Source organism: Mauremys reevesii, unplaced genomic scaffold, assembly GCF_016161935.1.
Source record: "Mauremys reevesii isolate NIE-2019 unplaced genomic scaffold, ASM1616193v1 Contig83, whole genome shotgun sequence".
In the NCBI taxonomy this organism is placed as follows: Eukaryota; Metazoa; Chordata; order Testudines; family Geoemydidae; genus Mauremys; species Mauremys reevesii.
Window position 1 is genome coordinate 229,503 of NW_024100899.1, and position 69,805 is coordinate 299,307.

The 69,805-nt window shown below is 55.6% G+C and overlaps 9 non-coding genes across 9 annotated transcripts; 5 read left to right on the forward strand and 4 right to left on the reverse strand.

Moving 5' to 3' along the window:
* Positions 1–11,197: 11,197 nt before the first annotated feature.
* On the reverse strand, positions 11,198–11,270 carry TRNAR-CCU. Its single transcript has one exon. It is a non-coding gene; the product is annotated as a tRNA-Arg (tRNA).
* Positions 11,271–12,410: 1,140 nt separating this feature from the next.
* TRNAF-GAA lies at positions 12,411–12,483 on the forward strand. The gene has a single exon. It is a non-coding gene; the product is annotated as a tRNA-Phe (tRNA).
* Positions 12,484–14,284: 1,801 nt separating this feature from the next.
* TRNAS-UGA lies at positions 14,285–14,366 on the reverse strand. Its single transcript has one exon. It is a non-coding gene; the product is annotated as a tRNA-Ser (tRNA).
* Positions 14,367–19,692: 5,326 nt separating this feature from the next.
* Positions 19,693–19,832, forward strand: LOC120394910. Its single transcript, XR_005592433.1, has one exon. It is a non-coding gene; the product is annotated as a U4 spliceosomal RNA (small nuclear RNA).
* A 13,229-nt stretch (positions 19,833–33,061) lies between these two features.
* Positions 33,062–33,133, forward strand: TRNAM-CAU. Its single transcript has one exon. It is a non-coding gene; the product is annotated as a tRNA-Met (tRNA).
* A 2,174-nt stretch (positions 33,134–35,307) lies between these two features.
* TRNAI-UAU lies at positions 35,308–35,401 on the forward strand. Its single transcript has 2 exons — positions 35,308–35,345; positions 35,366–35,401. It is a non-coding gene; the product is annotated as a tRNA-Ile (tRNA).
* Positions 35,402–41,419: 6,018 nt separating this feature from the next.
* TRNAI-UAU lies at positions 41,420–41,513 on the forward strand. Its single transcript has 2 exons — positions 41,420–41,457; positions 41,478–41,513. It is a non-coding gene; the product is annotated as a tRNA-Ile (tRNA).
* Positions 41,514–48,438: 6,925 nt separating this feature from the next.
* TRNAL-CAA lies at positions 48,439–48,518 on the reverse strand. The gene has a single exon. It is a non-coding gene; the product is annotated as a tRNA-Leu (tRNA).
* Positions 48,519–62,288: 13,770 nt separating this feature from the next.
* On the reverse strand, positions 62,289–62,370 carry TRNAS-UGA. The gene has a single exon. It is a non-coding gene; the product is annotated as a tRNA-Ser (tRNA).
* Positions 62,371–69,805: the final 7,435 nt, after the last annotated feature.

The following is a 69,805-nucleotide window of genomic DNA, read 5'->3' on the forward strand; positions in this document are numbered from 1 at the left end:
AGCATCCAGTAGACATACGGTGACATTGAAAAAAGGCAAGAAATGATTTTTCCCCTTTGCTTTCACAGGAGTGGGGAGCGGGGGAACGACATATACCCTGAACCACCCGCAACAATGTTTTTGACCCTTCAGGCTTTGGGAACTCAGCCAAGAATTCAAATGGTTTTCGGAGAGTGCGGGAACTGTGGGATAGCTACAGTCATCAGTCGCCCCTCCCTCCATGAGCGTCCATTTCATTCTTTGGCTTTCTGGTACGCTTGTCTCAGCTCCTTAAGTTTCAGCACTGTGTTGAGTCCCTGCTGTGGCCTCTGTCTATCATGGCCTTGGAGATTTTTTCAAATGCTTTGGCATTTTGTCTTTTGGAACGGAGTTCTGATAGAATAGATTAATCTCCCCATACAGAGACCAGCTTCAGTATCTCCCGTACGGTCCATGCTGGAGCTCTTTTTGGATTCTGGGACTGCATGGTCACCTGTGCTGATCGGCGCGCCATGCTGGGCAAACAGGAAATTAAATTCAAAAGTTCATGGGGCTTTTCCTGTCAACCTGGCCAGTGCATCCCAGTTCAGATTGCTGTCCAGAGCGGTCACAATGGTGCACTGTGGGATAGCGCCCGGAGGCCAATACCATCGAATTGCGGCCACACTAACCCTAATCAGACATGGCAATGCCGATTTCAGCGCTACTCCCCTCGTCGGGGAGGAGTACAGATACCGGTATTAAGAGCCCTTTATATTGATATAAAGGGCTTCGCTGTGTGGACGGGTGCAGAGTTAATGCGATTTAACGCTGCTCAATTCGATATAAACTCGTAGTGTTGAGCACAGGGCCGGCTTTAGGCCGATTTGCCCGATTCCCCCGAATTGGGCCCCGCGCCTGAGAGGGCCCCGCGCCGGCAGCGTCTCCCGGAAGCAGCAGCTGTTGTTGCTAGGCAACGAGAGACCCTGGCCGGCTGAGGGCTGAGGCAGAGGCAGCCGCCTGGGTGTTGCAGGTCAGGAGGGGGGGAGGGGGAGGAGGCACATGTGCTTTGCAGCCCTCCTTCCCCTCCCCCACCCCCAGCACTCACCTGGAGGAGACGCCGAGGGAGCTTCCGGCCCGGTGGGAGACAGGAATCTCTGCCGTGCACCTCACTCACCTGAGCAGCTGCTGGGGCTTCCAGCCGTGAGTGTTTGACCCTGTGATTCCCCGGAGGGTTGTAATATTGGGCTGGTGTTGTGGTTTTCGTGGTGTTGCTGTTTGAGGGTGAGTTGGTGCCTGCCTGTGTCTGGTTCAAAACTAAAGCCGGGATCCTGTAACCCAGGAAAAAAGCCCCGAGCCGGTACTTAGTGCTGTGAACTCCAGGTGAGAGAGAGGGAGGTTTGAGGAGGAAACCAAATACATCAAGAGGGGAGAATGCGAAAGGTCTGCAACAGGGCAGGCTGAGACTTCTCTCCCCCGCGCCCCCCTCCGGCAAGAGGGGAAACTGAGGCACGGAGTGATCTGATTCCCCTCTCCAAATTATTTTGCACAGGAAGAGGACTGGGGCTTCTATCCAGACCAGTTCCCTTCCCATCAACTCTGCTTTCCCTGCTGCAAGACCGCTGTAGGGGCTGAAGATTTCCATAAAACTATGGCTCCTTCGTTTGCCCTACATCAATAAATTAGACCATCTTGGGGGGGGGCTATCTCCCCCCAAAGCTGTGTGGATATTAAGGTTTTTTTGAGGGGGGGCATGATAATATTCCAGACCAATCAAATGCCCAGCTCAGCTTTCTAGCCATCCAGCAGCTCTAGGCAGGGAAGGAAGGTGCTCTTGGTGCAAACAGGGGTGAATTTAGCAGGGAGAGTCCGGTTGAAATCCCGCCTGATGCAGCCATACAGAATCGCTGGAAGTGCTGGGAGAGGCCAGGAGTGGAAACAGGTGGCCTGGGGGTGGGGGGACATTTGCCCTCAGTCCTGGGCTCTGGGATGGACTAGGCTGGGTGGTGGGTTCAGTCTAGTCTTCCAGCCTGTTGCTCTCACTGGGGTTTGTGGTTTTCATCTGGCTCCACCGAAAAGATCAAGCAAGCCCAGTAGAAAAGGGGGGTGAGAGAGGCGGGAAAGGGTGTGTAATGGGTTAAAGTGACCCATCAACGAAAGAGTAAAACCAGAGTTTGACTGGGTTTCCCCCCAGCCACCACTCCTGCAAACACTGGGCAAGGGGCAGCCCCATTCCCCACCAAGGCTATGGTGAGGGGCAGCAGAGGAGAAAGCAAGCCACATGTGATGGCAGTCCCCTCCCAGCATCCACCACCCCCTCTCCGGCCCCCAAAATCTATCCCAGAGCCTGCACCCAGCCCTCTGCACTCCCTCCCAGAGCCTGCACCCCTCCACCCGTCCTGCACCCCACCTGTGCCCCAGCCCAGAGCCTGCACCCAGCACCCAAACTCCGTCCCACTCAGCCTGGGCAAAGCTCTCCTCCGTCTGGCTCCCAGCCCCTCTCCAAGGGTTGCAGGTGTCTGGAGGTGCTGCCTTCCACACCTTCCTCAGTCCCACCTCATCCATTCAACAGGGCAACTGATTACAAAGTGGGGGGAAGATCTTATTCTACTCCAAGCAAAAAGACATTTTCTTTTACCTTAATTACACTACCTTTAGGGCCTGCTATAACATATTACCAAGGTTCACTACAAAGTCATATAAAAGTTATACAAAAATGCATAATGCAGAGATTTATCTACAACTGCATTGATGGACTGCAATGTGCAGTAATATAGTGACCCCTGGGTCTTTGAATGAGGCGTTATACTTGGAGGGAAGGATGAGGGGGTGAGTGGGCAAAGAGTCGAGCAGTGAGCCAGCAGGAGTTCTAGGGGCGGGCATGGGGGTTTCTGGCAGGGGAGGAGAAGGTGAAAGGAGGCGAGTGGTGGGGACTCACTAGGAGGGCTGCCGCCAGCCAGCGGGGGCTCTCGGGGGCGAAGAAGGATTCGAGGGGGGGGCTGCGCAGGGAGGTGGCAGGGCCTATTTTACTGCTGTGATCTGGTCACCCCATGGGTGCTGTTTCTTCCTCCCCCCCCTGAACCTTGTTTCAATGGGGCGGAGCTGGGGAAGGAGGGTTTGTTTCCACAGGGCTGGGTGGCGCTGGAGGGGGGGGAAGGATGGGGGCAATTTTATATTAATAAGGAAATATTTTATAAATTTTAATAAAATAGTGAAGAAAATCAGTTGTACAACTATCAAAACAAATTATTTTCCTGATATGAAAGTGCAAATCAGCTAATTAATATATGATGCAATGTATGTAATAGATAATTTTGTTATTATTTATATAGTCATGGAAAGTAAATAATACATGGAAGACATGAAAGGGTTTTTTTTAAGTGTTTTTTTGTTTTAGTCATCCCTGCCGGGGCCCCATCAAAACTGTTCGAATTGGGCCCCGCACTTCCTGAAGCCGCCCTGGCAATGAGGCTAATCATCTAGTGGAACAAGCTCCGCGAGGGACGTGGTTAAGTCCCCATCACTGCCCTGTGTAAATGAAGACCGCAGCTCTTGCTGCAAGACACGTGGTGTGTGGGTGTCCCTGTTCCCCTTCAGAACCTCTGGTACATGGTGCTTTCCTGCTCCCAGTTCAAGATCCCCATCATGTGGGTGCTCCCATCCAGGATCTCTGGTGGGTGTCTCTGTCCCCCACCCCATGAACTACCTCCCGTGTGTGGTTTCCCCTGCCTGCCCCCATCCAGGATCTGTGGGTGTCTCTGTTCCCCTTCTCAAGATCCGTGTTGCTTGGGTGCGTCCCTCCCCCCAAGTCAGAATCCCCAGCGTGTGGGTGCTCCCATCCCCCCTGCAGGCTCTGCGGGGGGTGTCTGTATAAAAAGAGACCGTGTCTCACCCAGGCTACACTGCAGGGGCTATTCACAGGCACAATCCCACTACTGATCAGCACAGGAGTTTTCACCTGCTCTGTTTCCAACCTGGGTCGGTTCACCTCTCCTTAGGCAACCTGGGGACCCCAAGCTTCCCCGGGATCACCATATTGATGCCAAGCTTAGTGCGGACACCCGATCGGCACAGCCCCCCTGCAGCCCCGAACTCCTGAGCTTAAGCGATACACTGGCCTCAGCCTCCCCAGGCGCTGGGATCACAGGCACCAGCCATGGAGCCCAGCTGCTTTTATTGCTTGGCAGCTGGAGCTTTAAACTCTGCTTGTGAGCTCTGTGCCTGGGCCAGACGGGGACAGCCTGGAACTGGGAAATGCTCCTGCTTCCCCCGCCCCCATCTCATGTCGAGCTGCAGGCGCCGCTGTCCTCCCAGGTAAGATCCCGGATGTTTCAGTGCCCCCTTCCCCCGCCCAGGTGTCCGGGTACCTCTGCCCCCCATACAGAATCCTGGCTGTGTGGGTGTCCGTCCCTCTGCAGAGGATCCCGCAGTGTGGATGCCCTTGTCCCCACCCACAAGATCCTGGGTGTGTGGGTGCCACTCTCCCCCCCGTAGATCTCTGGTGGGTGGGTGGGTGCCCCTGTTCGCCCTTACAGCAACCCTGGTGCACGGGGGCCTCCCTCCGCCCCAGCTCAGGGTCCCCAGGGTGTGAGTGCTCCCATCCCCCGATACAGGCTGGGGGGGGGGGTAACTGGCTCTCCCTGTCCTGCCCAGGCGGTGCTACAGCAGCTGTTCACAGGGGCAGCAACCCCACTGTCACCCTGCAGCTTTAACCTGCTCCAGGGGTGACCTGCTTCACCCTCCTGTGGGAGCCCGGGGACCCCGAACTGCCCAGAATCACCTGATTGATGCCGAGCTTAGCACAGACACCGGCTCAGCCTGGCAGGGAGCTGCTCTGAGCCCTGACAATCAGCTTCCCTCCGCCTCCTGCTGCACAGCGAGGATCCCACGCGAGAGGCTTTATGCCCAGTTTGTTCAGGAGCGTCCCAGGCTCCAGCTGTAAATTCTGCTGGTCAGTTCTGATCTTTGGCCACACGGGGGCGGCACTAACGGTCCCATCTAAACGCTGTTTGCGTTCGGCCCTTCGGATCACGGATTGTAACCCGCGGGCAGATCTCTGAGTGCAGCCAGATCCCTCCCCAAACTGAACATTGAAGCAGCAGCTCCCGTTGGAAAGATCAGGATTTTTGCCTTTAAAAACAAGGGAAATGTCTCCAGCGAGAGACTGAAGAAGCTCAATTGATTTCATTGACTCCATGAATGTTCCTCTGTGTCCCCCTAGGAGTCATGCCCCACATTTTGGGAACCACTGAACTCTACTCACTAATCAGCGGCTAGTGATGCCAAAACCCAGGGAAAGGGAGAACAAGTGCAGGGCCCCCAGCGCTGGAGCCATGTGAGGGGCTGCAGGAGAGGGGCAATGGCTGGTGGCACAGGGAGTTAAGGGCAAAGGGGGCACAGGAGGGGCAGGAGTTAGGGGTGAAGGAGGTACAAGGTTTGGGAGCGCAGGAGCTAGCAGTAAAGGGGGAGTGGGGATCGCCCAGGGGCAATGGGGAAGTGCCAAAGTACAAGCTTTGCCCAGGGCACCATTTTCCCTAATGCTGGTTTGAGCAAACAATTGGAAATGACCCTTCAGTGAGACCAGAACCATCGTGTAGCAAAGCCCCTTTGTTAAGTGGTGGTGGCTGAGGGCTTAGGGAGATGGGATAGAAAACAACAGCCACTTGTCTGTGGAGGTTTGATTCTTGCCTGTTAAGCAAGGCTGGTGTGTGGTGTCTCCATGGCTGTACTTTCAGTGTCTGATCTGCCACAGGGAGCCAAGTCTAGACATACTCAGGGGCTCTGCGCCAGGGTTTCTCAAACTTCCTTTCACTACAACCCCTTTTTGCCAAAAAAAACCCAAAAAACTTACTACATGACCCTAGAAAGACACACCAAGCCCCTCTACACTGAGCACAGGCAGAGGAGACAAAGCCTGAGCCCTGCCCCAGTTAGGAGAGGGTAAAACCAGAGCTTGAGGGATTCAGCCCTGGCTGGTGGGGCTCAGACTTTTGGTTTCAGCCCCAGGCACCAACAAGTCTAATGCCAGCCCTGGCGACCCCATTAAAACAGGGTTATGACCCACTTTGGGGACCTGACTCACAGTTTGAGAACCACTGCTCTATGCTGATGGGAGAGAGTTTTCCTGGGGGTGTAGTTAATCCACTTCCCAAGAGGTGGAAGCTCTGTCAGTGGGAGAAGCTATATAGGTGGGTGCGCAAGCTGTGGTGTTTACCACATTTAAGAAGTTTAATCAAACCCCATTTTTAAAACCACCTGTGGTCTGGGAATGGCAAAGGACCTCGATGAAGCAGGGTTTGTCCTTCAAAGTCCTGGACATCACAGTTCCATACTCTTAGCGTCATGGGGTTATTGTTCAGTGTTAGAGTGCTTGACTGCAGTTTAAGTAGTCCTCAGTTCAAACCCCCGTGTTCCTTTATAACCCTCTTTCTTTTTTTTTAAAAAGTTAAACATTTTCATTTCCATTCTCCATTATGTTCAGGGGCTCCTCTATACAGGAGTGCTTGATATCAATGTAAACACTCAACATTTCGCTGTCCAAATGCATAAAAACCTAGCGAAGCTGTCCATCAGCTGAAATCAGATCCAATCCTCTAAGTGTCTAGTTTATGTTTTCATCAGTTAAACAAAGGTATCATAGGAATGTACATTTGCAGATCCCTCTTCTCCAGGAGCTATGTTGTGCAGAAGAACAAGAACCACATCCAGCTGCAGTTCAGGAATCTGATGACCAAAGAGCCACGAAGTGTTCTGAGGGCTGGAGAAAAATGCCTTCTAGTGAGCTATTGAACAAGCTCAACCTCTTTAGCTTATCAAAAGAAGATTGAAAGGTGACTTCATTGAAGTGTTGAAGGGCCTTAATGGAGACAAAAGATTGGGTATTAAAGGGCTTTTTAATTGAGCAGAGAAAGGCATAACAAGACCCAGTAGCTGGAAGGTGAAAAGAGACAAATTCATATTAGAAATAAGACACAAATATTCAACAGCGAGGATGATTCACCACAGGAACAAGCTACCAAGGAAAGTGGTGGATTTGCCATCTCCTGATGTCATATAATGGAGACTAGATGCCTTTCTGGAATGTGTTTGCCCCAAAAGTAGCTCTGGTGTCATACAGGAGGCCTGTGATATGTGATATGCAGGGGGTCAGATTAGATGCTCTAATGGTCTCTTCTGGCCATAAAGTCGACTAATTTCTGAAAAACTGAGTGTAGCATTGGGAGCGGCGTCTGATGTTTTCCTGTCTAGCCAGCTTGCTTCCTAGAACGAACGCTCCTTGAGTGGGGTGATCCACATGGAGTAACTCAAACCTCCAAAGTGCCTGGGCAGGGGCAGGACATTAGCACAGCAAGGGAGGGGTGTGGCAGTGACATCACAAAGGCCTTTGGCAGGACCTCAGACTATTGGTCCAAGGTGGTGGGGAGGTGGTGACCTCACAGAGAGATGCTGACATCAGGCAGGCAGGACAGGGGCAAGGGGCCAGGGAAACCTCAGAGACCCCTGTGGCTTTGCTTCAGCAAGTCTCCTTCTCCAGGTCTCTCTTTGAGGACTGAGGGCACGTTTACACTTACCTGCTGGGTCGACGCGGCAAGTTCGACTGCTCGGAGTTCGAACTATCGCGTCTGATCTAGACGCGATAGTTCGAACCCCGGAAGCGCTAGTTTGAACTCCGGTACTCCACCGCGGCAGGAGGAGTTGCCGGAGTCGACCTTGGAGCCGCGGAGTTCGCTTCCGCGGCGTCTGGACGGGTAAGTGAGTTGAACTAGGGTAATTCGAATTCAGCTACGTTATTCACGTAGCTGAATTCACGTACCGTAGTTCGACCCCCGACCTTAGTGTAGACCAGGGCTGAGAGAGTATTCGGGTTCACGTACGTGAGCGCCAGGAGGAACCTCTTTCGAGTTTTCTCCTTCCCTTTTCCTGATTTTACTAGAAAACAGCCCTCCCTGTTTAGAAGGTAAGAGTCTCCTCGAGGTTTGAAACCTGTTCAGTCTGATCCATCTGGTGACTATTGAATTCTAGGCATGGAAAACACGAGCTTAAGGAGGCAGAATTTTATTTTGCACCTGGGATTTTGTCCCTTAGAATCACTGGGGACATTAGGTTTTGTCCTTTTTGTTTCCCCTTTTCCTCCATCCATCCCTTCCTCCTTTCTCTTTGTCTCTTGCTTCTTTTGTCTTTTCACCTGTTCCCCTCCCAACTCCAGGAGCGAGGGGTGTGTGTGTGTGTGTGTGTGTGTGTTGCGACGGAGTGGTCTGGAGCTCCCACTGTGGGAGGTCCACCCAAAAATGTGGGGCTGAAATAGTGCTCGGGCAGTGATCCCCACTGGTGACCTGGGCCATCCTTTGGGCTCTCTGGTGAGAACCCTCAGCTTCTAGTCCTCAGTCTCTACCCTGATTGGCTGAGCAGGGGGTTATTGACAGGGAGGAGACTCAGGTCCTTGTTGTTCTCTTTTAAGACCAAGGAAATAAGTCAGAACCAGTCATATGTTTGACAAATTTTGCTGCTTTCTGCATTAATGGTCTCTGAGCAGTTCATGATTCTCTCTAACATTGCAGTTCTCCTCAAATACTTGCTGAATAATTACTGTGCACTGTTGTTGGTCTGGAGCTCATCTGAGAGCACTTTATTCAGATCATTCAATGTCTGAAATTCAAGATCTGATGGTTAGTTTGAAAATCAGGGCTCTTGGGTCCTATTCCCAACTCTGCCACTGCCTGCCTGTGTGACCTAAGACAAGTCAATTCTCCTTTCTCAGCCTTAGCTTCTTCCTCTTTCAAGGAGGGATAATAATGATCCGCTCCTACCTACCTCAACACACTCACTGTCTCTCCCCACACACAAACAGTCTCCACACTGCAGTTGAAAAGCAGCTGGCAATCTAGTAGGATGCCCATGGAACATTACACCATGGGACCAGCTCATGCTGCTGTCTCTGTGCATCAGTGACCCTCACGGGGCCGGCTCGAGTAAGGGACTGTTGGCCCCTTACTAAAACTTCGTGGGGGTTTTGGTTGGCTAGTTCCCAGCACCAATAGAAGGGGGAAGGGTCAATGGGAAATCAGGACCCTGAGACTGACAGTCCCCAGGGCCAATGGGGAGAGGCCAAAGCTCCAAGTTAGCTGGACTGACAGGCCAGGCAGTGTAATGAGGGAGTCACCAGGCCAGGGGGTCCCATCCTCCCTGGGAGCTGGAACTGCCTGGGCCAGAGTGGGGCAGAGCTAAGGAGAGAGCAGGAGCCCGAGAAGAGCCGGGGAGCAGAGCTGTGCAGGTGTAGTGCCAGAAACTGCTCCCTGTAGGACTTTGCTACCTGGAGCAGTTACTGAGACCTGAGGTTGTTCTTATTTGCTGACTTGTCCTAATTGGCTAAAACTTGACAGTGGTGGGGGATGGAAGCATAAAGGCTTCGTCCTCCAAACAACCCTGCCTGGTGTCCATCTGTATCTATTACCTCTTAACACCGGATTGTAAAAAATAGAGTGAGGTCATTTAAACATCATTTATTTTGCAGCTTCATTTACTGTGCTAACAATGTAGCATCCTGACACCGATACTTCTGCCCACGTGCCCTGTGGGTTGGATTCATTTTAGTGGGATGTGGGACATGTGGAGGATAATTTAAATGCTTAATTTCTTTACGGTTTCCCTTCAATATACTTCTCTGCTGGTGCAATTTCTGACCATTGCACGTCTATTGTATTTATTACAATAGCACAAGTAAGTCACACAAGTGACATAGTCTAGGGGCTTGGCTACACTTGCAAGATACAGCCCATTACAGCAGCCCCGGGTGCCCTAACTCCTGAGGTGTCCACACTTGCAAGGCACATGGAGCACCTGGGCTCTGTAGGTGGAGCGCTCCTCGTAATCCACCTTCATGAGAAGCATAAAGCTCACTGAGCCCTGCTGAAAAGCCCTGGTATCAGTGTGGACGACGTGTTGCATCACTGCACTGTGTTTGGCATCAGGAAATGTCCCATAATCCCCTGAAGTCAAGTGCCCACTCTGGTCACTGTTTTGAAATCGGCTGCAGGCATGCGGATATCCCCTTTCGAAGCTCCGTTTCTGACAGCCGGCTGCTTATCTGCTCTGGGAAAAAGCAACCATTAGTGTGGAATGCTGCTGTTGTGAGTGTGTGTGTGTGTGGGGGGGGGTCTGCTGCTGTCCGAACACACAAGACAGCATGCTGACACACTCTCAGCCCCCCAAACACACCGTTGCTCCCCCCACGTACACACAACACACTTCCTGTCACACTCCACCCCGGCCCCCCATTTGAAAAGCACATTGCAGCCACTTGCACACTGGGATAGCTACCACAGTGCACTGCTCTCTGTGGTATTGGCAGAGCTGCTAATGTGGCCACTCCAGTGCGCTTGCAGCTGTCAGTGTGAACACACGGCAGCGGTTTCCCTGCTGTGGTTTAACTCCCAGCGCTCTACCTCTGCAAGTGTAGCCAAGCCCTAAATTTCCCAAACCAACCGAACTCAGTAACTGCCCTCCACCACCACATGCAGGGAGTAAGGGCACCGTGGAGCACACGCCGCACTTACTGGCTCAGCCTTGTGCATGCTGGGGTGGCCACCTCCCCATTGATGAGACCTGGTCCCACCATCTCCGTGGAGCTCCAGGCTGCCCTGCTGCCATCCCTGTCTGTGTTGTCTTCTCTAGCAGTTGACTGGAAGGTGAGCACAGGCCGCATGCCATGTAGCCGTGTTGTCTCGAAGGGCGAAAGCAGGAGGAATGATGCCTTCATAGCCCATCTTATATTCCATAACATAGTTAAGGAAAATATTTCTCAATGAATTCTCAGTAAAAGATCAGTAGCAGCCAGTGTCCGCATCAGTCTACGAGCATTGGTATTTTCTTGAAATTTGTCAGACCAACCTATCTAACACTTAACACACATTTGAAGTTCTTCTTTTCACACTGTTGCTCATTCTCAGGTTCTGCTTTGTCTCCAGACAGATCCATTCTCTTTCAGGACAGCCTTGTTCTTTCTGTCTGTTTCACTCACTGAGGTGTCGGAGTAAACACTCCCCTTCCTTCTATTCTCAGACAAACACTAGTATTAAATGTTTGCTACTGATGGGTCTAGAAAGGATTTGTCAAGTGGAAGATGCTGTTTCTGGGGGATTGCTCCCAAGATCCAGTACTTTGGGTTCAAATGTCTCCCAGCTTCCTTGGGGAAAATAACACCAGGGCTTTGTTGCAATATACAGGAAGGAAGGAGTTTTTCTACCCCAGATGGGACTTGAACCCACAATCTCTGGCTTAGGAAGCCAATGCCTTATCCATTAGGCCACTGGGGCCCTGAAGAGAGAGGTGGAAATTCCCTCTCAGGATTGCACATTCCTCACATTCATTCAGAAGCCAAATACCCATTTAATGGCCTTACAGAAACGTCTGCATCCCCTGGCAGCGAGGCACCTGGGCAGGTCGCTGACAGAGCTCAGCACCACCTTTCTGCCAGCCATCGTTAGAGAAGAACCCCATCCTAGAGTCACCCCTCCCTCCTTCAGCACCTCCACGGCTGTGGCTCTGAGTGGCAGTAGGATGATTAGGGGGTGAATCCGGGGCTGGAAGGGGGGTAAGGTCGGCCTGTAAGGAGGAACCAGGTGGGGCAGACCCAGGGGGAGGCTGTGGGCTGCTGGTCGGTTGTTGGGATCCGAGCTCTAGATCAAAGCTGCACAGTGACCTGACCCCAGGGCTATAGGGCCGACATAGTGACCCCCTTACTGGCCTCGGTGAACCCCAAACCCTTGTTACTAAGGGCATTGAGGAGTCTCTGTCCCTTAATAACTTCTGGGAGCTCCCAGCAGGCTGCGGGTGTCAGCCGCCTCCTGCCTCACAGGTTAGACTCTTGGCGCTGTGCCAGCCGCCCCCTCGCTTGCAGGCCCAGTGTAAGAAGCAGGAGGCCTGGTGCTGGCAGAAGAGGGTTTTGATTAATCGACCTCTGTGTGCTGGGCACAGGACGCTTCCACTCAGTAGCATAGCTGGGGGGGAGCGAGGGGAGCAGCTAAGGGCGTCGGGTTCCTCCGGTGGGGGTGTGGAGCAGCCGTTCGTTTTCCTGTTCACACTCCTCTGCGGTGTGAAAATCGGGGAGGGGAGGCAGAAGCCCCACTTCCCTCCCGAAATGACGCCCAGTGGGGGAAGCCAGGACAACAGGGTGGGGCGGCAAGTGGTGGCCAGACTCTCACCGCCAGGGTCTAGTCTAGCTCAGGGTCCAGCTCAACTTCCTCCCCGCGCCACTGGCCCCCAGTCCCCTTCCACCACCAGGTCAACCCGGGCACTAGGGCAGGAACGGGGTGAGGCAGCAAGTCAAGCTGAGCAAGGCAGGCAAAAGCGAGTCTTGTCTTCATGGGCCGCTCCCAATGACGTCCTTTTGTGTGCAACTGCTGCAAAAACCTCCCAGGCAGAGCAGCAACAGGCCAAAATGCTACTTTATAGCTGCCAAAGTAGCTCAGTTGGGAGAGCGTTAGATTGAAGATCTAAAGGTCCCTGGTTCAATCCTGGGCTTTGGCAGGCCCTTTCATCCCTCTTTGTGCAGGGGTGGCTTGTCCTCTGGGAGGGCAGCATCACCTTTATCTGAGGCAAGTACCTGATTTTGAGCTCCCCAGCAGGATAACAGAGATCATGGGTGTCAAGGTTTCCTCCCCCACTCTGAACTTTAGGGTACAGATGTGGGGACCTGCATGGACCCTTCTAAGTTTAATTCCTAGCTTAGATCTGGTAACACTGCCACCAGCCAGAGATCAGTGTCTGGCACACTTTCTGTTTCCCCAAAACCTTCCCTGGGGAACATAGATCCAAACTCCTTGGATCTTAAAACAAGGAGAATTTAACTTTCCCCCGAGACTTTCCCCTCCCTGGGTTGCCTTGAGAGGCTTCACACAGATCCAAACTCCTTGGATCTTAAAACAAAGAGGAATTAACCATCCCCCCTCCTTTTTTCCCACACCAATCCCTGGTTAGTTCAGACCCAATCCCTTGGGTCTTAAAACAAGGAAAATCAATCAGGTTCTTAAAAAGAAAGCTTTTAATTAAAGAAAGAAAAGGTAAAAATTAGCTCTGTAAAATCAGGATGGAAAATACTTTACAGGGTACTCAGATTCATAGAGACCAGAGGGACCCCCCTCCCCCCCAGCATTAGATTCAAAGTTACAGCAAACAGAGGTAAAAATCCTTCCAGCAAAAGAAACATTCACAAACTGAGAAAACAAACATAAGACTAACACGCCTTGCCTGGCTATTACTTACAATTTTGAAACATGAGAGACTGATTCAGAAAGATTTGGAGAGCCTGGATGGACGTCTGGTCCCTCTCAGTCCCGAGAACGAACAACCCCCAAAACAAAGAACACAAAACAAAGCCTTCCCTCCACGAAGATTTGAAAGTATCTTGACCCCCTATTGGTCCTCTGGTCAGGTGTCAGCCAGGTTTCCTGAGCTTCTTAACCCTTTACAGGTAAAAGAGACATTAACCCGTAACTATCTGTTTATGTCAATGGGCTTCTCCCCCTAGTTGGCCCCCCTGACCTATAAGGATGAGAGATGGGAGCTGTCTTTCCCACATGACTTATTCGTCGCCCAAAATGGCGGGAACAGAGTGAGGCAGGACGGCCCTTGGAGATGGCGCCAGAGGGGGCAGGGACTTGGGAGGAAAGCTCCTCTGCAAAGCTGAGTGACGACAGTACTGGGGAAGGGGCATCTGGCATGTGGAATGTGGCAGGGATTCAGAGACCCAAGAGGAGGCACTTGATGTTAAGGTGTGAAAGGAAAGATCCATGGTAGGAACTGGCTCCCTTCCTCTGGACCACACAGTGTTTGGTGTTGGGGCTGAGTTTAATTGTGTCAGCCGGCCTGAGAACCGCTGGTCCCGTTTTCTCGACCTTCAGAGGAAACGTTTTTACAATGAGCACTACCTGGGGCAGGTCTGTAGCGAGGTCAGCTTAGAGGACGTGTTTCTCTGTAGCAGAACCAGTGGAGGGTGGGCGGTAGCCTCCTATTCCTCTGACCCGAGCTCACACCAGCTGTAGAGGGGATACACCTTTCTGCAGGGACAGGCCAGGAGTCGCACTGACTGGATTTACGTGAAGGAGAGCACATCAACATGGCTAATCTATGGGGCACTAGGTGAGTGGCAGAGGCTTCAGGCGCTGAGAGTTTGCCTGACCCCTCAGGGACACAGTGTGAGGGGGTGTCCCAGGCATCTCTATGAAAGGAGCAGAACAGGATTTACTTGGGGTGGGGAGAGAATTGAGAGTGTCTCAGGGGGTTGTACAGAGGTATTGCCCGGGTGAGAGACTGGCTAAAACACAGGCCTCGCTGTGAGCAGGATTTGAACCTGCGCAGGAGAACCCTATTGGAGTTCAACTCCAACGCCTTAACCACTCGGCCATCACAGCTGTGAGCACAAAACTGCCCCAATGCCAGAGAAACTGGTAAAGAATCCCAATGCCCAGGCATGAAGTCATCTGAACTACAGAATTCCCACAGCAAACCTGGCCCCCAAAGCACAGGGGGGATTGGGAGTTTGTTCCCTTTGCTTAGCCATGTGCAGTCGCACAGAGAGCGCGTTTAAAAGTCTCCCCTCCCACAGAGCGGGAAGGGGAAATGATTCTCAACTTGAAGCCTGATGTGAATGAGGATGTCTGGACCAAGGGGGCAGGGACTGGCCTTTGCTAGAGAAACCACTGTCAAGTTTTAGCCAATTAGGACAAGTCAGCAAATAAGAACAACCTCAGGTCTCAGTAACTGCTGCAGGTAGCAAAGTCCTACAAGGAGCAGTTTCTGGCACTACACCTGCGCAGCTCTGCTCCCCGGCTCTTCTCGGGCTCCTGCTCTCTCCTTAGCTCCGCCCCACTCTGGCCCAGGCAGTTCCAGCTCCCAGGAGGATGGGACCCCTGGCCTGGTGACTCCCTCATTACACTGCCTGGCCTGTCAGTGCAGCTAACTTGGAGCTTTGGCCTCTCCCCATTGCCCAGGGGACTGTCAGTCTCAGGGTCCTGATTTCCCATTGGCCCTTCCCCCTTCTATTGGGACTGGGAACTAGCCACCCCCCGCACACACACACACACACTAAGTTGTAGGAAAGGGCCAAGAGCCCCCTTACACAAGCCAGCCCCATGTGGGTCACTGATGTGCAGAGTATCAGAGGGGTAGCCGTGTTAGTCTGGATCTGTAAAAGCAACAAAGAATCCTGTGGCACCTTATAGACTAACAGATGTTTTGCAGCATGAGCTTTCGTGGGTGAATACCCACTTCTTCGGATGCAAGTGGTAGAAATTTCCAGGGGCAGGTTTATATATGCCAGCAAGAAGCAAGCTAGAGATAACGAGGTTAGTTCAATCAGGGAGGATGAGGCCCTGTTCTAGCAGTTGAGGTGTGAAAACCAAGGGAGGAGAAACTGGTTCTGTAGTTGGCAAGCCATTCACAGTCTTTGTTTAATCCTGAGCTGATGGTGTCAAATTTGCAGATGAACTGGAGCTCAGCAGTTTCTCTTTGAAGTCTGGTCCTGAAGTTTTTTTGCTGCAGGATGGCCACCTTAAGATCTGCTATTGTGTGGCCTGGGAGGTTGAAGTGTTCTCCTACAGGTTTTTGTATATTGCTATTCCTAATATCTGATTTGTGTCCATTTATCCTTTTCCTTAGAGAAGGCTGGTGTGCAGAGAAGGCTGCATGAGCTGGTCCCATGGTGTAACAGGCAGCACTCAGGACTCTGAATCCTGCAATCTGAGTTCAAATCTCAATGGGACCTTGTGGTAAAGCCCTGGAGCTCCCAGTGCTCAACTTCCCTGTCTCCAGCTGTGCAAGAGCCAATCTCTCCTTCCTGCTGGGTGACTCACACCTCCTAGAGCCAGGTCTCTGGCTGGGGTGGCCACAATGGGTTGGGGTTCTAGAACTTGCCATGCTGATGGTTGGGCTTCTTGCTGCTTCACCTGGTGCCCACAAGTTTGGCCCTGGGGCTTCCTGCCACACTTTTCCTGGGGCCCACATGGCGCTTGAAGAAAGGAGGGTCAGGGCTGGGATTGATAGTCAGGGCTTGGCAGGAGGGAAGAAGATTCCCAGGCTGGAGCCCCACACACCTTCCCTCCTCCTCTGGGCACCTAGAGCAGAGGCAGCACAGCTCTGTCTGCTGGACACCTCGGCAGAGTAGGTGAGTTCATGTAAATACAATCTGGTCCCAAAGCCTCCCCCAACCCTGGCTCATCACTAGCTCTCAGGGTAGAGCTCATCCACACCTTGCCTCCAAATCTTCATTTGAAATTCTGAGGTTGGCCAACATTGCCGAAGCCAATGCACCAAAATTGTCAGCAAACACAACAGCTGGGTGAGGAAACCCGACTTTGTCCAGACTTCTCAAACCTATTTTACTTTCTCAGGTACAAGTATTTTTCATACGTTGGATCTGCTTTTAAACTGTGTGTTAACGTTTCAATTTCCATTCAGATTTGCAGCCAGTGACAACATTGGCAGCGCTGCATGTAACTACCTGACCACTGGGGGGTGTTGGGGAAATTCGGGGGAGGGGTGCACAGCCCCCTGGCTGGGGGGCATATAGGAAATGCCGGTTTCACTGAATTGAGTCTCCTACTGCAGCACCTCAGTAGGTTACATCAGAGAGGAGCTGCAGTGTCTAGGCAGTGGGATGCCTGTGCCTTTAAGAGCCCAGCCCTGGGAAGCCCATGCTGAGAGGTGCTGCCTGTGGGAGGGGAAATAGAAAAGCCCCTCTGCTCCCCGCACCCTGTTTTTGCAAACACTGGAGTCTCAGCCCCCGGGGTAACTGTTACCCGTCTGCCCTGCCTGTGCCGGGGTTTAACCCTCTGGCAGCGCCTCCCCCTGGGCTTAACCCGGCTCCTTCCCCCCTCCCTGACTTTGCCCTTCAGCCCCTCTCCTAACTCTGCATCCAGCTGCTTGACCCCCTGACCAGTCAATTTCCACCCCCTGCTCGGACCCTGGCCACCCCCCTCCTCTGATTTGCACCCCTTTGCCCCTCTTTAATCCCTGTAAAAAGTAAGGGGGGGCTGGGTCCCATTCTCAGGGGGGGCGCCTAGCCCCTGCCTGCCCAATGCTCAAAGCGCCCCACGATCTTGCGGATGTTTGCCGAGTGCTGCAGGGTCACCTGCAGGGAGAGAGAGACGCGGTTAGGAGGTGATGCAGCCAAGGGTGCCTCACCCAACACTGAGATGCAGCCACCTCTGGGGTGAGTTGCACAAGTCAGCAAATGAATCTGGAACAGGAAATGCACTGAAAGGACCAAGGCAGCTGCAGGAGGTGGAGAAAACCAGAAAAAGCAGGAGCCCTGGATCCCAGCCCTGCCCCTCCCCCACTCTACCCACTAACCCCCCTCCCCTCCCAGATTTGGGGGGAGAACCCAGGAGTCCTGGTCCCCAGCCTTGTCCACCCCCATATTCCACCCAACAGCTGCCCCCGCAATTGCAGGGCAGCACCATGGGGCACACTAGGGCCTGCCTGTTTGCACAGGACGGGCAACACCAGTGCCTCAGGGGAGAGATGATGCTAAGGGAGAAGCAGGCAGCAGACACCCCCACGACAGAGAAAGAAGTGCTAGGGGGCGCCGTGCTGCAAGGAGAGAGGGGGGTTGGCAGGGAATGGGAGGATCTCCCCTCACAGCGGGTGCATCTGTCTCCCCCACAATTCCTCCCCAGCCCTACCCTGGCCCAGGCTAATCCCGGCCCAGCTACCAGGGTTACATTTGGCCTGGATTCCCCAGCTGCTGGGGGAGGGGCGTGGGGCTGGGGAGCATGAGCCTCTACTCCCCCTTCCCCGACACAGCTGCATGGAAACTGACCAAAGGAGCCTGCAGCACTGCTGCCTAGAGGAAACTGAGGCACCAGCCAGTGACAGACACATCATGGCTCTCCTCAGCCTCATCCTCTTTTCCAGATACAACCCGGGGTATGTGAGGAGGGTAAACTCAGGGCAGTTGCATAGTTAACCTGTGGAACTCCTTGCCACAGGATGTTGTGAAGGCCAAGACTATAACAGGGTTCAAAAAAAAAAAGAACTAGATAAATGAACAGAGGACAGGTCCATCAGTGGCTATTAGCCAGGGTGGGCAGGGATGGTGCCTGTAGCCTCTGTTTGCCAGAAGCTGGGAATGGGCAGCAGGGGGTGGATCACTGGATGATTCCCTGCTCTGTTCATTCCCTCTGGGCAGGGGCGGCTCTACCGTTTTGGCCGCCCCAAGCAGTCATGCGCGGGAGGCGCCCCGGAGCCGCGGACCTGCCGCGGGCATGACTGCAGAGGGACCGCTGGTCCCGCGTGGCTCAGCTGGACCCCCCGCGGCTGCGGACGGTTCGCGGCTCCGCTTGAGCTGCCGCAGTCATGCCTGCGGGAGGTCCAGCCGAGCCGCGGGACGAGCGCCCCCTCCGCAGTCATGCCTGCGGCAGGTCCAGTCGTCCCGGGGCTCCGGTGGACCTCCCGCAGGCATGACTGCGGCAGGTCCGCCGGCCCAGCCTGCCGCCCAGTAGATTTGGCTGCCCTAGGCACCAGCTTGTTTTGCTGGTGCCTAGAGCCGCCCCTGCCTCTGGGGCCCCTGTCAGGAGACAGGAGGATACTGGGCGAGATGGACTTTGCGTCTGACCCAGTCTGGCCGTTCTTATGTCTCCCTTGGTGCAGCAGTGACACCCAGTGGGCAGTCAGAGTAATGCACAGAAGGTGTCTCCGTTGGCGCAGCAGTGACACCTCGTGGTCATTCAGGGTAATGCACAGAAGGTGTTTCCCTTGATATAGCAGTGACACCCAGTGGCCAGGTGGCGTAATGCACAGCGTGTGTCTGCCGTCTAGGAGCAGTGACACCCAGGGACCGGTCACAGTAAAGCACAGATTGTGTTTCCCATGGAGCAGCAGTGACACCCAGTGACCAGCAGGTGGCATCAGACTCTTCTCGTTTGGTGGGGGACTGAGATGGGCTAGACAAAAAAAATTGGGGGGCAGGCTCCATCCTTTATGGGAGCAATAAAACCTTTATTAAAATAAAATAGTAAACAGGGGTTACTTTAATAATATAAATCTGTCCAAATTTTAATACTATGAGCTCAGATCAAGTGTGAGTAGTCTCTTGGTCTATCCAAGGACATGATCAAGTGTCTTGATGTTTTTGGTCTTTTGGCCTCGAGATGAAAACCTTGTCTGAGTCTTTGGAACCTTGAGATAAAAATATTATTTAAATCCAAAGTTCTTAAAGATCCCATCAACAACAAAAACCTAAATGAAAAATTGAAACAAAAAACAATGCTTAATTTAAAACCCAAACATTAAGAAAACTTTGTTTTTAAAAATAAAAACTAACAAATGCCATAAATTAATAATTTCAACATTTTATCAAAAAGGTGTGCTACAGCAGGATGAGAAACTAACATAAAATAAATAAGCCTGACCACTAAAACCTCCTATAAAGGAATTGAATCCTTGAATACTGGCCAAATCTGTATAAAATATGCAGAACTATGTCAAAACTGGTGTTGCAGGTCAGCCATTCGAATCCAGAAAATGTCAATTAAAAGCTCCATTCCAATTAAAAAAAAACAAAACAACCCAATAAACCAAAACCGTCACAGCCTGAAACAAACCTACACAGAAGCAAAATTAAACCTGTGCCAACATTGGAACAAACTATGTAAATTTCTAATTCTAACTTCTTGTTTCTCCCAGGAGGAAAGTGTTTTGCATCTCAGTAACCAGGCTGTCACTGCAGTTTTCCTTTCACTAAATAAGAAGTGGCAGTATCATAGCCAATGAGGTTAATCCGAGGCGTGATTATTGCTAGTTGAAAACTTTTCCCAATGCCCTCAGTTTTCTCTATGAGAAATTGAAATTGTATCTTTGCACTAATATCCCAAATGTGCAAGTCCATCCCCTCAGAGCAGCCCCACACCCTGAGCCCAGGGGAGAATCCCAACTGGTTTGTGCATTTGTAACCCTGGGGCCTGAAGCTGATGAGAGAAAGGGAAGTGAGTGATCTTGGAGGTTTCCGATACCACCTGCTGGGAGCAGAGGGAATTGACTGAGCAACGTCCTGGCTAATTTTCACCTTGTTCTCTGCCAGCAGGCTCAAGGGCGACTTGACCATGGCAGCACCCTATGTACATTTGGGGGCCATTGGGGTGAAATGTGAGTACTTTTGGGGTTGGGACCCACATGAGAAGGGATGTGCACAAACTGGAGAGAGTCCAGCAGAGGGCAATAAAAATGATTAGGGGGCTGGAGCACATGACTTATGAGGACCTACAGGCCATATCCTGTATGTTAAGCTAAGGCAAAGTGAGCATCTCTATAGTGTGACCTTTTACTCAGAAAGGAAAATTGACCTTTATCTTGTTACTCAAATAGAGAAGTACCCACGCCTGTCTAAGACCTTTACCTAGACCAGTCGACAATGGAGAATGGCATAAGGGGTTTTTCAGTGTTGTACCCACAGAATTAACAGGTACACCACAAGGGAACTTATGTGCATATGTACATGTCATCAACACGCACAAACATACTAGCCTATGAAGTAAGCATACCCTAACGTTTTGTGGGTAAGGAATGAAATTTGGGCATAGGAGGAAGGATTTCCGGCGCTTGTGCCCTATAAAAGAGGTAACCCACCTCGCTAGAGCACGTTGCTCTATCATTCTGACTTACTTCCTCCACTCTCTCTCTATCTACTATCAGTAGGCTGTACTTGTTCTTAAACTTTAAGTTTCAAAATAACTCGGCTAAGCTCGGTTTCCCTAAGTTTTTATTCTTTGTTTATTAGGATTTGATTTTAAGTTTAACTTAGTCAAGTGAACCCTAAGTAACATTAGCTTTTTCTAAGCACTGCATCTTTCACTCAAGAATTGAAAACCTGAACTGCAAGGCTGGTCCTGTGTCTCTTACCACCAGGTTATCAAGGAAAGGTGTGAGTATATTAACCAAAACTTTGTTGCATATAATGCCATATGTATCTTTTGAATAGCAGTAATGCAACTGTAACTTTATAACTCAATTAAATTAAATAAAATGTAAGCTAATAAATTACATTCTTCTTCGAGTGATTGCTCCAATGCATTCCAGTTAGGTGTGCGCGCCGCGCGTGCACGGCTTCTCTGGAACTTTTTCCCTAGCAACTCCGGCGGGCCGGCTGGGCGCCCCCTGGAGTGGCGCCGCTATGGCGCTAAATATATACCCCAGCCGGCCCGTCCGCTCCTCAGTTCCTTCTTACCGCCCGTGACGGCTGGTCGGAACTGTGGAGTGCTCGTCGGCCTCCACTGCCCTAGCTTTTACTCTTCGATTTTGTATATATATAGTTAGTTGTATAGTTAGTGATCACAGTTGTTATAGTTATCTTAGTGTAGTTGTTCTAGGTAGTAAACGGTTAAGGGGGGTTTCCCCCCCTTTTCCTTCCCCGGTGCGGGCTCATGCCCAGGGCACCGGGCTTCAAGCCCTGCGCTGTGTGCCAAAGACCTATGCCCGTTGGCGATCCACACGACGCTTGCCTCCGTTGCCTCGGAGAAGGACATCGCGCCGACAAGTGCGTGATCTGTTCTGCTTTTAAGCCGCGGACACGCAAAGAACGGGACTACAGGCTTAAGCAGATCCTTATGGAAGCGTCGCTCCAACCTGCGGCACCAGCGACGCCGGCGCCGAGAACCTCCTCGGTGCAGAGCGCACCAGCGGCACCAGCCCGCCCCGGTACCGAGGTCCCGCAGGCCCCGCCCCCGGCGCTGAAGACCCGGCACCGCTCGCTCTCGCCGGCAAGGAAGCGCAAGCTCGCTAAAGCCATAGCTAAGTCCCGTGCTGAGGACTCAGCTAAAGTGCTCGTGCCGCCTGCGCCCCCAGTGGTGACTGCGCGCAAGGCAGACACTGTGCCGTTGACTCCGCAAGGGCCGTCGAGTCCGGCACCGCCGCGCTCCCCGGCACCGTCCGGAGTTGAGCCAAGGCTGCCGACGACGCCGGAGACGTACTCCTCCGCGTGAGAGCTGATACAGCTCGTAGAGGCACCGAGCCTCCGGCCCCCGGCGCCGCCGGTGCGGGCTGTTCCGTCGGCAGGGAAACCGGCGATGATGGTCCGACCGCCATCCACGGACCACCGGCACGGTCGGCGCTCTCGGTCCCGCTCATGCTCCAGGACCCGACGCCGTTCACCGTCCAGCCGCTCAAGATCTCGGCACCGCTCTCCATCGCGGTACCGATCGCCATCTCGCCGCCGGTCGCAGTCCCGGTACCGATCGTCATCTCGGTACCGGTCGCACTCCCTGCACCGGTCAAGGTCCCGATCACCGTCGCGTCGGCACAGCCGGAGGTCCCGCCCCGCACCGCTCCCGCACCGAACTCCCGCAGCCGCTCCCGGCACCGCAGGTCCGGCTCCCGGTCGAGCTCCCGGCGCCGGTCGAGCTCCCGGCACCGCGGGGACCGATGGTCGCGGTCACCCTCTCGGTACCGGACGGACAGACATCGGGCCTCCATACCGTCTGGTGGTATCCCACAAGCCTCGGTATCGGGCTCCGCCCCGCCCTGGCCGTCTCGCCCGGCATCTGTCGCCTCTGGCGCGGACGGCACCGGCTCATTGCCACCAACCCCACGCGACCACCCTCAAGGGGCTCAGCAGTGGGGCTTCTGGGTGCCCTGGGGTCACCACGAAGCGCAAGTCATTCCGCTTCCCCCAAGAGACGTTGCCGCGGAGCGCAGGGTTCCCGAAGTGACGATCAGTCGCCCTCCGGCGTCACCTCTCCGCGAGCCCTCGATGCCGCAGGACCACCAGCCCCCAGTCCAGCCTGACCCAGCCGAGGCGCCTCTAACGGCCCCTCCCATGGAGGCCATCGGGCAGACCATGTCCTCGTCATCGTCCCCAGATGAAGCGGTGGCTGGGACTTCTGCTAAAGACCCGCCCCCCATTGACCTCAAGGCCCACCAGGAACTACTCCGTCGGGTGGCGACGGCCATGGGCCTTCCGGTGGCAGAGGTCCAAGAGGATGACGACCCCATTACTAATGTGGTCGGCTCGGATGCTCCCGTGCACGTGGCATTGCCTTTTGTTAAGACCATACAGAAGAACGCTACCACGCTCTGGCAAACGCCCGCGTCCATCCCTCCCACAGCTCGAGGGGTAGAACGGAAGTACTCAGCCCCCCCCACGGGCTATGAGTACTTATACTCGCACCCAACCCCGGACTCACTTGTCGTGCAGTCTGTGAACGGCCGAGAACGGAATGGTCAACCGGCCCCGGCGCCCAAATCTAAGGACGCTCGGAGGATGGACCTGCTAGGCCGTAAGGTCTATTCCGCTGGCGGCCTGCAGATGCGAATAGCCAACCAAATGGTCCTCCTGGCCAGGTATGTTTTTGACATCATGGCATCCCTGGCAAAATACACCGAACTCCTGCCGACAACTGCCCGCCAGGAGTTCTCGGCAATGCTCGAGGAAGGGAAGAAGTCCTCCCGTTCGTCCATTACGGCTGCCCTCGACGCGGCGGACTCGGGTGCGCGGACAATAGCAACAGGGGTGACGATGCGTCGCATCTCATGGCTGCAATCCTCTACGCTCCCACAGGAGGTGCAGTATACGCTGCAGGACCTGCCGTTCGACACGAAAGGGCTGTTCTCCGAAAAGACCGATTCGCGTATACAGACCTTAAAAGATGGGCGTATTGCCATACGAACCCTTGGCATGCACACGCCGGCTCCGCAACGCAGGTCTTTCCGGCAGCAGCCCCCTCGGTCCTTCCCGCAGCAGCGTTACCGACCGTATACGCCCAGACGTCCTGGCCAGAATCACCGACGGCCTTCGGGTAACCGTCGGAACCAGTCCCAGGCCTCTTCCAAGGGCCCTCAGAGGTCCAAGCAGGCCTTTTGATGGGACGCCCGAGGACGGCCCATCACTCTCCCCCTCGGATCCTCCCCGTTTGTTTTCCAACCGCCTCTCCTATTTTCTTTCGGCGTGGTCCCGAATAACATCCGACAGCTGGGTTCTTCAGACAGTCCAGTCGGGATACCGTCTACAGTTTGTTTCGCCCCCTCCTTCCCACCCACCCTCCCTGTCCCTCTTCAGGGACCCATCTCACGAGCAAGTCCTTTTACAAGAGGTCCAGACTCTACTGAGCGTGGGTGCCATAGAGGCAGTGCCTCCAGACAGACGGGGCAGGGGATTCTATTCCCGTTATTTTCTCATCCCCAAGGCGAAAGGCGGGCTACGTCCTATCCTGGACCTTCGCGAGCTGAACAAATACCTGCTCAAGCCCAAGTTTCGCATGGTCACCTTGGGGACCATCATTCCCTCTCTGGATCCGGGAGATTGGTTTGCCGCCCTCGACATGAAGGACGCCTACTTCCATGTCGCAATTTATCCCCCTCACCGACGTTACCTTTGGTTTGTCGTCAACAACGACCACTACCAGTTCGCCGTGTTACCTTTCGGACTTGCCACGGCACCGAGGGTATTTACAAAGTGCATGGCAGTGGTAGCAGCGGCCCTCCGCAGGCGTCAGATGCATGTCTACCCCTATCTGGACGACTGGTTGATTCGTGGGCAGTCACAAGGGCTGGTACAGCACCAGGTAGCGGAAATCCTGTCCCTCTTTCAACACCTCGGGCTGCTTGTCAATGCCGAGAAGTCTACCTTGCTTCCAGCACAGCGGGTGGAGTTCATCGGCGCGGTTCTCGACTCCTCTGTGGGCCGCGCCTGCCTGCCGCGGTCTCGGCACCTGACAATGGTCTCCCTCATCCGGGAGCTCGTCAACTTTCCGACCACGACAGTGCGGTCATGCCTCCGCCTCCTGGGTCACATGGCATCGTGTACTTATGTCACCGCGTACGCGCGACTCCACCTCCGTCCGTTCCAGTCGTGGCTGGCGTCGGTGTACCGCCCGCATCGCGACCACATCGACATGGTGGTCACGGTCACCAGACCGACCCTCGAGTCCCTCCGCTGGTGGCTCGACCCGGAGATCGTCTGCGCCGGAGTGCCGTTCCACCTTCCTCGTCCGTCCGCGACACTGACCACGGACGCCTCGGCACTCGGTTGGGGGGCTCACCTGGGAGGCCTTCACACTCAAGGCCTCTGGTCGCCCCAGGAGCTCGCTCTCCACATCAATGTCCGCGAGCTCCGAGCGATCCGCTTTGCATGTCACGCCTTTCGGACCAACCTGCAAGGCCGCTGGGTGACAGTATTCACGGACAACACAACAGCACTGTTCTACGTGAACAAGCAGGGCGGAGCCCGCTCGTCCCCCCTCTGCAAGGAGGCGATCCTCCTCTGGGACTTCTGCGTGACCCACTCCATTCACCTGGAAGCGTCCTTTCTTCCGGGAGTGCAGAACACGCTGGCCGACCGCCTCAGCAGGTCGTTTCTCTCCCACGAGTGGTCCCTCCGTCCCGACGTTGCACACACGATTTTCCAGAGGTGGGGGTTTCCCCGGGTCGACCTCTTCGCCTCCAAGGCGAACAGGAAGTGTCTCCAGTTCTGCTCGTTCCGAGGGCACTCGCCGGGATCTCTGTCAGACGCCTTCCTCTATCCGTGGCAGACTCACCTCCTCTATGCCTTCCCTCCGTTTCCACTCGTGCACAGAGTGCTCCAGAAGCTTCGGAGGGATCGAGCCACCATGATACTCGTGGCTCCAGCCTGGCCGCGGCAGCATTGGTACACCCTGCTGCTCGAGCTCTCCGTTCGGGAGCCCATCACCCTCCCATTGTGGCCGGACCTCATCACGCAGGACTTCGGCAGACTCCACCATCCGAACCTGCAATCCCTCCATCTTACAGCCTGGTTCCTGCGTGGTTGACCCACGCAGAGAGGGGCTGTTCGGCGGCCGTGCAGCAAGTCCTGCTTGAAAGTAGAAAGCCTTCCACCCGTACCACCTACATGGCGAAATGGAAGAGGTTCGCGCTCTGGTGTGACCAGCAGGGGCTCAACCCATTCGTGGTACCTGTCACTACCATCCTAGACTACCTATGGTACCTTAAGGAGCAGGGTCTGGCGGTTTCCTCTTTGAGAGTCCACCTCGTCTCGGTGTCCGCCTTTCGTCCGTCAGTGGAGGGTCGGACCATCTTTTCCAATCCGATGGTCTCCCGCTTCCTGAAGGGCCTCGACCGCTTATACCCGCCAGTGCGTCGCCCTGCCCCGACCTGGGACTTGAACCTCGTCCTGGCCAGACTCATGGGTCCTCCATTCGAGCCTATGGCCACGTGTTCTCTCCTCTACCTCTCCTATAAGACGGCCTTCCTGGTTGCCATAACATCGGCAAGGAGAGTCTCGGAGCTACGAGCGTTGACGGTGGGCCCTCCCTACACCGTCTTCCACGCGGATAAGGTGCAGCTTCGTCCTCACCCGGCCTTCCTACCAAAGGTGGTCTCGGCCTTCCACCTTAATCAGGACATCTTTCTCCCGGTCTTCTTCCCGAAGCCCCACGCTTCGCCCCGGGAGCAACAGCTCCACACCCTCGACGTCCGTAGGGCGCTGGCGTTTTACATCGACCGGACAAGGTCTTTTCGGCGTTCCACCCAGCTCTTCATCGCAGTCGCTGATCGCATGAAAGGCGAGCCAGTCTCTACCCAACGCATTGCCTCCTGGGTGACTCAATGCATCCGGTCATGCTACGAGCTGGCTCACGTGACTCCATGCCGACTCACCGCTCATTCTACGAGAGCGCACGCCTCATCCGCCGCCTTCCTGAGCCATGTCCCCATCCAGGACATCTGCAGAGCGGCTACCTGGTCTTCGGTCCACACCTTCGCCTCCCACTACGCGTTGGTGCAGCAGTCTAGAGACGACGCAGCCTTCGGCTCTGCGGTTTTACACTCCGCCACGTCTCACTCCGACCCCACCGCCTAAGGTAAGGCTTGGGAATCACCTAACTGGAATGCATTGGAGCAATCACTGGAAGAAGAAAAGACGGTTACTCACCTGTAGTAACTGGTGTTCTTCGAGATGTGTTGCTCCAATCCATTCCAGACCCACCCTCCTTCCCCACTGTCGGAGTAGCCGGCAAGAAGGAACTGAGGAGCGGACGGGCCGGCTGGGGTATATATTTAGCGCCATAGCGGCGCCACTCCAGGGGGCGCCCAGCCGGCCCGCCGGAGTTGCTAGGGAAAAAGTTCCGGAGAAGCCGTGCACGCGCGGCGCGCACACCTAACTGGAATGGATAGGAGCAACACATCTCGAAGAACACCAGTTACTACAGGTGAGTAACCGTCTTTTTTCATCATATTTTCCAAATTAATATTATTAGTACACCCTAAATCAGGCTACATGGGACAGAGAGTTGGAGTGCAGGGAGATGAGAGCACTGGCTCTGGGGGTGCAGGCTTTGGGGTGGGGTTGGAATGAACGGTTCAGGGGGCAGTAGAGTGCTCAACGTTAGGGTAGAGAATTGGGCTGTGAGGGCTCTGGAACAAGGCCAGGAAAAAGAGAATTGAGGCATGCAGGGCCGTCCTTAGGATTTATGGTGCCCTAGGCGAGATTATTAAACTGGTGCCCCTGTGCCTGATCTGCTCTTAGCAACACAAATATAAGCATACAGTATTGGAAAACTTGCCACATTCACGGTATTAAAACCAGTTTAACTTAATTAAGCACACTGTAATGCTGATGCACTAGCACTAAAGAAGTAGCCCTATAGAAAAAATTCTGATTTGACAGAATGATGCAAATAATATAATTTTTTTAATTTTGTCAAAATTTTATTGGAAATTTATATGAAGAGGTATTGAAACAAAGATTTGTTTTTAATTAAAAGCAATCTTTCTGGCTTTTTTGGCTGCAAAATCAGTTTAATAAGCTGGGTTTCCAAACAGTGGGAAAATATAACCCTAGTTTTACTGCTAGGTAAAGCACAAAGTGACCAAAATGAAGTCAGCACAGAATCATCTCATCTAGATTAAGGTAGCACAGAAATGTTACAGAAGTCCTATTGTGCCTTATTTTTGTTTGGAAAGACATTAGCAATAGCAGCACATTCATATGATAAAATACATGATAAATCACTGCCTCTAAAGTTCCATCAAAAACTGACATTTTCACAGCTCTAGCATGAGCTGCTGTACAGATTCTTCACAAGGAAGTGTCCGTGGCCTTGTTAACTATGTATTTACTTTATGAAAGTTGGAGAAAACATTGTGAAAACGTAAAACATTGGCTGCCCAACTTCTGGGCTGGCAAAAGCTATACTGACTCACAGGATAAAAAAAAAAGCAGGAGAATCTTAGTACAACATATGGTCAGTCTATACCAGGGGTCAGCAACCTTTCAGAAGTGGTGTGCCAAGTTCACTGTAATTTAAGGTTTCTCGTGCCAGTAATACATTTTAACGTTTGTAGAAGGTCTCTCTCTATGTGTATATTATATAAATAAACTATTGTTATTATCTGAGGTCCTACTCAGGCCACTGCCAGCTGAGTAAATGGAACCCCAGACCGGGTGCAGGCTGAGCGGGGCTGGTGGCTGGAACCCTAGACAAGGATCCCAGGCCCTGCTCAGCCCGCTGCTGGTCTGGGGTTCTGACCACCAACTCCTGCCAGCCAGGATCCCGGCCGCCAACCCCCCTCAGCCTGCTACCAGCCTGGGATTCTGCTCACCCAGGCTGGCAGGAGGCAGACAGGGGCCGGCGGCTGGGCTCCTGACTGGCAAGGGGCCGGCAGCCGGAACCCCGGAGTAGCAGTAGGCTGAGTGCTGCCGGCACCCCAGACTGGCAGCAGACCGAGCCACTCAGCCCTCCACCGGCCGTGCTCAGCCCGCCACCAGCCCACTCAGCCCGCTGCCGGCTGAGTGAATGGAACCCCAGGCTGACAGCAGGTTGAGTGGTTCAGCCGGCCTGCTCAGCCCGCTGCCAGCCTGGGGTTCCCTGGGTGGCCCCAGGCCAGCAGCAGGTGCTGAGTGGGGCCGACGGCCGGTATCCCAGCTGGCAATAGGGCAGCAGCCGGAACCCCAGAGCAGTGATGGGCTGAGCCGCTCAGCCTGTCGCTGCGTACCACCAAAAATCAGCTCACCTGCCACCTTTGGCACGTGTGCCGTAGGTTGCCGACCCCTGCTCTATACACCAGTAAGGAGATGAGCATATTACAGTTGTTGGAGGGCTCTTATCAGGAGTAATAGGCTATAGGAAAGTCAGTCGACATTTTTTGTTTCTCTGATGAAAACTGGCCCACTCCCTGCTTCAAACCAAACCTGTCACTAATAATTGTCAACAACTTAATTTTCTGTTTTTGGCTAAGATATTGATTTTTTTTAAAAAAAAATATTGAAATTGGATTCAGGATTGTTAGCAAGAATTTTTGGCAAACAAAGTTGTTAAATGACAATCTAAATGGCAACACAGTACTGCTTTCATGCTTGGCTCACCCCCAGCCTGCTGGTCCAACAGCTGCAGTAGACCCCAAAATCCACCTCTTGGGGTGCAGAATAGCAACAGCAGCAGCAAACCCTCAGGTCCAATCACACGCCAATGGGCACCACCACCAGCCTTACGGACCATGGTGAAGTTAGCCCAGCATCTGATCTCAGGGACAGGTCACCCATGGAGCCACAGCAGCTCATCCTGCCCTGTGCAGCTCCCCCCCGGATGAGATGGATCGGTGGCAGCTGCCAGCCCGGGGGGAGGCACTCCCCAGCTAGGGTGACCAGATCCAGATGTCCTGATTTTATAGGGCCAGTCCCGATATTTGGGGCTTTGTCTTATATAGGCACCAATTACCCCCACCTAGAGTGACCAGACAGCAAGTGTGAAAAATCAGGACAGGGGGTGGGGGTGGGGGTAAAAGGAGCCTATATAAGAAAAAGACCCCAAAATTGATTGGGACTGGCCCTATAAAATAGGGATATCTGCTCACCCTACCCCAACCCCCTGTCCTGATTTTTCACACATCTGGCTAACCCCATCCCAGCCCCGTGTGACATTCCAATCCTGGCTCACTGCCCAGGAAGTGAGTTACTTTCACTGTCATTCCTCAGCAGGCAGCCAGCCAGCCTCCTCCCCCCCACCTACCCCCCAGCACCTCACCCAACCCAGCCCTGACGGAGGGGAGGGAGGAGAAAGAGAGGGATCCTCCTGAGGAGGAGGGAGAAATGAGGGGGTGCTCCATGGGGCAGGGGGGGAGAAGAATGGATGTTATGGGGGACAACAAAGGACACTGGTTCCAGAGCTGCAGAGCCTGCCTCACCTCACCTCAACCGGGGGGAAAGAGTCACACTCACAGATGAGCTCCTTCCCCAACCCCAACCCCCACCCCAACCCACAGACCCCACCAGCCCATCCTCCTCAGACTGTGCTGCATTCGGCTCTCTCTAGGACCCAGCAGCCCTGCTCTTACATGCTCCACTGCTTCCCGTCTGTCCAGACTCCCAGCAGAGCAGTGCCCCCAGACCTAGTGGTGCCCTAGGCAGCTGCCTATGGCTAATGACGGCCCTGGAGACATGAGAGAGAGAGATCAGGCTAGAGCAGAAAGTGGTTGGGGGGTGTGTGTGTGTGTGAAGGGTTTGAAATGCAAGGAGAAGAAAAATCTTTCTCCTGCTCCCTCTCATCAGAGCATCTAAAAACCAGATGAGAGATACCTCTCCCCCACTGCAACATCAACTCTGGTGGGCTCGGGCTGAGGAAGGAACTTCTCTCCCCAGCAGCTCCAGCACGCCTGGGCTGGGCCATGGACACCTCCCCGCACAGATCTGGTGTGCCTGGCCTGGGACAGGGGAGGGGCTCCTCTCCTCTCCATTGGGGACATGGCGGGATGAGAGATGTGACAGGGCTTTACGGGAAATCATTATTTGCCTGATTCATGTGCCAGTCCTAGTCCTTGCTGACCCAAACGAACGGTTTATCCTGCATGCTGATGCCAGTTTGGAGGGTCTGGGAGCACTCGCCTACCAGGAAGTGGAAGGTAAATGTAAATCTGTGGCCTTTGCCAGCTGAGGACTGTCTGATAGCGAAACTCGCTATCCCATCCACCAGCTGCAGTTCTTGGCCTTGAAATGGGCCATCACTGAGAAATGTCCAGACTACTTGTCCGGTGCTCAGTTTCAGCTATGGACAGAGAACAATCCACTGACTTCTGTGTTAGCAAGGGCTAAGCTGGATGCTACAGGGCAGAGATGGGTGGCTACTTTTGCTAGCCATAACTTCAGCATTCAATACCAATGAGTTGGTATAACAGGGAGTGTGATTTATCAGGACCACCAATTCTTGGCTGGGGGGAGGGTGTAAGCAGGGTCAGAATGAACTCTACCCTGCCATCTGTTGGTGATGTGATGCAAAGGCATTTAGTTGCTGATGTGCATGGTCACACCCACCCCGCATTGCATGATGGGGGTGCTTGTCCAAATGGTGATTTTGGCTGCTGTGGGATCTCCAAACTCTTTCTTATTAGGGCAAGAGTAATTAAGTGTAGTAATCCTGGTGACATGAATCAAGAACAGTAGAACTGTACTTAGCAGTTCTTGATTTCAGAACTCACCCAAACCAACATAAAAATCTTTAGACAAGACACATGGGTTCCAAAAAATAGCAAGTTAAAAGAGATTGAAAATCAATATTTGTGTTTTGTACCATGGGATTCTTTAGCAATCTCTAAACAAATATTTTATGGTTTTCTTCTCTTTAGTTTAAAAATAGAATTAATTATTATTCTTTTTTAAATAATGTGTTATAGCATACACTGAAAATCTTCAATGCACAAGCAGGAATTTTAGTTATACTTAAACAGGTTGTCTTTGATGGTACTTAAAAGCTAAAGTTGGTAGAAATATACCGCTGCATAAGAACCTGGTAGAAAAGTTTTGCTGGAAGAGTTAGCAGAGCGAGATTGTTAGTCACAGGTCAGTGGGTGGGTTTATGGAAATACTGGACTCTTGGACAGGAGCGGGGGCAGGGGGGGCACACGACTTCTGTGGCACATGCACCACCTCTGCAACTAACGTTTGCTACCTCACTCCCTAACAACACACCTTTACCTCAGGACTAAAATACACCATGAAAGAGATCTAACGGCATAAGCTTGGGGTGAGCAACAACAATTTCAAGAGATTCAAAACGGCCTCTGCCTCTGTTTTTCCACACCAGGGACAGCAGAAAGGACATCAGCACCACCTGCAAGACACCAACAAACATCCATTTCTACCTCCCTCCACGAGCGGCCGTTAGGAACCCATACCCCTAAATGGTGAGTACTTTTCAGGAGAGGGTGACGCTCTCAGGCCTCAAATGCCAGGTACAGTTACTCTGTCCTTGATCCAAAATCAACAGGAAAATACACTGGATTACTCCTGCCCCAATAACAAAGAGACTGGGGATATCGCAGCAGCTGAAATGACCGTTTGGACAAGCACTCCCATCATGCAATCCGGGGTGGGTGTAACCATGCAAATGACATCAGCCCCAAAAGGCCTTGACAACACATCACCAACAGATGGCAGGGCAGACTTCATACTGACCCTGCTTCAACTAGATTGTGGCAAAGATTCCAAAACACCGAACGTTAAAACTCACCAAACGCGGGTCAATCCATCCTCATCGTCGTAACCCTCATATGGACAACATACCCTCCTAACTCAGTATCTGTACCTTTTACCCCCCAGTCAGGGCTATTGTAGATTATGTATTCCTTATGCCACCCGATCTTAAACTGAATTTTGCATCCCTTGGGTAAGCTGTACGTTGTTCCCTGAGCACCAGAAACTTCTATGCCGAAACTCTGTACTGTACACTTTTTTTTTCTTTGAACGTCATCTTAATAAAAAGTTGACTTTTGTTCGAGATCCCGGCTCCTGTTCCTTTGCAAGGCGTGTGCGTTTGCTCCGGGTTTTAGTCTGCTAATACAGCGGGGGGGCGATTGAGCCAGAGGCGCTTGCCTGCTGCAGACACGGATCCAAGGCTGAACCTCGTATCCCACAAGCTTGAAAGCTTAACTGAATACTGTTTAAGAAGTGCTCCCATCTGCGGCACTCAGCTACCCAGCTCCCAATGGGGTCCAAACCCCAAATAGATCCCTTTTACCCTGTAGAAGCTGTAAAATCCTGTGACCAGGGCAGCTGCCTAGCAGCCTGCGCATCTGCCTGCCAGCACGAGAGCGCGTAAGGCACTAATCCGGATAGTGGCGGCTAGGTGGCAGGGGGAGGGTGTGAAGAAGCAGCAGAGTGGCGCAGCGGGAGCGTGCTGGGCCCATAACCCAGAGGTCGATGGATCGAAACCATCCTCTGCTACGTGTGCACTTGTTTCTTTTCCCTCTTAGCCTTCAAGCGAGCCAGTGACCAGCAGAGTACCAAGAGCCTAGGCCATGAGGCAAGAGGTGGCTGAGGCGAAGCGGCCTGCCAGGGAGCTCCCCGGCACCTCTGGCTGCCTGGGCTGAAGGCAAGAGGCAGGCCTGGGCGTGGCGAGGGCCTCCTGTCCTGGAATGAGGCTGCAGTGCTTCCTGGTCCCCTTTTCCCACCACCCCGGCAGGCGGCTGCTGCGGGAGAACACGAGGGAGGCTCTGGGGGCGCTAGGCAGCGCTGTGTGTGTGGCTGTCAGGGGAAAGAGCCGAGGCTCCGGACTCGACCTGCCATTGACTCGCGTGGCTCTGCGCGGCCGTCAGCCGGGGCGGGGCGGGCTGCGGACGTGACTCAGACTTGGGCCGCATGGCCGTGCTTTCCTGACGAGGCATGAGGCAGGCCAAGAGCTTTGCACAGCGTACAGGGAAGTGGGAGGGAGGCGTCTTTGAGCCGGCCTGTCTCCTCCGCTTCTCTCTTGCCGCTTGGGCGGAGGCGGGAAGGGAGCAAAATGTTCCCGGCTGAAAGTTTTTGTGCTCGGCCTTGAGGATTAAGCCCGAGCCTCCGGCACGGCTGCTGGCAGATGGGTTTCTGAATGGCATCCGGCCCGTTCTTCAGGCCACCAGCTGAAAGCACTGAGGCCAAGGGGCAGCAAAATGGGACCTTTAAGGCTCCCCCCACAGACCTCTGGGAAGCAGCACAGGATTAGCATCGTCCCTGGGTGGGCTCAAACCACCATCCTTTTAATTAACAGTCAAACACGCTGACCCATTGCGCCACAGAGAGGCAAGGCTGTATTGAGCCCACAAGCTGGGACTCAGCTCAGGGTATGGTATAGCTGCTATAAAATCCAGGTTTTATCCTTGGATTGAACCTGAGTCCCTGACATGGCTGCTCAGAGATGGGCTTTTGTGGCACGGCCCCCACACTCTTCCAGCCAGCAGGTGACCCCACTGTGTCCAGGAGGGAGCCTTCGAGGCGGCAAAAGGGGAACATCACAGCTCCCAGCAGACCTTGAGGAGCCCACGAGGAGCCTTCAGTGGCAGCCCTGGGGGAGCATAAACTCCTCCTCCTTTCCATTAACAGCTGCACTCACTGAGCCATGATACCACAGAGACACCTACCAGCAGCTGTTTGCAGGGGCCGCTGCCCGGCACCCTGCAGCGCTTCCTGCCAGTGCCAGAGCTCACCAGGCACTAGCCTGGAGCCAGGGCCGCTAGGCGCTGCTGAAGAAAAGCCAGCAGAGGGACACAGTGGAAGCGTCCTGTGCCCATAACACAGAGGTCGATTAATCAAAACCCTCTTCTGCCAGCACCAGGCCTCCTGCTTCTTACACTGGGCCTGCAAGCGAGGGGGCAGCTGCCCCTGGGCTCCCCTTTGCCAGCTGCCTGCCATCTCCCCGCTGTTCACGCTGGCAAAGCCCCGAGCCAGCCCTGTGTGCCCTGCCTTCCTCTGCCAGCGCTCGCCCTCCGCACCATGGGGAGCTGGGGCCATTGCGGGGTTTGCTGCTTTGTGCTCATGGAAGCAGCCTGTCACATCCCTGGACATGGAGCCATTTGGTGTCCCAGCGGCTCATCATCCTGCAGGGCGCCCTGGGTGCAAGGACTGTGGGCAGCACGAGGCTTCTTCTGTCTATCTCTGGAGTAGCCCCTAGCCACCCTCCCCCCTGCCTGCACACAGCCCCTAGGTACTCCCTGCCTGCGCCCTGACCTACAATCCTGCCTACAAACAGCCCCTAGCTACCCGCCTCCCGGCACCCTGAGCTCCACCCTGCCTGCACACAGCCCCTAGCTACCCTCCTCCCGGCACCCTGAGCTCCACCCTGCCTGCACACAGGCCCTAGCTATCCCCTCCCTGCACCCTGAGCTGACTGAAAGGCTGAAAATGAGACGAGATCAGGTTAAGTCTTTCTAACATATGTCCCCATATGGAAAAAAAGTGCCAGGAGAAGCAGGCAGTCGTAATCATCTCTGTTATTACACAGGGAAGAACAAAAGAGTCAAATGGAGCCTGGAACCCTTAAAAAGAATCCACCCCACCGGGTACAACACTTGTCGCTATCTGCCCCACTGAGAATGTTTTGGGGTCACTCCTTGCCTTTATCAACCCAGGCACCATCCTCAACAGGTGCTCCAGTGGCACAGTTGGTTAGTGCACAGTACTTATAGGACAGTGCTGAGAGGAGCTATGCTGAGGTTGTGAGTTCAAGTCTCACCTGAAGTGCTGGTTTTCATTAACCAAGAGGCATCACCCCCTCATGTGGTCCTGTGGAATGTAGAATTCCAGCCTAGGGGACCCTGAAGAGGGGAGGAGTCAAAAATGCCCCTTCAATTATTACCTCCTCTCAGCTGTGTCTCTGTGTGAAATTGAGGCAGGAAATGAAACACCCAATGCCCTAAGGAATGTGGGTGAAGGACTCGGGCTGAGCAATGATTTAACAGGGATTTGTTTCAATTTATTGGCCTGATTATAACTATGGCTAAAAGCCCCCTGTACCAGGGGCTGCGGACAGGACAGGCAGTTCTGCGCAGAGTGTTCAGAGCTGCCCCGTATCTGCCCTTTCTCTGCCCCGCCCCTGCTCCCAGAATGCACCAGGCCCTGGACTGAACTCTTCCCCTGTGGGCCAAGCTGGTTTCATTTGTCCTATGTTTTGCTAAGGGGGAGAATGGGAACAGGGACACAGACAAGGCTCTGTGGCATCAGGGCTGGGATGGGGACACTGAGGAAGGAAACTGGAATCATTGCTTGCTGGAAGTTCAATCCAATAAACATCTAATTGTTTGCACCTTTGAACTCCACCAGAGAGGTCCTTTGGGGCCATCTGCTTGTCCCAAGTCAGGGTAAAGGAGGAGGGTTGGGCGTGGGGCTAGCAACTCCACCCTGTAAAAATCAGCTTGCTACAGAAACGCCAACAATAGAGTTAACAGAGACTTTTAGCCTAGAAAAAGAAGGGTCTTCAACTCGAAGATGCATGACGCTGGGTGGTGAAAGCCGCGAAGAAGCCACTAAGCCGATCACCCTTCTTACAACCAGGAGGATTACCATCGGCACATGGAACGTGAGGACCATGTACGAGTCAGGAAAGACGGCGCAGGTTGCAGCAGAGATGAGGAGCAACAACCTGACCCTACTAGGCATTAGCGAGACAAGATGGACGCAAGCTGGACAGAGACGACTGTTGACAGGAGAGCTGTTGCCAACCAACATCACCAGACAGGCACTGCAGTGGAACCCCCAAGGCAAGCGGAAAAGAGGCCGCCCAAGAAATACCTGGCGACGCGACCTTCAGGTTGATAGCAAAAAAAATGGGCTATACCTGGAACCAGCTAGAGCGAATGGCCCAGGATAGAAGACTATGGAGATCTGTGGTTGGCGGCCCATACCCCGGTTGGGGTGACGGGCATGAATGAATGAATGTTTGCACCTTTGGGTATTGCTGCTCTGTGTGTACACAAGAAGGACCCCGTAATGGGAGGGTGAAGGGATAAACCCTCTAACACTAACTAACATCTAACACCCATTTGAACCTCTTCTTTTCACACAGTTGCTCATTCTCAGGTTCTGCTTTGTCTCCAGGCAGATCCATTCTCTTTCAGAACAGCCTTGCTGTTTCCCTCTGTTTCACTCACTGAGGTGTCAGAGTAAACACTCCCCTTCCCTCTAGTCTCAGACAAACACTAGTATTAACTGTTGGGTTTAGAAAGCTCTGATGGGGTTTAGAAAGCATTTGTCAAGATGCCATTTCTGGGGGATTGTTCCCAAGATCCAGTATTTTGTGTTCCAACATCTCCCAGCTTCCTAGGTGAAAATAAGGCCAAGGTTTCCTTGCAATATACAGGAAGAAGGTGGTTTTTCACCCCAGATGGGACTTGAACTCACAGTCTCTGACTTAGAAGGCCATTGCCTTATCCATTAGGCCACTGGGGCTCTTATGAAAGACTGGAAAGTCCATCTCCTAAATGCATATTTCTCATATTAACTTGGACGCCAAATACCCTCTTTCTGCACCTTACAGAAATGTCTGCATCCCCCGGCAGCGAGGCTACTGGGCAGGTCGCTTACAGAGCTGAGCACCACCTTTCTGCCAGCCTTCTTTAGAGAAGAAGGCTCTTTCCCCTGACAGCCACACAGCGCTGCCTAGCATCCCGAGAGCCTCCCTCGTGTTCTCCCACAGCAGCCGCCTGCCAGTGTGGGTGGGAAAAGGGACCAGGAAGCACTGTGGCCTCAATCCGGGACAGGAGGCCCTTGCCACGCCCAGGCCTAACTCTTGCCTTCAGCCCAGGCCAGCAGAGGTGCCAGGGAGCTCCCTGGCAGGCCACCGCTTCGCCTCAGCCACCTCTTGCCTTATGGCCTAGGATCTTGGTGCTCTGCTGGTCACCAGCTCGCTGGAAGGCCCAGAGGGAAAAGAAACAAGCACAGAGGTAGCGGAGGATGGCTTTGACCCATAGAATGCTGGGTTATGGGCCCAGCACACTTCCACTGCACCACTCTGCTGGCTCTTCATTCCCCCTTGCCACTATCCAGATTAGTGCCTTATGAGCTCTCACGCTGGCAGGCAGATGCGCAGGCTGTTAGGCAGCTGCCCTGGTCACAGGCTTGTACAGCTTCTACAGGGTAAAAAGGATCTATTTGGGGTTTGGACCCCATTGGGAGCTGGGTAGCTGAGTGCCGGAGACGGGAGCACTTCTTAAACTGTTTTCAGTTAAGCCTTCAGCTTGTGGGGGATGAGGTTCAGACTTGGATCTGTCTGGCTCAATTGGCCCCCTCGCTGTGTTAGCAGACTAAAACCCAGAGCAAACACACACCCCTTGCAGAGAAACAGGAGCCTGGATCTTGAACAAATATCAACATTTTATTAAGATGATGTTCCAAAAAAAAAGAAAAAGGAGTGCATGTCGACAGCCCAGTGCAGGGTGGTGCCAATGGACTGTTTGGATCACGCAGCTCTCACCGTGTGCTCAATGTGGGTAATTCTCTGACCCATGGCAGAGGATATTGGAAGCTGAACATCCAGAGCTTGCAAGATAAAGGAGCAGGGGGGCGAGGCCTGGCGGTGTTGGCAGAACGGGAAAGCATCAGAGGGTTCTATGGCAACCAGGGGGATTGGTGGGAGTTGGTGAGGGAGGAGTTGGTGGCTTTGTTCCGGCAGTCGGGCAAACACCGCAACATTAAAGAAACCAACGGTGCCAAGTCCTGCAGCGTCATCTTTGGGATTTCCACAAGAGCATCCAGGCAGGGGAGCCCAGGGCCGCCCGGGGGGGAGGCAAGAGGTGCAATTTGCCCCAGGCCCCGCAGGGGCCCCCACAAGAGTTTTTTGTGGATCCTGGAGCGGGGTCCTTCACTCGCTCCAGGGGCCCCAGAAAACTCTTGTGGGGCCCGGGCACCCGGAGCTTCTTCTGCTCCCGGTCCATTCCGGGACCCGCCGATTAAGTGCCCCGAAGACCCGGCTGCACTTCGGTGGCGGGTTCCGCTTTGGCGGTAATTCGCTGGCAGGGGGCCACCGCCTCGGGTCTTCGGGGCACTTTGGTGGTGGGTCCCGGAGCAGAAGGACCCCCCACTGCTGAATTACCGCCGAAGTGGGGGCCCCCCACCGCCAAAGACCCCAAGCCCCTGGAATCCTCTGGGCGGCCCTGGGGGAGCCAGTCAGCATGTGACTGTACGACTGGATGAAATGACAGCTGGCCGAGTTACAGGAGATGAGGCTGCAGCTGGCCAATATGAGCGGGAGCACCAAGTGAAGGGAGAGGCAGCCTCCTCTGACATTTTTGCAGCCTGCAGGGAATGGAGACAAAGCAGGGGGATGCAGGGACTCAGGGCAGGACCCACGGATGTGATAGTGCAGGACCACAGTCGCTGGAGGAGGAGTGAGAGTCCTGCTAGAGGAAGCGGCTGGTGGGAAGCAATAAGTGCAGAGTGGAAGCCACAGAGAGTCACAGGGGTCTAGGAAATGAAATAGCAGTAGGTCCCATGGTGTAATGGGCAGTACTCAGGACCTGGAATCTGAGTTCAAATCTCAGTGGGACCTCCTGGAGGTACATTGTTTTGCTGCAAAGCCCTGGAGCTCAATGTGTTTGGCTACCTTCTCTCAGGGTGAACTAGAGTGAGTTTTTTTTCCCTCACACTGGGTGACTGATGCCCCCTGGAGATACGTCTTTGGTCTGGCTGGTTCAATGGGCTGGCGGCTATAGGTTGGGGTCCTAGAACTTAACAGTCTGGCTAGAGAGTCCTGTGGGTTCACCATATGGTTGTTTCTCGCTGCTTCACCTGATGCCCACAACTTTGGTCCCTGCAGCTGTCACACGCTTCCTCTTGTCCACATGGCATTTAAAGGAAGGAGTGCCAGGGCCAGGCTTCATAGTCAGGGCTAGGCAGGAGGGAGGAAGAGTCCCAGGCTGGAGCCCAGCACCTCTCCTCCTCTGGGCACCTGGAGCAGAGGCGGCTGGTGCTGACAGCTCCAAGGGAAGCTTAAAAGCCACAGAACAACCGAGGGCAGAGCAAGAGGAGGGGAGAACCATGCCTATGCGTGGCCAGCAGACAGCCACAGAGACACCCGGCCAGCCTGCTCCCTGCCATGCCGAACCCCCACTGAAGGCCACCCACAGACCAGCATTCGTTCTGCGGCCGGCCAGCATCACAAGGTGGTTGGAAAGCAGGTGGGGCCTCTGACCGTTCACACTCAAGGGCTCCTTTTGTCAGTGGGGCAGGAGATATTTCCCCCAAGAGGCTTTTTTCCCAGCTGCTGAGAAGCACAGAAGTACCCGGTCTTTGCTCTTGCGGTGAAAGGGGTTAATACGTTTAGGCAGCCTGGCTAGCTCAGCTGGCAGCACCTCTGGCTCTTACTCTGAAGGTTGAAGTTACAATTCCCTGTTTGGGTGCTTGGGGCTCCTCTTCAACAATACAACACACAGTCTGCGTAAGCCCCCACCCAGTAACCTGGGGAAACTAACCCTGGCCACTGGGTGCCTCTAAGGCCTGGTCTACACTAAGAAGCGGGGTCGAACTAGGGTACGCAAATTCAGCTACGTGAATAGCGTAGCTGAATTTGAAGTACCCTAGTTCAAACTACTCACCCGTCCAGACGCCGCAGGATTGAAGTCCGCGGCTCCAAGGTTGACTCCACCACCGCCGTTCACGGTGGTGGAGTTCCGGAGTCGACCGGAGCACGTGGGGAGTTCGAACTATCGCGTCTAGATTAGACGCGATAGTTCAAACTCCGAGAAGTCGAACTCTCCGCGTCGACCCGCATGGTAAGTGTAGACCTATCCTAAGAGGCGATACTTTCCCCATTCACAACCACTGAGTGTAGAAAAGAAACTGTAAGAAAAACGAGGAAAATCACCTTGTATTAACTTGGGAAAATACCACAATCAGGATTCATAACACAACACTATGAGCAAAACACCCGCGCACTGGGCAGTGGCCTTTTGCCTCGGGCTCCTAAATCCAGACCCCAGAAGCTCTGTGGATGTGCCCTCCCTTCACTGCACCTCACCCACAGCTGCTGCCCTGGGTCAATGAAAACCCAGAGTTCACCTCTCACCTCCCGGGGAAAGCCCTTTCTCCCGCCGCTGTCTGGCCACATTGCCGGCCACTTGCCGCTCCCCTGTCACCGCTCTGCTGGCCACCCTCTCCTCTGGGACATCTTGTGGTCCCACCAGGAGCGGAACAGGCTCCCTAAAAGGAGCGGCCACCAGAGCCCAAACAGTAGCCCCATCCCTTCCATTCAACACCACGCCCCTGCCCCACCCCTTCTCCCGAAGGTCCCGCTCCTACGCTGCCTCTTCTGCACAAGACCCTGCCTCCTGCTCACTGCTCTGCACCCTCTCCCATTTTTAAAAGCCCTGGGGTGTTGTTCCCCCCTGTTCAGGCACCCCTGGGGCCCTGCACTTCACACAGCTCTCCCTGATTTCAGCTGTTAGTGAGGGAGCCTCACTGCTAGCGCAGACTGGGCAGTTTCTTGCATGAGAGACACTGTCCCAAAGCAGGACTAATGCTTAGAGCTGGTTATCAGTGATTTCAGCTCTGTTGGTCTGCAGCAAGACTCTCCATTGAATCTTAATCAGCTCTGTTATTACACAGGGAAGAACAAAAGGGTCAAATGGGGCCTGGAATCCTTAAGAAGAATCCACCTCACCAAGTACAACACTTGTTGCTACCTGCTCTCAGCCCCACTGAGAATGTTTTGGGGTCACTCCTTGGCTGTATCAACCTAGGGGTCTCAGAGAATGATAACTAGCAGGTGCTCCAGTGGCGCAATTGGTTAGCGCACCTTACTTATAGGGCAGTACTGAGAGGAGCTATGCTGAGGTTGTGAGTTCAAGCCTCACCTGGAGCACTGGTTTTCATTAGCCAAGTGGCTTCACCCCCTTATTTGGCCCTGTGGAAGGTAGAATTCCAGCCCAGGGGACACTGAGGAAGGGAAGAGTCAAAAACACCCCCTTCACCTATTACCTGCTCTCCAGAGCACAGGTCAGAACCTGCAATCCTTTCTTCCCGCCCCCACCCCAGCCCCTGTGCCAGGATCCCTCAAGCAGAGCCTGGAGTCCTGCCCATCCTTGACCCCTGAGCCTGGAGGGAGAGGAGCAAGGAGCCATTGTTAGAGGGCTTTCCCTTCCCCCGCCCACTTCCCTGGCTCTTGTCATGCAGTCAATAAGCAGCAAAAGACCAGAAGTCGGAAGCACAGACAAAGGGATGTTTACTGGGGTTAGTTTCCAAGCAAGCAGATTCCGAAGCCCTTCACACCAGTCGGGCTTATCTCTATAGACCGACAGAGTCTGTTCCCCAGTGTCCCCCTTCCCAGCTCTGACACCGCAGTTCTTACAGTCTAGGCCTGTACAGGCAGCCTGAATATCTCTATTCTAACAGCCATCGGTCCCTGTGGAAAAATGATCTATTCAGGGTTGTCCCTAGACATTTTGGTGCCCTACACGGCACCCCTGTCCCCTAGCCCGAGCTGGCAGAGTGGAGCGGGCTGGGGCCAGGTCACTCCACTTCCCGCCGCCCGGTAATTGCAGGGCAGGCCTGACCCCACATCATGGGGTGGCGGGAAGTGGAGTGATCCGGCCCCAGCCTCCTGCACTCTGCTCCCAGCCTTGGAACATGGGGGGTGGGGGAAAAACACCCCCCAGCACTCACCAGTGGTGTGGCTGGGAGCTGGTGGAGCAGAGCAGGCTGGGGCCAGGTCGTTCCATTTCCCACCGCTCGGTGAGTGCCGGGTGCGCCTGATCCCTCCTGCCGTCCACCGGGATGTAGCTCAGGGGAAGGAGCGGAGTGGGGGGTGGATGGAGTGGAGCGGGGGGGGGAAGAGGGGGTGGGGGCAGACCAGGGTGGGGGCTGTGGGAAGAGGTGGAGCAGGGGCAGGGGCAGCTTTCCTGGCTGGCTCAGCCAGCCGGGGGATCGAGTTCGCCGCTGGAGTACCCAGCTGCGTGGGGCACTGGGAAATTTGGGGCAATTTGGTGCCTCCACATCCCTTAACCAGGCAGTGTCCCTGTGGTGTGGGCTGTCTGCATAGGTCCTTTCTCAATCTTTCTCACCCTCTTGTCTTGAGTCTCCTGTGTCTCTGCTTTCTAAGCACAGACTAACTCTGGCTGTTCAGAGGAGGGGAGGACCATGCCTATGCGTGGCCAGCAGACAGCGACAAAGACCCCCAGCCAGCCTGCTCCCCGCCATGCCAAACACCCACTGAAGGCCACCCACAGACCAGCATGCGGGGGCGGCTGCTGATGCTCTATGGCCAACATCAGAAGATGGTAGGAAAGCAGGGCCAGCCCCCCTGGTGGGGCCTCTTACCGTTCCCACTCCAGGTGCTCACTTTGGCAGTGGGGCAGGAGATTTTACCCCAAGAGGCTTTTCCCCAGCTGGCGAGAAGCAGAGAAACACCCAGGCTCCCAAGGTGCTATGTAGCAACCCCCCTCCAGCACAGGGACAGGCGCACACTTGGAAGAGGGAAACTGCTCCACACTCTAGCCTGGGCAGCTGCCCATTTTCTTTGGCAAGTCAGGAATGGCAAAGGCGAGACTGGAAGCACCTGGGGCTCATGCCCCAGCCTTTGTGACGCCCAACCCCCAACTCCTTCCCGGGGCTCTAGCTGAAGCCAGAGCATTGGCCTGAGCGGCCAAGAAGAGGTTCCAGCCCTGAAGGGAGCAGGACGTTCAGCCCAAAGGTAAAACTGGACAAGCACAACCACGAAGGGACTCGCACCCTCAATCGCCTGATCCGAAGTCAGACGCCTTATCCGTTAGGCCACATGATCACATAATTAAAAAAAAACCTCTCCAAGTACTTCTTTAGAGAAGATGGACACTGTGTTTCTCAGACTCAGGTCATCTACTGAAGGGGGTTGAGACTGTCTGGGCACAAGAAGTCGAGTTCCCAGCGGGGTGTGAGACTTAATTCTATGGAGCCAGGTGCAGGGCTTTGGCAGGGAGGCTCAGGCATGGGGGATTGGGGTGCAGCAGATGGACCGGCTGTCTAGGTGGGGAGATTTAGTCACACGAGGCACAGAAGGGAGGAGAAGGAGGAATCCTGCTGATGGTCAGTGGCTGTGCAGAAAAAAGGGTGTTGATTCCCCCATCCTAAATGGGCTGGTTGGCTTGACCCTTCTCCCCTCTGCAGAGCATGGTGGGGACTGCAGCTCACCCCTTGTGGGGCAGGAGGTCACAGGTTCAGGGCACTGGGCTCCGATGCACCTGGAAGGCAGCTCCGGTGGAGTGGGGCAGGGCAGGGCCTGTGGTTTACGTTCTGCGTTGCCTGGTGTTGGGCCATTGCACAATCCCCAGCCACACAGCACAGCACACCCCGAGAGGCGGTGGGGGGCCAAGCAGACGATCCAGCACGAGGGGGGTGAGGATGTGTGGTTGGGGGGAGGAAAGGCCTTGGGCTGCACTGGGGGAGCGCAGAGCAGGGGTGACACCCCAGAAACCTGCAGCAAAGGGATGGACAGGTGGGCTGAGTGGATAGAAGAGGCAGCGAGCCTAAAAGGGGACTGGGGTCTAGTGGTCAGAGCAGGGAGGGGGGCTGGGCACCAGGACCTCTGGGTTCTATCCCTGGCTCTGGGAGCAGAGGTGGGTCTAGAGGTGAGAGCAAGGGGACTGGGAGCCAGGACTCCTGGGTTCCATAGTAGTGGCTGCTTTTTCCTGTGTCTCCCTCCCTACAGATCCCAGCCCAGCCCCCTAGCAGAATCTGACTGGGGGGGGTCGCCCTGCCACTCCAGACTCGTGATTTGAACCCCTCCCCCCATGGGCTCTGACATCACGGAATCTCCTCCCCCCCCCAAGACAGAAAGTAGGAGCCCCTCCCCGCATGCGGAGGAAGCTAGTGAATTTCTTGGGGGTCTCTGGCGGAGGTGACAGCACCCACCAGACACCCACTCATGGTTGCAAGGAGACCCTCCTGCACAGCCCCCTGCTACGAGGGGCCAGGGGCACCCAGCCAGGGTCAGGAGGTGAGATGGGGTCGCAGTGGCAGGAAGGGTGCAGAGCTGGGGGTGGTGCCAGGTCTGGTGCTGGCTACATGGGGAAAAACCACACTGCTCCCCCGCAACACACACACACACACACACACACCCCTCGCTCCTGGTGTTGGAGGGGAACAGGTGAAAGGACAAAAGAAGCAAGAGACAAAGAGAAAGGAGGCGAGGGATGGATGGAGGAAAAGGTGAAACAAAAAGGACAAACCCTAATGTCCCCACTGATTCTAAGGGACAAAATCCCAGGTGCAGAATAAAATTCTGCCTCCTTAAGCTCGTGGTTTCCATGCCTAGAATTCAACGGTCACCAGATGGATCAGACTGAACAGGTTTCAAACCTCGAGGAGGCTCTTACCTTCTAAACAGGGATGGCTGTTTTCTAGTAAAATCAGGAAAAGGGAAGGAGAAAACTCTAAAGAGGTTCCTCCTGGTGCTCACGTCCGTGAACCCGAATACTCTCTCAGTCCTCAAAGAGAGACCTGGAGAAGGAGACTTGCTGAAGCAAAGCCACAGGGGTCTCTGAGGTTTCCCTGACCCCTCGCCCCTGTCCTGCCTGGCTGATGTCAGCATCTCTCTGTGAGGTCACCACCTCCCCACCACCTTTGACCAATAGTCTGAGGTCCTGCAAAAAGCCTTTGTGATGTCACTGCCACACCCCTCCCTTGCTGTGCTAATGTCCTGCCCCTGGCCAGGCACTTTGGAGGTTTGAGCTACTCCCTGTGGATCACCCCACTCAAGGAGCGTTCGTTCTAGGAAGCAAGCCGGTTAGAGAGGAAAACATCAGACGCTGCTCCCAATGCTACACTCAATATTTCAGAAATTAGTCGCCTTTATGGCCAGAAGAGACCATTAGAGCATCTATTCTGCCCCCCTGCATATCACAGGTCTCTGTATGACACAAGAGCTACTTTTGGGGCAAACACATTCCAGAAAGGCATCTAGTCTTCATTAAATGACATCAGGAGATGGAGAATCCACCACTTTCCTTGGTAGCTTGTTCCTGTGGTGAATCATCCTCGCTGTTGAATATTTGTGCCTTAGTTGTAATATGAATTTGTCTCTTTTCACCTTCCAGCCATTGGGTCTTGTTATGCCTTTCTCTGCTGGATTAAAGAGCCCTTTAATACTCAATCTTTTCTCTCCATTAAGGCACTTCAACACTTCATTGAAGTCACCTGCCAATCTTCTTTTGATAAGCTAAACAGGTTGAGCTCTTTCAATAGCTCACTAGAAGGCATTTTTCTCCAGCCCTCAGAACATTTGGTGGCTCTTTGCTGCCCCAGCTCCAGTTTCACAACATCTTTTTCAAATGAGGACACCAGAACTGGAGGCAGTATTCCAGCATCAGTCTCACTGATGCTGTGTCACCTCCTGTGACGTTATTGACATAATCTGTAACTGTATAGATCACCGTTGCGACCACTGTTCTATATTTGCAGCCAATATGGTAGAAAGGTTGTCGTGTAAGGGGTCTATGGAGAGGTTCTGATTGGCTGATTATAATTATGGAACAATGGGATAGAGAAACCTGCATCACTGAAAGTACAGCCATGAAGAAACCACACATCAGCCTTGCCTAGCTGGCAAGAATCAAACCTCCACAGAAAAACCCCTATGGTGTCAGCCCAGCTCCCTAAACCCTCAGCCACCACCGCTTAACACAGGGGCCTTTCTACACTATGGCTCTGTTCTCACTGAAGGGTCATTTCCAATTGCTCAGACCAGCTTCCCCAGCACACTCACTGCTGTGCAGCTCTGTACGTGTGGCCATGGCTGAACAGCAAGAATTCCTGCCCATTTCCCTACTGGCTGGAGCATGGCTAGAGTGTGTTTGTGGTTAATGATGCTGCTGTAGATTGTTCATTCCCTGCCTTGACAATTCAGACAGTCCCTTTTCCCGTCGTATCACCAGCACCTCTGTGAGTCCAATAGCAGGGCAGGTTTTTTCTGGGCACTGAGATTTTTCAGGGAGTTGGTGGCTCCTTTCTTTCCTCACCCTGGAGTAACCTCAGCTTTTTATTCCATCCTTGATGACTCATGGAATAACAACAGCAGCATGAAGAGGAGAGAAAATATCTGACTGCCGGGGGCCGGGGGGTGAAGGTGGACTCGTCCCCTCTGTCTGACCATTGCCATTGCAGGAGAGAAGGTTTCAATGGAATCGAATGCCCTGGCTCAGACAAGAGACACAGGGAGGCTTTGCTGTTCGTGGATCCATGCAAAGGAAATTGTGTTTCTGTGTGAAAATGGGGAGGGAAATGAAACACCCACATGGTGGTGCCTAAGGCAGAAGGGACCCCTATAGGATTAGAACAGGACACGTTCTCAAGCAGCATGTTTCTTACTTTGCCCATCTGTCAGTTTTGATTATTATCGATGGAAATATTTTGCCATTGGGTCGTGTGTTTCCACAGAAATTGACATTTACCAACAAATACGTAATTCTTCCAGTCCTGCTGAGTCTGCCGGTGGTGAGTTTAGAAGGACAGAGTCACTCCTCCCACTCCCCATGCCAGGCCTGTGCTCTCCAGAGTGTCAACTTCCCACACAGCTGGGATTCTTCCCTGATCTCCCCTCAGACCTCTGCCCTCCACCCCCACTTCTGGGATCCTCCCAACACTGTCCAACTCCCTGCTGGCCAGTTCCCTTCCCATTCTTTTCATTTCCTGCCTCCTCTGAGCAAAAGCTCTGGACTGTTCCCACACTGGGAATTGAATCCAGGCTGCCTGCATGAAAACACCAATAATCCTGGCCACTAGACCATATGGGACTTGCACAAACAACAATCCATTTACACATTCACTAACACATTCATGGGTGGCAAGTTTGTAGAAATTTTGGTGGTGCCCAGAACCTGCCCCCCAACTCCGCCCCCCCAAACTCCGCCCCCACCTGCCTAAGGCTCTGGTGGGGAGGGAGGTCTAGGTGCAGATCCTGGGCTGGGGATTAGGGTGCAGGAGGGGTGCAGGGTGCAGGCTTTGGGATGGAGTTTGGGTGCAGGCTCTGGGCTGGGGCAGGGGTGAGTGTGCAGGAGGGTGAAGGGTGCAGGCTTTGGGACGGAGTTTGGGTGCAGGTTCTGGGCTGGGGTGGGGGTGTAGGAAGGGGAGGGTGCATGCTCTGGGAAGGGTGCATGCTCTGGGAGGAGTTTGGGGATAGGAGGGAGTGCAGGGGTGAGGGCTGTGGGGCTGAGGATGAGGGGTTCATGATGCAGGAGGGCTCAGGGAAGAGGGTTGGGGTGTGGGGTGAGGGCTGTGGGGCTGAGGGGTTCATGATGGGGGGGCGCTCAGGGCTGTGGCTGAGGATTAGGGTGTGGGGGGACGAGGGCTCTGTCTGGGGCTGAGGATCAGGGTGCGGGGGGATGAGGGCTCAGGGCTGGGGCTGAGGATTAGGGTGCAGGGGGATGAGGGCTCTGGCTGGGGCTGAGGATCAGGGTGCGGGGGGATGAGGGCTCAGGGCTGGGGCTGAGGATTAGGGTGCAGGGGGATGAGGGCTCTGGCTGGGGCTGAGGATCAGGGTGTGGGGGGATGAGGGCTCTGGCTGGGGATGAGGATCAGGGTGCGGGGGGAGCAGAACCAGGGCTATGGCTGATCTATGGGGCACCAGGTGAGTGGCAGAGGCTTCAGGTGCTGAGAGTTTGCCTGACACCTCAGGGACACAGTGTGAGGGGGTGTCCCAGGGATCTCTGTGAAAGGAGCAGAACAGAATTTACTTGGGGTGGGGAGAGAATTGAGAGTGTCTCAGGGGGTTGTACAGAGGTATTGCCCGGGTGAGAGACTGGCTAAAACACAGGCCTCGCTGTGAGCAGGATTTGAACCTGCGCAGGGGAACCCTATTGGAGTTTGACTCCAACGCCTTAACCACTCAGCCATCAGCACAAAACTGCCCCAATGCCAGAGAAACTGGTAAAGAATCCCAATGTCCAGGCATGAAGTCATCTGAACTACAGAATTCCCACCGCAAACCTGGCTCCCAAAGCACAGGGGGGATTTGGGTTCGTTCTCTTTGCTTAGCCATGTGCAGTCGCACAGAGAGCGCGTTTAACAGTCTCCCCTCCCACAGAGCGGGAAGGGGAAATGATTCTCAACTTGAAGCCTGATGTAGGGTGACCAGACTTCCCAATTTTAACGGGACTGTCCCGATATTTGCTTGTTTGTCCCACGTCCCGACTGATGTTTGGTCAGGACACTGGACAAACAAACAATTTTGCTCTCTGCTCCGGCACACAGGCAGAGCCCGGAGGGACACTCGCCCCCCCAACTCCGCCCCCTCCTTCCCCCATTGGATCCCTCCCCAAATCCCCGCCCTGGCCCTGCCTCTTCCCCAAGCAGGCGGCATCCTCCTCCCTCCCAGGTTTGCACACGGGCCATGGCCAGGAGCACAGCATGGAGGCTGCTCCAGCCCTGGAGCCTGCGGGGCAGCGCAGTGGGGCTGGGGGCAGTGGGGAGTGGGCAGGACCCATGTGGGTGGGGGGCAGAGACACACGTGGGGCAGACACGCTTCTGCCAGGAGGGCCCGGGCCCGGCTGCCTGGTTCGCCCCTTGCCCGGGAGCTGCAGGAGGGACCTGGAGTGCGGCTCGGCTGCAGAGCTCGGAGCCCAGGCTGGGCCCAGGAGCGAGGGGACAGGGGAGCTGGGGGTGTATCAGGGGTCGGAGCTGAGACTTGGGTGGAGACGGGGCTGTGCCACTGCCGCCTGGCGGGGGAGGCGGGAGCCTCCGGCTTTTTTTTTTTTTGCTCTGCCCCCGCGTCCCGATATTTCATCTTTGACATCTGGTCACCCCAGCCTGATGTGAATGAGGATGTCTGGACCAAGGGGGCAGGGACTGGCCTTTGCTAGAGAAACCACTGTCAAGTGTTAGCCAATTAGGACAAGTCAGCAAATAAGAACAACCTCAGGTCTCAGTAACTGCTGCAGGTAGCAAAGTCCTACAGGGAGCAGTTTCTGGCACTACACCTGCGCAGCTCTGCTCCCCGGCTCTTCTCGGGCTCCTGCTCTCTCCTTAGCTCTGCCCCACTCTGGCCCAGGCAGGGCCAGCTCCCACGGAGGATGGGACCCCCTGGCCTGGTGACTCCCTCATTACACTGCCTGGCCTGTCAGTGCAGCTAACTTGGAGCTTTGGCCTCTCCCCATTGCCCAGGGGACTGTCAGTCTCAGGGTCCTGATTTCCCATTGGCCCTTCCCCCTTCTATTGGGACTGGGAACTAGCCAACCAAAAACCCCACTAAGTTTTAGTAAGGGGCCAACAGTCCCTTACATGAGCCAGTCCAGTGAGGGTCACCAATGTGCAGAGAAAGCAGCACAAGCTGGTCCCATGGTGTAACAGGCAGCACTCAGGACTCTGAATCTTGCAATCTGAGTTCAAATCTCAGTGGGACCTTGTGTTGGCTTGTGGTAAAGCTCCCAGTGCTCAACTTCCTTGTCTCCAGCTGTCTAAGAGCCAATCTTTCCCCTCCTGCTGTGTGACTTGCCCACTGGAGCTAGGTCTTGGGTGGTGAATGGCCAAAATTGGTTGGGGCTCTAGAACTTGTGACCCTGATTCCTGTGGTTGGGATTCTTGCTGCTTCACATGAGGCCCACTGTTGCGTCTCGGTGCCTCTCAAGCGGGCATGAACAAAGCTCTTCAGTCAGTATGATTGGCAGCTAAGTCATTTATTTCTCTCCAGCATATTTCATTTATACAATTAATGCAGGCAATCAAGCAATTGCTAATTGGTTAATAAGGTACAGACAAGCACAGCTATAACTTCATTGGCTATTTAACATCCTGGCCAACCCTTTAATTTATTATCCTGTTATTGCCTCCCAGCAGATAAGAACGAGTCTCATCCTTGAGACTTGCATGTCAGTTTCCCACACTCTTATGCAAAACAATCCGACACTTCCCCCCTTTTCTCATAATAAAAAAAAAGGAAGGCACAGCAAAACATTTTCAACTTATAGCATCACATTACTACAATCTATTACACAGCAAAACTAAAAGCAAATCTAAACACCAGCTGCCTAACTAAACCGTAACAATATCTTCCGCAATGCCCTAATTTTACCTATACATCCCTCCTCCAGGTAACGCAAGTGGCCCAAGGGGCCAGGAGGGTTCTGCCAATATGCAAACACCCACAAAGCAGGTTTCCAATAAGGGCTTCCACTGCAGCAACATGGGGCAGCAAGCAGAAGGCCATTGTATTTATGGCACTCTGTGCCAAAATCAGCCAAGGCCGGACCCACTTCGCCGGAATCCACCTGGCTTACTGTCTTCCCATTTCCCATGCACCGTATCTGATCCAGTTAGGCCACCTGGCCTTTGCCTCGCTCTGGCAGTTCCCTACTTTCTCATAACAACATTATCTCATCCCTCTGTTCTCGTAATCACGCAGCTGTAATTTTCCACCAAGGCAGCATAGGGAAATTCTCCCCTCTATTCCAAAAACACATAAAAAATTAACAATAACCAATTAAGCAAAACAAAACTAAAAGCCAAATAATGCTTCCTCAATCTATAAGGCTTATCCATAACCATGCAATTCATAACATACAACACCAACATCATCAAACAAAACAAACATAAATACACAAAAATTAAACACATAAATGGTGTAAATTCTGCAGGGTTCCCCCAATCTCTATTGCACACCAAATCATGACAAATTTCTATTACCAATCCATCCCTCATGTGTCAGGTGATCAAACTGACACTGAGGGGGGGGGGGTCCTAGCAGGAAAAACACAACATAAACCACATACACATTTTAACAACATCACAATTCTTTCTGGCCAGAAACACATATCACAAACAAACATAAAACATAAAACATAAATTTAAACTCTATAAATAATTACATGGTACATTAAATGCTACACAGCTAACACCAATTTTCTTCAATATCTAAAAAACAAAACAAAACTACCCCTACTGGGCAATTAATCATCATTTAAAATATACCAAAACACTATATAACTAGCAGGCAAAACAGGGAAATTACTTCATCAGGTAAATCATTTACATTAATACAATTGCTTCCTAGCTTACTCCTAAAATTCAAAGCTAATCACAGCTTAAAAATTTCTTACTATTAGCTTCTAATTATAAACACTAAAAAAAATCACCACTTATATGCCCGTAGCCTAATACAATTACAATTACATAGCACAATATACAATCTTCAATTAATGCAACAAAATTATTTATGGCCAAACAATTACAAACTAATTTCTTTGCCTACATGTATTTACAAAAATTTCAAAACACCAAAAACTTTTCTTTTAGCATTTTACAAAATTCAGCTATTATTCCCTTTAGCAACCACAGAGTTAACTTTTTACTCTGCCTAACATTACTCGCTTGTAGTTAATTACCTTTTCTATCAACTACACCCTCAAGATTATCAACCAGTTTTCCAAGCTTGTTGTCTGTTGCCCGCCGCCTGGGCCCGATCCTGTTTTCCTTTCCAAATACGCTGTCTATTATAATATAGGCCACATCTAATATCAAGCAGTCTACAACGGCCAATAATCAGCACATAACACAAAATTAACAAAAAATCTAAATAGACTAACAAAGGCACTTTACATAAAAATTCTTAGGGTCACATAAATTTAAAGCCATTCTCCCAAATTACCTAAATTTATGCCTAAATAACACACAACTCCCCCCTTGAGAATACTCAACAAACCCTTTGGCTGAGTTTTCTCAAACTTTAAAAACAAAAGACAATCAAACTCTAAAAAACTGGGGTTAGTAATGGGGGGGGGTAATATCATTACAATCCAATTAGGGAGGGCAATATATGCTAAAAATTTTATCCAAAACACAGGGCGCAGCCTGTAGAATAAATCCCAAAATCCAATTAACATCACATTTCTCAGCAGGAGTCCCAAATTTCTTCCTGCCAGTGCACAATTCTTTGTTTCTTCACCAGGGTCAGTTCTCAATATCTTTTTAGTCAGGAATTTCTGGACTTTGGCAATATCAACAACGTAAATGTTTTTTCTTCTTTTCCACCACCATCGTGGTTCAGCTTCTACGGGGGAAATAATCAGGACGTGGGGGCCGCAGCGGACAAGGGAAAAATTAGCCAGCACGTTACCTTGTCCTTTTTTCCTGCTATTTAAAAGCACAATGAAACTAAAAAATAATTAGGCCAATCATCAGTAGGAAAATTCTCCTGATGTGAAGGGGTCTTTTGCAATAAAATCATGGATCCAGGCAATCAATCTCCTGGTTGCAAAAATGGCAGGGCTGCTAGGATCTTTGGGCAGCTCTTCCATACCTGTGAAAGGAGACAGCTAACACATTCCGTTAGTGCCTGGCAGGATTTTGCAGCTCTCATTAACTTTTTTGGGCCCAGTCAAGCTCTCTTTAGTCTGGGCTGTTCGCCAAGTCTTAGCTGTCCTTGACTGGGGCGAGAAAAGAATGAGCTTTTCTTCGGTTAAATCATCCTGTTCCTTTTCTTTCCCTGCTTGGCTTCTTTTAAACTGTAAATCCTGTGTCAGAACACCCAGCTGTTGCTGCTCATACCGGAGAAGCATAACAGTTTTCCCGGCACTGTCCCCGCCTCAAACCAGCCAGCGTGGGACGCCTTCTCCGGGCTGCTGCCAAAACAACTTACTTGCTTGTAGGTCCGAGCGACCTCCGGGGCCACGGCATGAGCCTCTGCCTGCGCCGTGCACTCCAAAGTTTTCCCGTCCAGGGCTCGCTTCCAGCGGAGCACCTCCTCACGAGCCTTTGCCTGCTCATAAGCCTCTGCCTGCACCATGCACTCCAAAGTTTTCCCGTCCAGGGCTCGCTTCCAGCGGAGCACCTCCTCGTCCTGTGCCCGAAGGCCGGTCAGGAGGAGCCTCCCCAACTCCCCCTCTCTTCTTAATGAGTAAATCAGTGCAGCAGGGGAAATTCTTTCCCCCTGTCGGTTCATAATGTGCAATAAAGGCTTCTGTATTTTCTTCCTTGTTTTACTCCATACTTGACTCAGGAAGAAAGCTTCCTTATCGCCCTGAGTCACCGACTCCCAAAGCTCGGAGCGTAGCCGCTCCCAAACAGTTTTATCAAAGACTGTATTTGGTTTAACGAAAAGTCCCCTTCTGTGTCCCCACCGCAGCGGGCGGGATAACATATCAGAGGGGAGCCTTTCTCCCTGCCGCTTCATAATGTGCAATAAAGGCTTCTGTGTTATCTTTTCTTCCGCTGATGCAGCGGTTCCCATATTAGCCGCTCACCTCTGAGCTCAGATGCGCCTCTCCTTTGGACGCCCGGGGGCCGGCCCTTCTCCAGCACTCCCCGCCGCGGCTCTTCCGCCTGGAACAGGCCACCGAGACTAGGCCACCGACACTTTCAGCATTCGATACGAATCACGTCGGATAGGCACTCCCCGCCTCTGGGCTCAGGCTCCTGGCCGTTCGCCTCTGGGCTCAGGCTCCCGACACTATCATGATTCAATACGAATCACGTCGGGGTCACCATTTGTTGCGTCTCGGTGCCTCTCAAGCGGGCATGAACAAAGCTCTTCAGTCAGTATGATTGGCAGCTAAGTCATTTATTTCTCTCCAGCATATTTCATTTATACAATTAATGCAGGCAATCAAGCAATTGCTAATTGGTTAATAAGGTACAGACAAGCACAGCTATAACTTCATTGGCTATTTAACATCCTGGCCAACCCTTTAATTTATTATCCTGTTATTGCCTCCCAGCAGATAAGAACGAGTCTCATCCTTGAGACTTGCATGTCAGTTTCCCACACTCTTATGCAAAACAATCCGACAGCCCACAAGTTTGGCCATTTTGCTTGCAGCCACGTTACCTCTTGTCCACCTGGCACTTGAAGGAAGGAGGGCCAGGGCCAGGCTTCATAGTCAGGGCTAGGCAGGAGGGAGGCAGAGTCCCAGGCTGGAGCCCAGCACCTCTCCTCCTCTGGGCACCTAGAGCAGAGGCAGCTGGTGCTGACAGCTCCAAGGGAAGGCTTAAAAGCTACAGAGCAACCGAGGGCAGGGCCAGAGGAGGAGAGGACCATGCCTATGTGTGGCCAGCAGACGGCCACAAAGACACTCGGTCAGCCTGCTCCCTGGCATGGCAAACCCCTACTGAAGACGTGCTTAATCCACTTGCTGATCAGGAGGAAAACCTGTCAAAATCTGTGTGCGAGGAGAACCCGCTTGGCTCGGAAGGAGCGAGGAAAAAGAGCAAGTGAACAAAATAACTTGTGACAGAGCAAGCGAAAAGAACGTGAAAGGCAGAGAAAGAAATAAAGGGAGAGAAAAAATATTAGAAAAAGAAGGAAAGAAAGGAAGAGCGTGAAAGGCAGAGGGGAAAAAAGAAAGCAAGAACATACAAGCTAGAGAAGGAAAGGAATGAAAAAGAACGAATGAACCACAAGCGCTAGTTGAAGCTGGAGTGGGAGAGTCAGAGAAAGGACAGACTGACCCGTTAAGTAAGGTTGCACCCCAGATTCTCCATGTTGGGGGCACAGGCCTCCCATTTCAGTCCTGGCCCTGCTTGGGGGGACCATCCATAGGTGCCTATTGGCACCCCCATGCTCTGAGCAGGGGACAAGCCCCCCATACCCTCCCCTCGGGACATGGGCTCTCCCAATCCTGACCCCTTCCCGCACCCTCCTGGGAATGGGGAAGGTGGGGGGTAGGCGTGTGCTGAGCAGCACCGTGGGTGTCTCTCTCTGGGGCGAAGGAAGAGGATATTTTTTGTACCAGAAGGAAAGAGCAGGGGGCGGGGGCGTTTGTGGAGCCGGGGCGCACACCAGAGAGAGGAACTGAACGCAGCCCAGCGTGAGCCCAGTGCCAGTTGGAGCCGAGACGCCCGTACCTGGAGGACCATCTCCAGAACCTACCTTGATGGTGCCGGCCATCACCGCTCCCACACGGAGCTTCCCGCCTAGACCTCCCTGGACGAGGTGAGGTGGTGCATTGGCAAAGGGGGCTGTTTGAGCAGGGCTGTGTGTGTGTGTGTGTGTGTGTGTGTGTGTGATATTTTGGGACGTGAAGGCACAAACTGCTGGGGCTGGTTTCCTGTTGGTGTGAGCTTTATTTTTTTTCTCTCATCTTCTTGTTTTAGGGCTAGGGCTGGGTGGCTTCCTGCGCTGCCGTTGACAAGGGCAGCGGCACAAGGGGCTCAGGGTGCAGAATCGGGGAGGGGGAAGGGTGCACGGGAGGTCACAGGGATAAGAATCACATTTAGCCCTTGCACGGTAATGGTGGTGCACTCACGCACTGCCACATCTTTTAGTATCACGACTATTTATCTGTACAACAGCAGCACCTTCAGAGACCGGCGCAGAATCAAGGCCCCCGTTGGGCCAGGCGCTGCCCAGACACAGCGAGAGACAGGCCATGCCCCAGAGAGTTTACAGGCTCCACACCCAAAAAGTGGGAGGAGAAACAGAGGCCCAGTATCACACAGCAGCACTGAGAATAAAACCCAGGAGTCCTGGCTCCTCCTGCTCTAACCACTAGACCCCACTCTGCTCCCAGAGTTGGGGACAGAACCCAGGAGCCCTGGCTCCCCAAAAGGGCGGGAGTGGGGTCTAGTGGTTAGAGGAATGGAAGATGGGTGTCAGGACTCCTGGGTTCCAGTCCCAGCGCTGGGGTTAGAGTGGAGTCTCATATGTTAGCACAGGTGAGACTGGGAGCCAGGACTCCTGGGTTCTTCCCATCCCCCCCAAACCATCTTCCACAGCAGGAGGGAGCTGGGCAGGAAGTGGTGATGGGGTTAAAAACTACCAAGAAATGCAAACCCTTGAAGGAGCCTGTGCCAGACAATCCAGCACGAGGGGGGAGAGGATATGTGGCTGGGGGGAGGAAAAGCCTTGGGCTGCACTGGGGGAGCGCAGAGCAGGGGTGACTCCCCAGAAACCTGCAGCAAAGGGATGGACAGGTGGGGTGGGTGGATAGAAGAGGCAGCGGGACTAAAATCTAAAAGGGGAGTGTGGGGTCTGGTGGTCAGAGTGGGGGGGTGGTTTGGTGGTCAGGATTCCTGGGTTCTATCTCCAGCCCTGGGAGGGGAGTGAGGTCCAGTGGTTAGAGTGTGTCAGGGGGAGAGCCAGGACTCCTGGGTTCTCTCCCTGGCTCTGACTCTCTTGTGCAATCCCTCGGCAGTTACCCAACTCACCAGCGTGTGGGAGCGAGGGGCTGGGGCCGGTTGTGACACAGCCCAGAGTCCCATACTGCCCCTTTGTTACCCAACCCGGGGCAGGGTGGGGGATGGCCTGGGAGACCCGCTAAGAAAGGCGCTTCTGGTGGGTTTGTGTGTGGGTCATGCTGCCCCCTGCTGGATAGACCCCTCTAGGTCAGAACCAGTCTCAGCCCGGGTCAGACCCTGGGAGCCCAGCCCCCTCTGTCGCCATGGCCATGTCTATTGGTCTCCTGGACAGGTCCATTCTCCTTGGTAACTGTCCAGTGGCAGTGAGTTCCACAGGCCTTGGCACACGCTGTGTGGGGCAGGAAGTCCTTGTGTTGGGAGCAGTGGGAGTGAACTGTGTGTGGTTGTGTCTCTGAGCACAGTTGTGAATATTCTGGTGTGTGTGTGATTGTGAGTGTGGCTGGGGGTGTGATCGTTTCTCTCTTTGCGGGTTGGGCTAGCATGCCTCTCTGGGTGTGTTGTGTGTGAGTGTTTTTGGGATTGTCTGAGTCCCTTTGTGCGTCAATGTGTGTGTGTGTGTCACTTGCTGCTGGATACAAAATCCTGCAAAGCCACCCCCCCCCCCCACACACACACAGAGCGGGGCTCAGCCCCACCAGCAGGGGGCAGCAGGGACACACACGTCTCTCCTGGGCCAGCTTGGACAATTTCCCATCACGACCCGGCACAGTGCTGGTGCCCCCACACGGGGGTGGGCAGTGACCGGACGGGCGGGGGGGGGAGCAGATGTGCTGGATTCAGAAGGAAGCACTTTGGGAAAATCAGTCAAGGCCCTTAGCAGAGCTGGGACACAGACCCAGTGACCCCTGCACCTGGGAGGGGAGTGGGGTCGAGTGGTCAGAGCAGGGAGGGGGCTGGGCACCAGGACCCCTGGGTTCTATCCCTGGCCCAGGGAGTGGAGGGGGTCTAGAGCAGGGGGACTGGGAGCCAGGACTCCTGGGTTCCATAGGGGAGACTGTTTTTTTCTGTACTTCCCTCCCTAGAGATCCCAGCCCCGCCCCCTAGTGGAGAGTGAGTGGGAGCCGGGGAAGTTACTCCCCCACATGATTCAACCCTCCCCTCCACCATGGGCTGTGACATCATGGACCCCTCCCTCCCCAAGGCAGACAGTAGAAGCCCCGCCCCACCAGAGAAGGGGGGGTCTAGTTGCACCCACAACAATCCCACTCATGGTTGCAAAGAAACCCCCACAAACCACTGCTAGGACAGGATCTGCTGCTTTCTTTTCACCAGGAGCTGCTCCCCGCCAGGCACCACACCCCATTCACACCCCTTTGGTCACTATGCAGCTCAGTGGCAATCACTGCCCCGAAGTGACTCCGGCGCAGGCACCCACAGCACGAACTCCCCACACCAGATTCTGTCCACACGCAGAGAATTCTCTCCGCCAGGCTCCTTCGGTTCCTCTCGCTGCTCCCCGTCCTGCCGCCAGACACTGCTCATCTGCATAGCCCCGCCCATGCACACGTGACACCTACTGTCGTTTCGGTCTCCAGTGAAGGCGTTGCCTGCGGGGAGTGAACACGTCACAGCCCCAGCGCACGTCACAGCCGCCGGGCGGGGATTGTCTGTGAGCCCCGCGCTGGGGGCGGGGCTTCAGGGAGAGACCCAGCCCCATAGACAGCCTGGGGCAGGGAGCTATTGGGGGGAGGGATGAGGGGATGGGGAGAGAAGGGGGAAGGGAGAGACCCAGCCCCATAGACCTGCAGGGACAGGGGATCTTGGGGTCAGGAGGGGAGAAGGGGGATTGGCAGAGACCCAGCCTGGGGTGCAGGGGAAATGGGGTAGGGTGGAGGGAGACATGTCGGGTGGGGGTGGGGGGTGTGAAATGTTGGTCCAGGGAAACTGAGTCACTCCCAGGACATGCTGTGCAGGGGGGAGCACAGGGGCAGGGAGAGAGCCCCAGCCCCACCGCGCCCCAGAGGGATAGTGGGGCAGGGAGGGGATGGAGGGGGGAGAGACCCAGCCCTATAGACCCCTAGAGGCAGCGGGATATGGGGGGGTAGGAGAGGGGATGGCAGAGGAGATACCCATCTCCATAGACCCCCAGAGGCAGGAAATGAGGGGAGAAGGGGAGGGAGGATCCAGCCCTATAGACCTGTAGGGGCCAGGAGCTATTGGGGCAGGAGGGAGAAGGGGTGGGCAGAAACCCAGCCCCGGGGTGCAGGGGAAATGGGGTGGTTTGGAGGGAACTGGGGAGGAGAAGAGACACAGGGCAGGACACATGTTGGGACAGGGAAACTGACTCACTCCGAATACATGCGGAGCAGGGCAGGGCGGAGGCAGATCATGCTGGTCCCAGGGTAATTTCGGGGCTTCTGATTCCCACTCAGCCGGGGGGCTCCCCTCTGGGCTGAGGAGACCTGGAGTGGGACGGGTACAGGGGCTGTGTGTGTGTGTGTCAGGCTGGGGGAGCTGCCTGGGCAGAAGGGCTGGAACCAGGGGCGGCTCCAGGCACCAGCACACCCATTGCCTGGTTGGGGGGCAAGCTGCAGGGGGCTCTGCTGGTCACCACTAGGGCAGCAGGCATCCCAGCCCCTCCCCCACTCTACCCCCCGCCCCCCCCGCCCCGCCCAGCGCGGGGGAGAACCCAGGAGTCCTGGCTCCCAGCCCCGCACCTCCCCCACTCCCCTCCCAGAGCGGGGGAGAACCCAGGAGTCCTGGCTCCCAGCCCCGCACCTCCCCCACTCCCCTCCCAGAGCTGGGGGAGAACCCAGGAGTCCTGGCTCCCAGCCCTGCCCCTCCCCCGTATTTCCATATGGCTCAATCCAACAGCCCCCCCTACCCCCTAGTTGGGAGAGAGGAGGCCAAGGGAGAAGCAGGCGGGGAGGGGGCGCTGGGGGCGCGGTGTGGCGCTGCGGGGGGCGGGGTCTTGGGGGAAGGGGCGATGCCGGGGCCGGGATTTGTGGGAACAGGTGGTGCTGGGGTGGGGTCTTGGGACAATGTGAGGACCGGGCCTCAGGGGGAAGGGGCGGTGCAGGGGCGGGGTCCCAGGGGAAGGGGTGGTGCAGGGCGGGGTCTCAGCGGGGCAGGGGCGGGGCAGGGCGGGGTCTCAGGGGATGGGGCGGGGTCTCAGGGGAAGGGATGGGGCGGGGTCCCAGGGGAAGGGGCAGGGTCTCAGGGGAAGGGGCGGGCAGGGCGGGTCCCAGGGGAAGGGGTGGGGCCGGGCGGGGTCCCAGTTGAATGGGCGGGGCAGGGCGGGGTCCCAGGGGAAGGGGTGGGGCAGGGACGGGGTCTCGAGGAGAAAGGGAAGCTCAAGGGTGGGAAGGGGCCATGTGGGGTGGGTCCTTGGGGAAAAGGTGCAGGGAGGGTGTATTGGGGGCCAATGTGGGAGTGAGGACTCAGGGAAGGGGCAGAGCGAGGGTGAGGTATTGGGAAAAGGGGCAATGCGAAGGTGGTGCCTTGCGGGAAGGGGTGGGGCGGGGCAGGACTTCAGGGAAAGGGGCGGGATTAGGGGAACAGGCGATGTGAGGCAGGACCAGCGGGAGGGGCAGGGCTTTGGGAAAGGGGGTCCGGGAGCAGGGCTTTGCGGGCGGGCACAGCGGGAGTGCAGGGGCGGGGCTTTGGGGCGGGCACAGCGAGGGGCAGGGCTTTGGGGGCGGGCACAGCGGGGGTGCAGGGGCGGGGCTTTGGGGCGGGCACAGCGGGGGGCAGGCACAGCGGGCGGGGGCTGGGAAGGACTCATTCCGGGGCGGGTCTGTCTGTGGGTGTCGCTGTCCCTGCAGCGGGTGTTTAGAGCCGGGCTCCCCCGGGGCAGGGGGCGGGGCCGGGGGCAGCAGGAGTCGGGGGGTGACACGCGGCCGGTGCCTGGGCCCGGCGGACCCACCCAGACCCGCTCACACCCAGCCCGGGGGGGGGGGTTACAAGGGGCGCCGGGAACATCCCGCGGGGCGAACACGTGGATCCAGCCCCCGCACAGAGCCAGACCCGGCCCCGCCCCGCGTGGGGGGGGGGGGGAAGGCGTTTCGACAGCGGGAGCTTCGCCCCCCCTGCGCGCTCCCGCCCCCGCTGCTTTGTGCCGGGGGTAAAAGGGGCAAAGCACGTTCCTGCGCAGGGCATAGTCACACCCTGCACCGGGGCTCTCTGGGGGGCAGGGCGGGGGAGGCACCACCGAAAGGTTATACAAGCCTGCCACCTCTGGCTGTGCTCCCAGAGAACAAACCACCTCCTGCACCAAGGGGATGAAAGGACCTGCCTTAGCCTGGGGTTGAACCAGGGACCTTTAGATCTTCAGTCTAATGCTCTCCCAGCTGAGCTACTTTAGCAGCTGTGTGACAGCTGTTTGGCCTGTTGCTTCTCTGTCTGGGATGTGTTTGTCAGCAGTTGCACACAAAAAGGACAGGAAAACGAACGGCTGCTCCACAGCCCCACCGGAGGAACCCGGCGCCCTTAGCTGTGGGGAGTAAGAAGTGGCTGTTGGCTGACAGGGCCTGTCCCCGAGGAGCTGGAACAGCAGCTGCCGCCTCCCCCTCGGCTCCAGGCTGTGGGAAATGCTCATTGCCTGGCTGCATGGGCGGCTGCTGCTCCGTGCTCTGGAGAGCGTCTGTATTGCTCTGTCAACTCTCCATCTTCACTGAGCCAGTCTGGTAAGGTCCCAAGTGCCCCCTCCGGCCTGGCAGCTGAGAGTCTGTGCAGACATCAGCCCCCCTGCCAGCCCCACAGGCAGCAGCAGCGCCAGCCCCCCAGCACCACAGGGGCACTCAATGCACTTCCTGTGGGGAAATGGCTCCTTGGCGTCCAGCTGCTAGAGTGAGAGCCAGGAGAGAGCAGTGTCTGGCTCACCGTGGGGGAGAGAAGAGACCTGGTGAGTGCGGATCTCCCTCAGCCTCCCCCGCAATGCTGGTCAGTTGTATTGTCACTGTGAGAGTTGGTGCTTCCCTGCAGGGCCGGCCCTAGAGGGGTGCAGGGCCCAGGACAAATCCCCCCCCCCTTTCTGTACCAGGCCCTGCACTCACTCCACCCCTTCCCCCAAGCCCCCACCCCTGTCCCATCTCTTCCTGGCCTGCACCTTCCTGCCCCATTCCTCTCCCTCCCCCACCTCTTACTGTCCCTTCTCCTCCCCCTCCCCGCCCAGTGCCTCCTGCACCCCACTGAACAGCTGGTCACTGGCAGGTGGGAGGGGCTGAAGGGGAAGAGGAGGAGCTTGTCAGCAAGGCCTGTAGTGGGGGGCGGGAGCTGGCTGCCAGTGGGCGCTGAGCACCTATTTTTTCTCTGCTGGTTCTGCAGCCCCATAGCTCCCATGGAGTCGCTGACTCAGCTCCTTTCACAAGCTAGAGAGAGGAGCCAGAACCACGGCTAATCTATGGGGCACCAGGTGAGTGGCAGAGGCTTCAGGTGCTGAGAGTTTGCCTGACCCCTCAGGGACACACTGTGAGGGGGTGTCCCAGGGATCTCTATGAAAGGAGCAGAACAGGATTTCCTTGGGGTGGGGAGAGGGTGAGAGTGTCTCAGGGGGTTGGACAGAAGTATTGCCCGGGTGAGGGACTGGCTAAAACACAGACCTCGCTGTGAGCAGGATTTGAACCTGCGCAGGGGAACCCTATTGGATTTCAACTCCAACGCCTTAACCACTCGGCCATCACAGCTCTGAGCCTAAAACTGCCCCAATGCCAGAGAAACTGGTAAAGAATCCCAATGCCCAGGTGTGAAGTTATCTAACTACAGAATTCCCACCACAAACCTGGCCCCCAAAGCACAGGTGGGATTGGGGGTTTGTTCTCTTTGCTTAGCCACGTGCAGTCGCACAGAGAGCGCATTTAAAAGTCTCCCCTCCCACAGAGCGGGAAGGGGAAATGATTCTCAACTTGGAGCCTGATGTAGGGTGACCAGACGTCCTGATTGTATCGGGACTGTCCCGATATTTGCTTGTTTGTCCCACGTCCCGACTGATGTTTGGTTGGGACACTGGACAAACAAATAATTTTGCCCTCTGCTCCGGCACACAGGCAGATCCTGGAGGGACACTCACCCCCCGACCCCGCCCCCTCCTTCCCCCATTGGATACCTCCCCAAATCCTCACCCTGGCCCTGCCCCCAGCCCCACCCCCTCACTGCCCCATTGGATCCCTCCCCAAATACCCGCCCTGGCCCTGCCCCCATCCCCACCCCCTCACTGCCCCATTGGATCCCACCCCAAATACACGCCCTGGCCCTGCCTCTTCCCCAAGCAGGCAGCATCCTCCTCCCTCCCAGGTTTGCACACGGGCCATGGCCTGGCCGGGAGCGCAGCATGGAGGCTGCTCCAGCCCTGGAGCCTGGAGGGCAGCGCAGTGGGGCTATGGGCTGTGCTGAGCAGGCAGGACCCATGTGGGTGGGGGGCGGGGAGACACGTGAGGCAGACACACTCCTCAGACCTGTCTGTCCTCAGCTCTGCAGGCAGAGGGGAAGGGGCATGATGGGAACACACACGCCCCATTCCAGACACCACGCAGCATCCACAGGGCTACCAAAGCACGTCACCTTCGGCCAAAACCACCCCCCACCCCGAGGGAGCAAAAGGCCTTTGTGAGCTCAGCACACACAAGCCAGGAAAAGATTAACACCCCCACCCAGCCCAGCCAAAGTGGGAGCTTCCCCCACTTCCCGGCCACAGGCCCACGGGGCTCATGGATGGAGGAGTTTGGGGGGCTGTGGGGGCCCCTGAAGGACTAGCTCAGCGTGTGAATGTGGGACTGGGATGTATGTGGGGCCGGACTGTGGGTTGGGGTGTCCAGGGGGACCCCAGGGAAGGGACTAGGGGGATTAGGGACAGAGGAGGGTGGGGTTACCGAGGTGCATTGTGGGAATGTGGGATTTAGAGCCCAGAGTGGATGGGTGGGGGCGGGTTGGAGGACCCCACTGTGGCTGAAAAGGGGAACCTGGCAGGTTGGGGGGCAGCAGAGATTGGAGATGAGGAACCTCCCACCCTGGGGATGGACTGGGGCAGTGGGGGGATGGGAAAGTGGGGCCCAGCCATGGGGAAATGGGCTGGAGGCAGTTAGGGGGCAGGGCGCTGAGGACAGGGATGGGGAGGAGGAGGAGGAAGGGGGCAGGGTGCTGAGGAGGATGTCGGGGTGGGGCTAGAGGAGGAGTTTGGGGGCGGGGCACTGAGGACGGGGGGGAGGAGGAGGAGGAGGAGGGCAGGGGGGTGAAGGGAAAGGCCAGGCAGATCGGACAGGGTGGGGGAGGGGACGCTGGGGGCCGAGGGATCCCCACAGATGGGGGTGGGGCTGGCGTGAGGGTCACAACAGAGGACGGTGGGACATGGGGGGCAGGTTGGGGGCTTGAAGGGGCTGTTGGGGCCCTACAGAGGGGAGGAGGAGGCGGGGCTGAGCCCTCTCCCCCGCTGCTGCCCCCCAGGCCCAGCTGGGGGGGGGGGGTGAAGCCCTTTCACTCCGCGCTGCCTCTGCCCTGTGCCCCCCCCCAGCCCGGATCCCACGCGGGATTCGAATCCCAACGGCCGCAGCGCGCGCCGCGGGAGGGGGGGGGCAGCAAAGCATGGGGGGGAACCGGGGCCTCCCCCCACGCGCCGAGTCTCTGTCCCGCGCTCTCTCCGCCAATCAGGGAGGGGCGCGGCGAAGTGACGAGTTACGGCCCCTCCTCCAATAGAGGCCGCGTGTGTGAAAGGGAGAACTACGCTTCCCAGAGTGCACAGGGAGGGGGCGTTGTCTGAGCAACTGTCCGTCAATTCCGCTCTGAGACGAGCCAGGAACTACAACTCCCAGCCTGCCCCGGGGCGCCTCCGTCCTCCCCAGCCCAGGTGAGGGCGGGTCCCTGGGTCAACCTGACACCTCCCCCCCCCCTCAAAGCAACTCCTCATCCCCGCCCCGCCCCCAGAGCCCCGGCCCCGCCCCGGTGCAGGGTGTGATGCTGCCCGCGCAGGAACGTGCTGCGCCGCTTCGCCTTCACCCCCGCACAAAGCAGCGGGGCGGGAGCGCGCAGGGGGGGCGCAGCACCGGCCGTCGAAACGCCTCCCCCCCCCCCGGCGGGGCGGGGCCGGGTCGGGCTCTGTGCGGGGGCTGGATCCACGTGTCCGCCCCGCGGGATGTTCCCGGCGCCCCTTGTAACCCCCCCCCCCCCGGCTGGGTGTGAGCGGGTCCGGGTGGGTCCGCCGGGCCCAGGCACCGGCCGCGTGTCACCCCCCGACTCCCGCGGCCCCCGCCCCCGCCCCCGCCCCCGGGGGCGCCCGGCCCGAACCCCCCGCGGCAGGGACAGCGACACCCCCGGACAGCCCCGCCCCGGAATGCGTCCTGCTCCTTCCCCGCCCCCCCCCGCTGTGCGCGCCCGCAAAGCCCCGCCCCCTCGCTGTGCCCGCCCCCAAAGCCCTGCCCCCTGCACCCCCGCTGTGCCCGCCCCAAAGCCCTGCCCCTCGCTGTGCCCGCCCCCAAAGCCCTGCCCCCGGACCCCCTTTCCCCAAAGTCCTGCCCCCCGCTGGTCCTGCCCTCACATCACCTGTTCCCCTAATCCCCGCCCCTTTCCCTGAAGTCCTTCCCCGCCCCACCCCATCCGGCAAGGCACCACCCTCGCATTGCCCCTTTTCCCCAATACCTCACCCTCGCTCTGCCCCGTCCCCGAGTCTCCACTCCCACATTGCCCCCCAATACACCCCTCCCCTGCACCTTTTCCCCAAGGTCCCACCCCCACATGGACCCTTCCCCCAAGTTCCCACCCTTGAGCTTCCCTTTCTCCCTCAGACCCTGCCCCTGCCCCACCCCTTCCCCTGAGACCCCGCCCCTCCCCTGGGACCCCGCCCCTGCCCGCCCCTTCCCCTGGGACCCCGCCCCTGCACCGCCCCTTCCCGCTGAGACCCCGCCCCTGCACCGCCCCTTCCTCCTGGGACCCCGCCCTGCACCGCCCCTTCCTCCTGAGACCCCGCCCCTGCACCGCCCCTTTCCCTGGGACCCCGCCCCAGCACCGCCCCCTCCCCTGAGACCTCGCCCCTGCACCGCCCCTTCCCCTGGGACCCGCCCCTGCACCGCCCCTTCCCCTGAACCTCGCCCCTGCCCCGCCCCTTCCCCTGGGACCCCACCCCTGCACCGCCCCTTCCCCTGGGACCCCGCCCCTGCACCGCCCCTTCCCCGCTGAGACCCCGCCCCTTCACCTGGGACTCCGCCCCTGCCCCCCCCCATCCCCCAGGGGCCCCGGGCACACAATGCCCCAAGACCCCACCCCTGCACCACCTGTTCCCTCTAATCCCTGCCCCTGCATCGCCCCTTCCCCCAAGACCCCGCCCCCCCCGCAGCGCCACACCGCGCCCCCAGCGCCCCCTCCCTGCCTGCTTCTCCCTTGGCCTCCTCTCTCCCAACTAGGGGGTAGGGGGGGCTGTTGGATTGAGCCATATGGAAATACGGGGGAGGGGCAGGGCTGGGAGCCAGGACTCCTGGGTTCTCCCCCAGCTCTGGGAGGGGAGTGGGGCGAGGGGGGTAGAGTGGGGGAGGGGCAGGGCTGGGAGCCAGGACTCCTGGGTTCTCCCCCGCTTTGGGAGGGGAGTGGGGCGAGGGGGGTAGAGTGGGGGAGGGGCTGGGATGCCTGCTGCCCTAGTGGTGACCAGCAGAGCCCCCTGCAGCTTGCCCCCCAACCAGGCACTGGGTGTGCTGGTGCCTGGAGCCGCCCCTGGTTCCAGCCCCTCTGCCCAGGCAGCTCCCCCAGCCTGACACACACACACACAGCCCCTGTACCCGCCCCACCCCAGGGCTCCTCAGCCCAGAGGGGAGCCCCCCGGCTGAGTGGGGAATCAGAACCCCCCGAAATTACCCTGGGACCAGCATGATCTGCCTCCGCCCTGCCCTGCTCCGCATGTATTTGGAGTGAGACAGTTTCCCTGTCCCAACATGTGTCCTGCCCTGTGTCTCTTCTCCTCCCCAGTTCCCTCCAAACCACCCCATTTCCCCTTCACCCCGGGCTGGGTCTCTGCCAACCCCCCTTCTCCCCTCCTGCCCCCAATATCTCCCTGCCCCTACAGGTCTATAGGGCTGGATCCCTCTCTCCCCCCTTCTCCCCTCATTTCCTGCCTCTGGGGGTCTATGGAGATGGGTATCTCCTCTGCCATCCCCTCTCCTACCCCCCCATATCCCGCTGCCTCTAGGGGTCTATGGGGCTGGGTCTCTCCCCCCTCCATCCCCTCCCCTGCCCCCAATATCCCTCTGGGGCTCTGTGGGGCTGGGGCTCTCTCCCTGCCCCTGTGCTCCCCCCTGCACATGATGTCCTGGGAGTGACTCAGTTTCCCTGGACCAACGTTTCACACACCCCACACCCACCCGACATGTCTCCCTCCACCCCACCCCATTTCCCCTGCACCCCGGGCTGGGTCTCTGCCAATCCCCCTTCTCCCCTCCTGACCCCAAGATCCCCTGTCCCTGCAGGTCTATGGGGCTGGGTCTCTCCCTTCCCCCTTCTCCCCCCATCCCCTCATCCCTTCCCTCAATGTCTCCCGGCCCCAGGCTGTCTATGGGGCTGGGTCTCTCCCTGAAGCCCCGCCCCCAGCGCGGGGCTCACAGACAATCCCCGCCCGGAGGCTGTGACGTGCGCTGGGGCTGTGACGTCCGGTGACGTGCTCACTCTCTGCAGGCGACTCATTCACTGGAGACCAGAACGACAGTAGGTGTCACGTGTCCATGGGCGGGGCTATGCAGATGAGCAGTGTCTGGCGGCAGGACGGGGAGCAGCGAGAGGAACCGAAGGAGCCCGGCGGAGAGAATTCTCTGCGTGTGGACAGAATCCGGTGTGGGGAGTTCGTGCTGTGGGTGCCTGCACCGGAGTCACTTCGGGGCAGTGATTGCCACTGAGCTACGTAGTGACCAAAGGGGTGTGAATGGGGTGTGGTGCCTGGCGGGGAGCAGCTCCTGGTGAAAAGAAAGCAGCAGATCCTGTCCTAGCAGTGGTTTGTGGGGGTTTCTTTGCAACCATGAGTGGGATTGTTGTGGGTGCAACTAAACCCCCCCTTCTCTGGTGGGGCGGGGCTTCTACTGTCTGCCTTGGGGAGGGAGGGGTCCATGATGTCACAGTCCATGGTGGAGGGGAGGTTGAATCATGTGGGGGAGTAACTTTCCCTGCTCCCACTCACTCTCCACTGGGGGGCGGGGCTGGGATCTCTATGGAGGGAAGTACAGAAAAAAACAGTCTCCCCTATGGAACCCAGGAGTCCTGGCCCCCAGTCCCCCTGCTGTAGACCCCCTCCACTCCCTGGGCCAGGGATAGAACCCAGGGGTCCTGGTGCCCAGCCCCCTCCCTGCTCTGACCACTCAACCCCACTCCCCTCCCAGGGTGGTGCAGGGGTCACTGGGTCTGTGTCCCAGCTCTGCTAAGGGCCTTGACTGATTTTCCCAAAGTGCTTCCTTCTGAATCCAGCACATCTGCCCCCCCGCCCGGTCACTGCCCACCCCCGTGTGGGGGCACCAGCACTGTGCCGGGTCGTGATGGGAAATTGTCCAAGCTGGCCCAGGAGAGATGTGTGTGTCCCTGCTGCCCCCTGCTGGTGGGGCTGAGCCCCACTCTGTGTGTGTGTGTGTGTGTGTGTACACATGTGGTGGCTTTGCAGGATTTTGTATCCAGCAGCAAGTGACACACACACACACATTGACGCACAAAGGGACTCAGACAATCCCAAAAACACTCACACACAACACACCCAGAGGGGCATGCTAGCCCAACCCGCAAAGAGAGAAACGATCACACCCCCAGCCACACTTACAATTACACACACACCAGAATATTCACAACTGTGCTCAGAGACACAACCGCACACAGTTCACTCCCACTGCTCCCAACACAAGGACTTCCTGCCCCACACAGCGTGTACCGAGGCCTGTGGAACTCACTGCCACTGGACAGTTACCAAGGAGAATGGACCTTTCCAGGAGACCAATAGACATGGCCGTGGCGACAGAGGGGGCTGGCTCCCAGGGTCTGACCCGGGCTGAGACTGGTTCTGACCTAGAGGGGTCTATCCAGCAGGGGGCAGCGTGACCCACACACAAACCCACCAGAAACGCCTTTCTTAGCGGGTCTCCCAGGCCATCCCCCACCCTGCCCCGGGTTGGGTAACAAAGGGGCAGTATGGGACTCTGGGCTGTGTCACAACCGGCCCCAGCCCCTCGCTCCCACACGCTGGTGAGTTGGGTAACTGCCGAGGGATTGCACAAGAGAGTCAGAGCCAGGGAGAGAACCCAGGAGTCCTGGCTCTCCCCCTGACACACTCTAACCACTGGACCCCACTCCCCTCCCAGGGCTGGAGATAGAACCCAGGAATTCTGACCACCAAACCCGCCCCCCCCCGCTCTGACCACTAGACTCCACACTCCCCTTTTAGATTTTAGTCTCGCTGCCTCTTCTATCCACCCACCCCACCTGTCCATCCCTTTGCTGCAGGTTTCTGGGGTGTCACCCCTGCTCTGCGCTCCCCCAGGGCCGCCCCAGGCGTTTCCTCCCCAGCCACATATCCTCTCCCCCCTCGTGCTGGATTGTCTGGCACAGGCTCCTTCAAGGGTTTGCATTTCTTGGTAGTTTTTAACCCCATCACCACTTCCTGCCCAGCTCCCTCCTGCTGTGCAAGATGGTTTGGGGGGGATGGGAAGAACCCAGGAGTCCTGGCTCCCAGTCTCACCTGTGCTAACATATGAGACTCCACTCTAACCCCAGCACTGGGACTGGAACCCAGGAGTCCTGACACCCATCTTCCATTCCTCTAACCACTAGACCCCACTCCCGCCCTTTTGGGGAGCCAGGGCTCCTGGGTTCTGTCCCCAACTCTGGGAGCAGAGTGGGGTCTAGTGGTTAGAGCAGGAGGAGCCAGGACTCCTGGGTTTTATTCTCAGTGCTGCTGTGTGATACTGGGCCTCTGTTTCTCCTCCCACTTTTTGGGTGTGGAGCCTGTAAACTCTCTGGGGCATGGCCTGTCTCTCGCTGTGTCTGGGCAGCGCCTGGCCCAACGGGGGACTTGATTCTGCGCCGGTCTCTGAAGGTGCTGCTGTTGTACAGATAAATAGTCGTGATACTAAAAGATGTGGCAGTGCGTGAGTGCACCACCATTACCGTGCAAGGGCT